The sequence below is a fragment of the Ornithodoros turicata genome, chromosome 2, assembly GCF_037126465.1.
Source record: "Ornithodoros turicata isolate Travis chromosome 2, ASM3712646v1, whole genome shotgun sequence".
Lineage (NCBI taxonomy): Eukaryota > Metazoa > Arthropoda > Arachnida > Ixodida > Argasidae > Ornithodoros > Ornithodoros turicata.
The window spans coordinates 79,880,618-79,948,704 of record NC_088202.1 but is presented as its reverse complement, the minus strand read 5'-3'; the positions used below and the strand labels follow the sequence as shown (position 1 = coordinate 79,948,704).

Sequence of the window (68,087 nt, the reverse complement as noted above, 5' to 3'; positions counted from 1 at the left end):
CGAATCATAACAATTGCGCCCTTCGCTGCGCATGACGTATCAACTTCGGTCTCCCAGTGCTACTGACAACTTCTATGACAGCGAAGCCTGTTAGGGGCGGAAAAGCAGGCTGTTACAAAACAATTGTCAGTGCTAGGTGTGAGTACTATTGCCCAGAGAGAAAAGAATATAAGCCAATCCCCTTCCCCAGAGCACGCGCGTCTTTGTCTCGTTCCTTTTTCTTTCCAACTAGTTTCTTTGTTTTCTTTTGAGATATATATTTTTATATATCTCAAATAAATTATATTTTGCATAGTCTTCGTCACACGCTACGCGCGCGGCAGCTACCACCGTGCTACTCAGAACACGAAAGCACGAAAATCAACTCGCCGTCTGGCACGACAGTTTCAAAAGACGTTTACGAGACAATCGTCCCTTCTACACACGCATAAACGCCGGGTACAATGGCATAGAGGAGAGACCCAAGGTCAAAGGGTCCAGTCCCCAGCTGCCCCACGCGTAACGGGGTCATCAACGGAAACCACTGATCTCGATTGTAAAAGGCTGGATCGCGGATAGGGAGCGCGAGCGTGAAGAAACCGGCCGCCATCTTACGGTGCCCACAACAGTCGCCGCAGCGATCATGGCAACTTCTTGCAATTACGGTCGTACCAACCGTACTGGCAAGGTTACAGGGCCTAAATTTATACAGGTGAGTCACTCTTCATCAAGGAATAAATAGGCGTCCATTCTGTATATTTAGTTGCCCATTATGAAGACGTTTTTTTGCCCAAAACGAGTAGTGGATGCAGGTTGCTTGATCGCTCTTCCGACGTTCAATCGAGCACACTTGCATTTTACCCGGCGGCAAATACAGTTTGAGTGCATAATATGCTTGAAAGAACACGTTACACTACACAGGTACTGTTGTCATCAATATATGTGCGAGCACTCGAACGCTTTTTTGCATGCATTGCTAGCATGGTACACGGTGTTCTCTGCGGAAGCAAGTGCCACATTCATTTCTTTGAATTACCTTCACGCACAAGTTCGGTATTACGTCACAATCAGACCACGATTGTCACCTTTTTTCATGTATTGGTATTGTTTTGTGCCTTGGTTTGATTTGTGACAAAGAATCCTACGTAACGGTGGTGTGGCGCGACTTGAATAACGCTTTGTGTCTGAGCTGTATCGTCAGCTTGTTACGATAGTAATAATTTGTGGCGTGTCGTGCTATTTGAAACAGTTTTTAAGGCAAAAGTGGTCTCTCAATACAGGTTTCGTCATGAGGGCTACCCAGTGAATAATCTGTGTAGTGTGATACGGCTGGGTGTACAGGTAAGTATCACGTTCCTCATCCACTGGTTTCTACTTTACAGGAAGGAACAACCTCAGTGCACGCACTGTGGTTAGCCTCTTTCAGTTTTGCATATTTTCTTACATGTTCACATCAGAAACACACCTTACACTTTAGGCTCCTTCACCCAGCAATATAATAATTAGAGATTATAATTCTTTTTAGAAGAGTTCCCCATATTCTTTTTAGAATAGTTTTTCATCTTTTTAATTTTTAGAAGATACAGGGATTGTAAACCATGTTTTAAACTGATGTTTTAACATTTGTCCAATGGATTTATTAAACAACATATTCATTTTTAACTGGTTGCACCCAAACCAATGTTCTGATGTATTATTTCCTTTGTTGTCGATGCACCATAAAAATTGGAATAATCATCATCAATGCAGGTTACTTCACAGCTGCCTCGACATACTCAAGAAATGGGTGCAGAACCTGCGTAATGCCCACAAACTTTGATTACCACAGCACCTCCAGAAAGTATGTGTCACATGGGATTTTTAAATGTATTCACAATATATAATACCTTGTATTAACTGTTGTAGATCTAAGCCGTCTCTACAGTACACTCTCAGAAATTAAAACCGTGAGAACCGTGATAATTGTTTCAGTTAATAGGCATGCACATATATGCTATAAGAAGAAAATTATTTCTTGAGAATGCACTTCTGTGGCTACTGGTGTTGTTTACATCTACTGTTGATCACATTCATTTATCACATATTATATTCTTATATATAAACACATATTTGATCACATTAAATTCAAAATTCATCATATATAAGAAAATACCAGGAGGGAAGTTGCTATTCATTGCTCATTCTAACCTAAAATTGAGTGCTACAAATTTAGAGAGATTACCTGTCCATTGTCATTCCTAAAATATATATTGTCATTGTAGCAAGGTCATAAAACAATAAATGTAGTCTTTTGTGACCTCCCTGCAAGTTCATTGTATCCTGAAACGCATAAGTGCAAGAAATAACTTGAATAAACTTGATGTTGTATAAACTTGATATAAAATGTTGGATAATATAATGTATGATATAAAATGTTGAATAAACTTGAACTTGTATATTCTCTTTACTCACCATCAGTGACCTTCTTTACAAAAGCATATGGTGTTAGATTTTTTTTGTTTACGTTTCACAGACGGGGTACACGAGGGCCAAAATGACAAAATCACAACTGTTTCAAGCTCCTAATCGTCCTGCTGCAATTATCCTGTTGGAGACCATACGTGTGTAGTGCAAGAAGGCCCTTGCACATCAAAATGTAAGATGGGAGTCACAGTTCATGCAAAGTGGTTCCTATGAGAGACTTCGATGCTGAACAAAATTGTGCAAACTGTGGAAGGTGCCATAGAAGATATTCAGAAAGCGTGTCTGGTCTCACAACGGTGCTACGACGCTCTCTTTTAGATGACGATGATACTCATTGGAGTTTCAGATGTGCAGCTGCATTTTTTCGAACGTGCTCCACATAACAGGCATGACAAAGTCAGCACTGGATAGCAGGCCCCCGTTCCTAAGCAGCTTTGCTCACGCTGCAGTTGTATTCAGCAAAAGCATGTGAGTACTCGAGAAGGACATTCAGTTTGGCACAACCGCGCCTGCAAATAATCAGAACAAATGAAGGAAGAAACAAACAAACAGAAGGGCTGTACTTCAAAAAGAGGTAAATCTTGTGTCTCAAGGAGGTGTTACCACTTTTAAGTAACTTAATTGATTAAGCTTACATCACTATTAACTGTCCGAACGACCGTGTTCTAATTGCGTGAAGCAATTAAATCACGCTCACAACGTATTTGGGCTGCTTCGGTGTGTCCATATTTGCGAGGCAAAGCACCGCAGTCGTTCACTAAAAGACACTTTCTGCGGCGGTGCTCGATATAAATCATACGAAACCGATACACGGCTAAAACAACGGCTGTGATTCTACAGAACGATCTCTTTCTGCCATGCGAGTATATCCTTTCCCGGACCGTTCTTTATGGAACAATTTTTGTCCATAACGCAGCACGGGATATTACATACATGGTGGTTGTTAACCTCACATCGTTCCTTGTTGAAATATTGGCTGGGTAACGTACTGTAGTACAATCCCCAGCGCTGCACTGTTGTGACGGTCTAGTTTCGGAATGCAAAACATAACGTAATTAAGAATCGAACGGCAGGACACCTGTGAAACACTGTTAGGATACATCAGTATACTGGCACCTTACAGAATTGTGTGATGACAAGCAACGATCAACGCCTGCAGCGCTATAAATACTCACAATCTCCGTTGCCTCCCATTGTTTTCTATGGGCGCACACTGCGCTTTAGGGCCTCCCAACATGGCGGCCCGAATGCACGCCTCTCCCCCGCGAGCCCCTCTCCCATGCGCCATCCAGCCTTTATAGATAGAGATCAGTGACGGAAACCGCGACGGTGGCGCCCCGCCATAGGAAGCCCGTAAATCATGGAGGAAGGAAACACAAGGAGCAGCCCCTCCGACAGTTTTCTATCCGGACGAGCGTAGCCGGCCTCGCATTGCATTCTGGGATGCTCCTGTCTACCACGTGACCGCTCACGTGACCCTCCAGACAGCATGGCTTTAGCAAAGCAGACGACGCGAGCTGTAGTTGCGTTGCAGTTCAGATGGCAGTATTACATTGAACACGTGCTTGCACTTTATTTCTGTGTGTTCGAATGTTTACTGTTCTATTAGAAGACCAGTCACAGTGCGCAGAACACAAAAGGAGTACGCTGGATCGGAAACATCACGTGTGGCAACGGTTACTTCCAACGTATGTACTTTTCTTGACTAAGTGGTAAAGAATGCCGTTCCATTAATCAGATTTGGGCAACAAAAGAAGATATGAAATGAATCTGCGGCAGAGTTTGAGGTCCCAAATGAACAATTCAAGATGACTCGAAGACACACGGGCAACTAAAGCGAGTTACCGTCGAACAAAACGCGTTCCCGTGACAGAGCTGATTTCAGTTCAACGAGAGCCGTAGCCGGGACAGGAACACATTACCATACGTCGTTTCTACGATGGTGCTCACATTTTCACAATAAATTACTTTCAAAAACCAAAATCATACGGAGAGCAGCGCGAGAAATAAAGCCTTGCAAAACCGAAACTTTAGAGAGGATCACGTGGTGGACAGGAAGCAATGGCGATTTTGACTCGAGCGACCGCTAGAGGGTGGCTACGCTAGTCTGGAGGGAAGAGCCGCTCCTTGTGTTTCCTTCATAGGTGGGGAGTAACGCGTTACGAAGTAGTGCGTTACCGGTAACGCGTTACATTCGAGTAGTGAAATACGGTAACGCATTACATTTGGGAGAAAAGTAATGAGTAACGTAACGTCATTACATTTTTAACAACTAACGCGTAACGGCGTTATGCGTTACTGAGTGTTCGGGAACTTGAAAGCTTGAGGGAGGACCGTGCCTGCAGAATCCGGGAAAATCCCCGATTTTTTCTATTCATCTTCATTCTTCAACAATGACAAGAAGGTCACATCGACACCCACGAAGAACGCAAAAGAAGGGTTGTTGACATACCCTGGTTGAGGTGTCACCTTTGTTTACCACCTCTGTTTTTCACTCCCTCTGGTATTTTTCGGACGAATGGGGCAAAAGCGGCAGAAAAATAGCCTCTACCCTCTGAACAAGCAACAAAGTACCAAGGGATTGGCTGTTTGGATTTGTACTGTATGAGATAAAAGGTCACCGTCTCTATCAACCTTGACAAGGGGCACTCACTGGTCATTAGGCGTCCTCTCAGCCCAACGGGCGAAGCTCACCGATGATAATTTTGAACATCAACTACTTCTGCGTTGCAATAAATCGTACATGTAAGTTGTGTTCATGCGTGACCCTTGTTTGTGCCCAACATTGCTTGTATTGATTTGCGGAATGCACTCATGTGACTCAACCAAAAATGGTACATATTATAAGGACAACTGGTGAAGTAATGCAAAAGTAACGGCATTACTTATCAGAAGTAACGGCGTTAGTAACGCGTTACCTACTACCGCAACAGTAACGAATAACGTAACGCGTTACTTTTCGAAAAAGTAGTGAGTAACGGTAGTGCACTACAAAAGTAACTTCCCCACCTATGGTTTCCTTCCTCCATGCCGTAAATACATTCAAGATGGCTACCGTGAAAGCTGTTGCCGCTACCTGCTACATTGTGAGGGATGCGTAACCGCAGAACAATCCGAGACTAGAATGAAAAATGCGAGAACATAAAGAACAAAAAAAAAAAGAAAAAAATCAGATGACTACGGTTTATGTATGGAAGTAGCGCAAGGGCAGTTCATTATCGTTGTTTTCCTTTACATCAATCCCACGACCCTACCGCCATTGCCGAGGTCACTTTTCGTTCGGTAAATGTATCAGAAATAATGCGGTAATAAAAGAACATAAAACATTTCCACGCTTTTCCAGTTTGAAACCAAAACTTTAGCCATCTCATTGTCGCACCGGCCTGAGCGCCATCGGTATCAACTCCTCAGACCTTCAAACACCGTAAAAATGTGAATGTTTTTGAACCTCTGTTACAGTGAGCTCACTGTACGTCTGTCGAAACGCGCTTTCCTTAAGAGGGGATACGACCTCCGGCGGCCCCATGTATTCTCTATGGGCGAAACAATGCGATCTTTTGCAGCTAATACTGAACCGATTTGGACCAAAATGGCCTTGTTCGATAGATTTTAGAATTTCAAAAAATTCGCATTGGAGACATTTGCAATTTTTTTTGCAGAAGTTTTTAAAAACCTTACGAAAGCTGCAAAAAATTTATAAGTTCGGTCTCTCGCTTTTGGAAGTTCGTAGCTCGTTTACTGTAGCACATATGTGAAATGTAATCAGTAGCATTTACGCGGAATTCTTTCTTGAATATTTACGTGTCCATGTCATGTCTGTCCATGCCTCCAGTTGTTCACAATATTGAAAAAACTTAAGGTATGTACGGCTCCGTGAACTGCCCCGTCTTGCCATCGTACAGTAGCGCCACATTGCTGGTCAGAAGAGAACTTCACATAGTTCCGCAGAATGCAGTCACTGTTCTGGCACCCTATCCCAGAAGGGGTTTCCCCGGCAGCGGAAGCGCGAAATTGAGGTCGTGAAACCTGTCTGAAGAGATCCACGTTGAGTAGGTCGTCGCAAAATAATGGGAAGGCCTTGAGTGAGAATAGGGAGAATAGGCGGCATAGACCAGGAAAGGTTTGCTACACAGCCACACAAAATTCGTCTCGCATCGCATGCACGTAAAAAGAACGGTAGGGTTAGGGGAGGTGAGGCACAATGAGACCGAGTGGTGTTATCATTCGCTCTCCCGATTTGTTGAAATTGGAAGACAGTTTTCTTTCTTTTTTTTAATGAGGTAATATCAAACAGTCAAAGACTGGAGTATGGAAAGGCCGAAAAATAAGGAATTCCAAGAGGATGTCTGCGAAATAAATAATTTATGAATAAAACGTTGAAAAAGACTCCCCGTAGAAATTCACTTTTTAACAGAACTTTTTCAAAAGAAGCTCTTTCTCTATCCACAGCTGTAAGATCAACCCCAGTACACGAGGGATGCTGCCAAAAAGTGGCATGCGCTGGACAAGGTCATACAACGTTATTTTAAATGCATAAAAAGCATTTAGCACATTAATTCTCAATACCTGTCCTGAGCACAGCGTTGTGGATCTACCTGATGTAGCAGATGTAACTTTTCGAATATATATTTTTCCTTTCTTGGTGGCCTCTGGCTTTCGATAGTTCAGTCTTCCGAGTTCTCGGGCTCGGGGTCCAATGATGGGTGTAACAGGGGTGTCACATATTACACCCAAAAGAAGGGTGCTTTTTGGGTATATTGACTCAAAAAAATGGCAAGTTCTGAAAAAAAAAAAAGGCTTGCTCCCAAAATTCACGGAACACTATTTGTTCACTATTAATTCACTAACGTGATTGTCGTCGTGTACAATAACACAGTCATCTCTACTTTTACTTTTTGTTTTCTGCCTAAGTGATCGAAAGTACGTTATCTAAAGGGAAGTTTGGTGAAACGATTTATTCCCTGTATTAATTCTCAACAATTCTATCCTACTTACTTTGTAGAGCTAATTTTTTATCGCAGTTGGAATAACAATTTCCGTATCTTGGCTTCCATACTTTTCGACCTTACGGTAATTCGGTTTTCTGGCTTTCCGGCCTGCTGATAGTTCGGTTTTCTGAATTTTCAGCCTTCTGATCGTTCGATGTTTTAATTTTTCGGCCTTTTAAGTTTCGACCTTCTGATATCTTGTCTAGGTTTCGACGGATACATGTATGTTGTAAGGACCAAATTTAGGTACACCTGCACATAGGCGCAAAGTAAATAAACTAAAACTGGGTGTCCGCCCATTTCACCGAAACTCGTTTGGTCGAATGCCGTTTGATGGACGCCGTTTGTTGGAAAGGCGTTTGTTTTGAAAGGAGTTCAAAGCTCCGTGGAGTGGGTCGTACGCACCTGTTTTTCCGTAAGTTTTGATTCGAGCATACGGTGCAGGCAATCAGTGTCCTCTGCTTTTTTATTTATTTGTTTGCTTTGTTCAGCCGAAGAGGGGAGGCCACTGGTTATTTTAAGACCTTTGTCATTTACGAACAACACAGCTGAACAGAAAAGTGGGTACAATCTGACGAATTACACATATTGAAGAATATGGCCTGACGTTGGGAGCAGCCGACAGTCTGTGCTTCTTCTGGGCACCCTTCTCATTGCTGGCGGCAAATTTAAAGGGAAAGTTCTGAAATCGGATATCCATATGTGTGCGAAAGCCGCTTGTCTGTGGAAACTATAAGAAGGAAATTTCGCCATGGTACAACAAAACATATTAAATTAACAGCATATAAAGCATTAGTTCCGAGTGGCTCGGGACTATCATCTCAATTTTTTTCTTTTACAAACCAATCAATCAAAACATTAGGAAGGGAGTCGCCTCAGGACAGAAGCCGCCGATATTTCGAACACAGACTGTTCTTCTGAGACTGTTCTTCAGAGACTCGGTTCTTCTTCAACAGTCTCTGTTCGAAATATCGGCGGCTGCTGTCCTGAGGCAACTCCCTTCCTACATCTCTACCGGTTCGCTGGATTTCTACCCATCTACAATCAAAACATTACTTCCCCTCATTTAGAGTATGCATCTGCAGTCTTGGATCTCTGCACATCCACGCTGTCCGAGAAAAAATAAATAAAAATAAAGAAGACAAAATGCAAAGGTCTGCTGCACGGCTTATCTTGTCTAGGTTTCGGAGGACTTATTCGGTTAATGTTTGTAGCGACAAATAAATTTAGATTCACTTGCACACAGACGCAAGGTAAATACACTAAATCAGAATAGTCAGTTAAATACAAAATGCGTCCGCAAAATGTTCTAGTGTGAGAACTCGGCGCCAAAGAAAAATCAGCAGGTGAATATAAATAAGCGAGGGCCAACGAAATATAACATTTGGACTCCGCGCTGCGTCCAGAAAGTCAGACAAGCTAAGATAGCAAAACATCAAGAAGTCACCAGATGCAGTCCACAAAGGGACAAAAGGGAAGAATTGGCTTTCGTCGGGACCTCCTTCTTTCTTTGTAGCTGAGTTGACCTTGGCAACCCAAACATGACGTCAGATCCCTGCGTCTCAATAGTCAAGGAGGTCACACGTGTTTTGGGGACTACACAATCCTGCGGAGGAGTGAGTTATTTGTACTAAGGGTAATGGTTACAGCTTCCTCCAGGCTGAGACCCGTATGTTCGTGTGGCGCCATCTACGAGCGAAAAAATCGTGAATCGGAGATGCCGCTTTACCAGCTTTTTCATGAGAAACTACAAGCCACGCACACATGACTTCGGTGAGTAGTAGTGATTTTATATTTACCAGCTCTCATGGCATAGTGGTAGGATGATCGCTTTCCATGCCGAAACTAGGTGGTGACACGGGTTCGAATCCTGTTACCGGCTGTGATGTCTGAGGTGTTCTCTGGGTTTTCCGAAGACTTTCCAGACGTCGGCACAGTTCCCCCTGAAGTCGGCCCAGGACGCATACTAATCCCCTGTCCCCCACTCCTTCCTCCTGTCCTCTCTCCGTCTGTCCACATCTGTACGCCGCTCATAGCCACAGTTGCTTCGCGGCGCTAACACGCAATCAAAAAAAAAAAAAACCACTGTCCTTCACTCCTTCTTGCTGTTCTCTCTCCATCATCACCACCATCATCACCACCATCATGGTGGTTAAGTTCGTCCAATGTAGAGATAACTTGACGCGTCGAGATAAGTAATCGGAAGACGCCTATTGGACAACGCTGCGCACGGTGCTGCTCGTTGTCAAATAGACGCGTTCCGATTATTTTTCTCGACGCCTGTCCACGTCCGTACGCCGCTCATAGCAACAGTTGCTTCGCGGCGCTAACACGGAATTGGATTTGATATTTAGGATGTATGTTTATCTGGATGTATAAATCTACTCCCATCATTACTATTTACCTGAACTTCGTAAAGCGTGCAGTGCATAAGCTCGTTTTGTGATGGAGCTTGTCACACAAATGATGGAGACTTACGAGACACAGTCATTGCTGGCTCTCGAAGCTGAGGTTGCCAATTTAGGTGGCTGTGTTCCAGTTTGTCCTGTGGTTATTGCACCGAAATGAGTACTCAGGTAACACCTATGGGTGCATAGAAGGCGGAGCCATCCAATAGAATCTTGCAGGACTTGTGTGAGACCCTTTGCATAAAGGTCCAAGGTTGCAAGGTCCCTTGAGTGGGATCTTTTTTTATATTTCAAATTCCATATTAGCGATGGGAAGGTGGCTGGACAGAGGACAGCAGGAAGGAGTGGGTGACGGGAGGGGAGGGGGGGTGTAGTATGCGTCCTGGCCAGAGTTCAATGGGAAGTGTGCCGACATCCATCTTGAAAGTCTGCTTGAAAACCCATAGAAAACCACAGCAGAGGAGGTGGTACGATTCCCACCCACTACGTCTCCCAGTCTTCAGCACAGCCATGGTTACCACCACCGAGTGGATACTTTTACCTGCTTGGTCATGCTGCTGGTATTAAGTGAGATGTAATAGGGCCCACGTGAATGGGACCCATTTTCACAATCAAATACTATACTGCATTAAGCGGGTCATCTTGGCTTATTTTGACAACTTTAACCGGCTCACACAGACCTCTTTATTGGCACGGCTATGCACCTTGTATAAAATAGGAACATTTTGCAGGGTATGCCAAGGATCTCATGCTTAGCTTCTCAAATTATATCCATGGTCAGTGTAGACACAGTGTCCAATATTTCTCAGCTTCAAAAGTGCTTGAGATAATAACTTGGTAGATTTGTTTGCTAACAGGACTAGCTAGCATACTAATAAAAATTTATACGTGTATATACGTGTACTGTCCAGCTGAATATACTGAACCCGGAAGCGACACGGGCAACACATGAACCCGGCCAAAAAAAAAGTTTAGTACTTCGTGAGTTGTTTGCTCACGCGTATCCAATAATTCACGGTGCTGTTTTAAAAAAATTCCACCACAAAAATTGCAGTTACAGTAACAAAAAGAGTTATTTTAGATTGACTATGGGCACACTTTTTGGCCTCTGATAGATATATTTAAATGAAAAAATTATGTTGTGCTATCTGCAAAGCATGTGGACGAATTGTTGACAATACTCAATACAGTGGAACCGTTCTAGCACGGACACCCACGGGACCAGGATTGTTGTCTGCTGAAGGGAGGCAGGGACAAAATACTTCACTTAACTATGCCTTAAAGTATTGTCAGAAATACTTTCTTAGTGTTATTTAAATACAAAATCTCAATACAGTATGTAAACATTCTAAATACTTTCATAAATAGGTTGAATGAGCAAATAACTAAGATCGGTATAGAGTGAACAACTGGTTACAGTAGCAGACCGTTACAAAGTTTTTTTTTACAGAGTTTTTTCATCATTATGATTTTAATGATTAAATGATTTGATTAGACGATTCTGTTGTCGATACAGCTCCTGTTTGATATCAGACAATGTTGGATCGTGAAGGAAATGAGCCTCTCCACAGGACCTGAAGAACAATATGTACGTGCAGAAGGCCCTGTAACATTGCGATATCGGTACTGGAGTCCTTCTGGGGTTTCCGAGCCAAACGCTCATATTTGGTACTGAGTGCAGTAGTGGTAGAAATGAGTATCGTTGCTGCCATACAATTGACACAGGTGCAGTATCCATGTATGCCTGAAAGAAACTTCTAAATGTGTACTAATCCATCAAATCAGGTGAATGACCTCTAGCCTCGAAGTAAAGCATCGGTCATCACAGTACAGGCAGCTGGGAAATTTGGAAATATGTGCATTTGATGTATTTATATCAAATGCAAAGTATTTACAAAGTATTTAAACAAATAAATACTGAAACACAGTACCTAAATACAGTAAGTAAATTTTCCAGACTGTATTTAAATACCAAGGTATACATAGATGGTATTTGTACTTTAAATAATATTTTAAATATAATGTAAATATAATGTAGTTAAATACTGCCCAACCCTGAAGCCCTGAAGGGTGGTGTCCATACATGTGAGGTATTGAACTATGAGCATTAAAGCTTGCTGAGGGAAATCAAGCTGTTTGCAGTAGGGGAGTGCTCATCTAGGAAGGGTGTCCATAAGGGAGGTTTCACTCTGTTTGCAATCCTTTGTTCTAGATCTTCCTGTGACATTTCCTTTCATGTTATAGATAGTACAGAAAAGCTGTGCAGAACGAAAATGTAGGGTGCCGAGTGGTTGATGTTGCTACTACAGTCCCTCTCGCTAAAGAATTGCAGGTAACAAAACAAAAATGTTGTGGAGAGAGGCAGACAGTGTTGCTTGAGAGTACTGTTGCCACATCGCCCGAAAAGAAAAAGCACACGCTGCACTGTAACATAATAGAAAGTGTTTTTGCCTGGTGGCATATAACACACATAATGAATTATAAATGCAGTGCACACAGCTGGGGGCTTGTTGACAAATAATTTATCATATTTCCTTCAATTTACACACAAATTGCACTCCTTGAATATTATATTGGCAAAATCATAGTGTGTTGGGGGACACAAACATTCTGTTTAAAACAAGTTTCAGTCCACAGGGTGCATTTACGAAAGCAATGTCAGAGTACTGTACATGTATGTACACTTTGCTGTGAATTCCTGAGACAATCTTGGAGTACGGAACTTAAAAGAATCCTTCATGTCAAGTAACACAATGTATGGCAGTAACACACAAGATCAGCCTTTTAAACAGACACACAAAAGAAAGCTAGTGTAAAAGCTGAAGGCACTTTGTTTCTTGCATGAGAGACGTAAGAGTGGCACTCATGTCGTTGATCACCATGTTATTTGTGCACAGTAATGGGGAATGGGGGTGTGTTCTACTGGACCTCTCAACAGGGGTTGGTCGTCCAGGGGAGTCACTTTTCTTAACTGCCAGTTTGCCTAAGGGACTGTTTGATGGCCCTCCACTTTTGTCCTCTTTGTCAGGCACGAGTACATCGGACCTAGGATGCACATCTGCTCTGTCCGTGGTGCTGGTCACTTTATTGCACCCTGGTGACAACACCATGCTTTGTTGAGGTGCAGCAGCTGTTGAAGTACTTTGGAAGTTCATTGGTGGTACCTCTGCAGTAGGTTCCACCTGCTGCACTGCTTCTACAGATGGAATGCTACTGACTGATGCACTGTCTTTCAAGCATGGAACTCCTCCACTTGCAGCTAACTGCTGACATTGCTGAACATACTCTAATGTGCGCCTGTATGTGTCTGGTGGCATAGAGGCCCTCGAAGACTGGCTCACACTTCGACACTGAATCTCTGGTTGTGTGCTGTGATTCTTATTGCACACCATGCAGTTGTGGCTGCTGTGTGCTGCTGGGCCAAACTGTGAGTGCCCTGGGCCATTGGAAGCCTGTGAGGACGGGTTTGTACACTCGCTATTCTGAGAAAGCCGTGCACAACTGCCCTGACAGCTGCATGTGTGACAGCTACCATATGTAGCAGCACCGGAGCGATTAGAAGATGGTCTGTGCGAAAGCTGAACATACTGAGGAGGAGGAGGATGCATTGTTGCCATGGGTGGAGGGTGTTGGGGGTGGCATCCTTGTTGCTGTTGTTGAACAATAAGATTTGGCTGAGGCATTTGGAGGGAATTCTGTGCAGCCCTGTAGACAGCTGTGTTCTGATTTTGATGATTTCTTGGCCTATTGTCTTGATGCAGACTTGGAGTGCACTGTTGAAGACCACTTCTGCAGGAATGTCCCATGGAGGACTGTCCTCCACAATGACAATAGTTGTTATTCTGGCAGTGATCTTGTTTGACGTAAACATTGTTCTGGGGAGGGTGAGGCTGGGAGTACGATGCGTTGGCAACTTGTTGCTGCTGTTGAGGAATGTATGGCTGATTACAGTAATGCTGTGTACTGTTATGCTGATTGTTGTAAATGCCACTGCAACTGTGCATTTGCTCCTTTTGTGGCTCATTGCTGTAATGGATCATATTTCCTCTAAATGCATTCCTACTGCAGTATCCTGACGGCTGCATGTTATGATTGGCGTTTTGCACAGTTGCAGGATAGGGTTGCTGGTGTTCTGGTTGGTACGGTTGCGCTATTGTTCCAACAAGACTCTGAGATGTCTGATAACAGTAAGGCTGCATATTTTGATTTGGTTGACCACGAGGTGGGAGCGGTTGTGGAATATGGTGCTGTGGTATTGGTGCTACCTGACCATGTTGATTGTTCCATGCATTCATCTGGATAGGCTGTGGACAATTTTGTTGAACGTCTCCATTGACGGTGTAGTATGGCTGGTTTGTGACATTGTGTGCGTGATGTGCTTGCTGACCAGCAGCAAACTGTGAGCTCATGGAACACCTGGAGCTCTGATGACTATGTGGATCATACTTATTTGGTGTTGGTGCCTTTGGATGAGGTGCATAACATTGGTGAGTTTTGTTTCCAGGCGCATGCATTTGCGGAGCACCCATTTTGCCTCTCATTTCATCATACTGGCTAACACTTGAAACTGCTTGGCTCATTGCTGATGGAGGTCGTTCTCTTTGTGCAAGGTAGGTCACTAGCTCATCTGGAAGCACAAGATCATCAAGTTCCTCGATTGGTTGGTCATCGCGACACTTATTCAGCGCTGCCACTTCATTAGGATGATGACCTTCACTTCCGTAGTCTGAAGGTGCTTTATTTGATCCACCAGTATGGACACTATCTTGAGCTTGCTCACACATTTGAGATCCCTGTGACTTTGGTGAGCACTGTGACACTGATGGAGCAGTGTTCGAGCCACCATCATTTTCATGTAGCACTTCCATATTGTACCTCTCCAATGGTTGGATAATAAAACTGTTCTGCATTGCAACACTCTGTGGCTGTACAACAAGGTTAGAAGTGTTTTTCAACGTGGACACATGTACTCTTCTGAAGTGTGTTGAAAGCCCACCAGGCCCATTGATGGCGTCATTTGCTTGTCTCGAACATCCAGATGCCACAGGATCACAGGAGGAGGAGGAGTTGACTGTGAAGCTTCTTGATGCTTCACTTCCAGTGGAAGTCAGTGGGCTGGCATCAGAGCACATACTGCTGTACATGGAGCTTACAGTGCTGGTGCTGCTTCCTCTGCGACTGATGAGAATGGAAGTCTGGCGTAGACCGCAGCCTGCACAAACAGCGACATTTGTTTTAATGCACTTCATATGTGCCTAAATAATCCATGTGTCTGTAGTCCACAAGGAAAAACACAAAGCTAAAAGGTCTTCAGGACACAGTATGGCAATCACATTATTATTACCTTGGCCTTGATTCATGCTGTTAGCGTTGGACAAATTAGTGAAGCTCTTCAGTGTGTTCGAACTTGGGAGCTGTCGGTGCCCAACTGGACGTGGAACTGGACCAACTACAAGTACAATATTGTGTGAGACAAAAAAATCCAATAGTCTTAAGAAGTATGGTCTTATAGTCCCACACAAGTTTCCTTGCTAGTCTACTTACTGATGTCATTGCCCGAGTGGCCAGGTGAATAAGGTCCACCAATCTGCTTGAGCGGGGAATGTGACTTCCTATTTATTCTGTATCTGGCACTTCTTTCAGTTTCCCTTTGGTTCTCTGAAGATGTCACCGCACATGTAATAGCTGCAGCAAATTCATCCACCTGCAAGGTACATGGCCAGTTGTACAACATATACAATACAAATTGCTTATGCCAGTTGCATGTGTTGCATGTGGCAAAACGTTGACCCTAAACAGTACCAAACTATAAACAGCCTTTGCAGCTGTGATCCACACAGGTCCACAGTATTGCAGTATTATGGGTGTGGTATTTCCTCCCAGGTGTATGTGTCACTATAATCTTGGAAGCTGTGTAAAGCAACTAGAGTTCTGTGACATCAACACTTGCATTCGCTACTGATCATTATGCACAAGTTTGTCAATATCATAACTTCAGCTGCAGAAACATAGCCACCTCAACATTATCTATGCATTCAGCACCATTCTCATGACCATACACAGACGCACATTGTGAACCAAAATCAAGGCAGAGGGCATGGCATACTTTGAATACAAAAAAGTTCACATAATATCTCTTGTCACAGATAACTCTTATGGTAAAAAGTTTCAAAAGTGCAAAGGATGACAAGAGGGTCTGTTCGAAAGCCCAATGTGTGCCACTCACTTCAAGGTCAGCGGGATCCAAGATTGGCCATGAGCTGTCATGGGGATCTAATGCTTCTATTTGACCACATGTTGTAGACACACTGTTGTCACTAATTGGAGCATCTGCACACTCATGCTCAAGCGTTCCAAGACCGTCTGTTGTACTCTCTTCACATGGGCTGCTATCATTTTGGGGTGAGCCTTGGTCCTGTGAAACACAGTGCTTGTAAGTTTGGTATCTCAAATCTCATTTGCACAATCACACTGACAGTCTGGAAATGATGTTTTGTGCCCCTCCTCAATAGACTGCAGTGTTAAATCATATGAGGAACATAGACAGTGTGCTCTAGCTGTACCTCTGATTTCACACTTGGGCTCGAGAGGCTAGTGAGTTTGCTGCCGCCATCATCCGATCTTGGACTGCCTTCGCTGCTTGCTGCAGGATCCATGATATCTTTCAGTCCTCCAGAACCATTCATGCCATCATTTCCACCCTCAGAACCTTTGTGCTTCTTGCTCGCATAGAATTCGGCTCCATGAACTGTCTTCACGTGCTTCCGCAACGAACTAGGGTCTGTGTACCTTTTGGTGCAACCAGGAGCTTTGCAGACGTAGGGTTTCTGTAACAGGAATGATTGAGTGATACATGAGGTGCTGAAGAACTTTTGTAGTGACAGATTCACAATACCGTGCATGATACATGAATAGCAGAAAAAATTACCTCATTTGAATGTGTTCTGTTCTGATGTTTTGCTCTGTCAGAAGCATTGCTAAATGCCTTGGTGCAACCAGGGAATTCACACATATATGGCTTTTCTCCAGTGTGTGATCTCAGGTGGGTCTTAAGATTCTCTAATCTTGAGTAAGCCTTTGAGCATCCTTCAAACTGGAAATTTGGAGTACAAATTCATGAGTATAATGCTTACTGCAGCGGCAAACAATCTGATAGTCCAGCTCATGCTTTCTTTCCAAACTCCATAACACATGTGTAATTTATGCCCTTCATATTCTGCTGTGACACACAAAGGGCCAAAAATTACATTCCTTTAATTCCCATTTAAACATCCTCGCACTGCAAATAGTTTTTGGAGAGGAAAGTCATATTGCTGGTTGCAAGGATTACATTACGGATGCAAATATCGTGCAACTTGTGAACTCCCCATCAATTTGACGGGAGCATTCCAGGGTGCCCCAGTCACGGATCTGAGCTGTCCACGAAATAATTTTGTGTAGATAAAAATTCCTTGACAAACACTTAAATATCATATTGAAGACATAACTTACAGTCCAAGAATGATTAGGGCCCTCAGTTTTCGGGTAAAACCCGATAAAGCCCGTTTTTACCCCCCCCCCCCCCCCATTTACATAAAAATAGTTCGGGTTTAACCAGATAAAACCCGTAAACCGGGCTTGCGAAAGTGCAAACCAAGGACTTGATCCGCACACGCGCGAACTACAGCAATCGCGCGACCGCTCCCGACTTGCTCCCGACCGTGCCGCGTCTTGCTGGTGAAGTAAACAAAACACGTCGGGTCTGGATTTGTGGACGCTTGCATGCAGGTCCGATTTCTAGCGTGAGAAATGTTCCTTTGGTAGGTGTCACCATTTGAAAGTTGGCTTCACCTAACACTTCTGTGTATTGCGGTCAAGCATACATCAACGAATGCTTAGTGTTGCTCGTTTGTAGATTTAGCGGAATTTTTCGATTCATTTATTTGTGTTGCGGGCCATCTTTTGTGTTAGCCATCTTTAACCTATGACATCATACACTTTGTTTAGTGATATATTAGGTTAGATTAGTGCGGCTGTGGCATTTGCCTCGCACTCCCAACTTCGTTATCGAAGCGGCAATGACCCTATTAATTTAACCTAACTTCACTAAACTAGTCTAAGACATAATCAACTTGGTTAGTTTAGTGATAAGTTAGATTAATGGGGCCATGACAGCTTCCCTTGTCCCTCAAGATCCGTTTCAATAATAAGGTGAAGCCGCGCCTTGTAGAATGGCAACGCCAACCAAAGTAATGCCCTGATTTCGTACCAAAGATGCCCTGTGTTTTTCACACCCGAAGAAATGTTTATTACTGCGTAACACTGACTTGCACAACAAGTAAAAACAACGATAAACAAGAACATTTGTTGTGCAAGCCAGTGTTACGCGGTAATAAACATCATGACCCCTGGCTTTTGGTCTATTTTCAACACCCGAAGAAATGTAGTCTGCTACATGGAAGCTTGTGTCAATAAGTAAGTTGAAAACTGAGTGCTTTCCGTGGACGTCGACAAGACCCTTTCTTGCGCTGTTACCAAAAATAGCAAAGGAATCAGGAAAAAAACACGCTAAACAGCGAAGAAACAAAGAGTTGAGCAACGCTCGGCGTTCCTTGAAGTGGGTTTGCCCGCAATACACGGAAGTGTTAGGTGAAGCCAACTTTGAGATCTTCTAGGGAGTACCTTGTATCAGCAAAGTACGCGGAGTAGTAAAGAGGATGCAGCAACAGCCAACGAAATACGAGGCATACCAACGCGAGCGCGAGCATGCTCTCAACACTAATCGATGGATGATGCTTTACTGAACATGCAACTTAGGTATTCTTTTTATAAACAGGGGCCAGTGCAAGTCTTAGTGGTTATACAGTGAATTATCAACCAGTCTCTTAATAAATATTCTTTCACTTAATTTCAACGCTCCACAGAGCGACCGCTGTGGCGTCGCTCATGATCTCAGTTGTCTAGCGACGTAAACCCCGAATTATTAATTAATTAATTTCAACACATAAAAGTATCTTTTTTTTTTTCACCCGAAAATACATCATTTCTCAGTATATCACCCGATTTTACCCTGTTTGGCAGGTCCTGATTTTCAACCCGATGTTTACCCCTCGATTTTCACAAAAAATAAAACTCGAAAACTGAGGGCCCTAAGAATGATGTATGCCTGGTCCATTATCACGAAATTGGTGATGTCCTCAACCACATTTGAAGCAAAGCAAAGACATAACATGAACTGGTTTTGTTTACTGCTTCTCTCTATTGTTTAGGCTTCCATATGTTAGCAGTGGTAGGACATAAACAAAGGAAACCGGTACGGCTGTCATACTGTGTTTATGTCAAAGCATGACTATAACACCATGTGTATGTGTATGTGTTACTGCCGAGGCAGAAATATTTCACACCTGGTATAGGATGGTGACAAGAAAGAAAGTGTCAGTGTGCAGTTCCTATCAATTAGCTGGGATGGCAGTGAGCTGTTATGCAATGAGAGAGGTGAAAAAGAATAAAAATGCTTAACTGCACACGCCTTACTACTTTTAAACATTTGCTTTCTATTTATTCTTCAAAAACCCACCAAATTTGATGCAACCTTTCATTTAAAACTGTGCTTACTATGAAAATAAAAATTTGGAGATGTTCAGAGCTGCCATATTCACAGATTACGTAATACACGGCGCCCTCGCTGGAGTCAGTTCCGAACAGTACAGACCGTTATGTTTTTTACTGCAAAGCTGAACCAGAGCTGGACCACCTGTTTATAACTGGTATGGCAATACGAACAGAAACATGATGACATAAATGCTACACACATGCAGTGAGTAATTCCAGTGCACTGCATGCTGGTATTGGTAGACATTTATGGGTCTCTACCCTGTTGATGATGGCTGAATCTGTTTCTGTGAGAGGTTAACAGTAACTTTTCTTACCGTGCATTTGTGTGGTTTTTCTCCTGTGTGACGGCGCATGTGCACAACCAGCATGTACTGTGCCTTGAATGGTTTTTCTTCCCTGGAGCACTCCCTCCAAAGGCAGACAAATGACTTCTTGTTTCCATGGATGTGATCATTATTGATATGCTGAAAAATATCAAATTTTTTTTTTCGAGATGCGCTCTGCAACTTGCAACTCAAAGATGGCAGTATTATGCAGTTCAGTTTGTGCTGAACAACAAATGGCAAGTATTCAGCAGGTCGATACCTATGGAAAATAATAGCGGGCAATGAAGTATTACTAGACCCTTGCATTTTGTAGTTAAACCCGGTAGAACCCATTTTTACATCCCGATTTGCATCATCATCACTTGCGGTAAAGCCCAAAGAACACCAAAAACAAACTTGTCAAACTGCTTATTCAGCTTCCATAATGGGCACCGTACAACGCTGAGCCTTCAGCATTGCTCGTCAGCATTTTATGTTTATCTAAAATGTGAGAAGTGCTCTTGTTTCATTTGCATCCCGAAAATCTTCTTTTACACCTGATTTCATCCTGTTTTACAGCCCCGTAAAATAACACCAGATTTTTGCCGCCCAATTTACAAAAGCATAAAACCCGAAAACACAAGGGACCAAGCATGATGTGTCTTCACGTTGTACAGTACTGGACAAAAGTTTATGGAACACGCTATAGCGCATTCCTTCCTCAGAGTGAAGCGCTAGCGGCGAATGGGACCGTATAGATTTGCAAACAGATTACTGGATTACCTAGGCACATGTCTAAGTCCGTACGGTCCCATTTGCTGCTAGCGTGTCACTCTGAGGAAGGAATGCGCCAGAGCATGTTTCGTGAACTTTTGTCCAGCACTGTACCACCTTACTTGCATGGAATTACAATGAAATACTACCTATGTGCACTCTGTTCTGCAGGTCATGGTACATACAGTGAAGCACAGATGAGAGTGTCTTAAACTACTGAATTTGCCAAACCACACAATATTATTGGCTTCGTTGGAAAGGGGTTAGGATAACCTTTTCCTAGTGACATTAGCTCTAGGTCCATCAATAAGCGTTATTGTGTTGAGGCAGCTTTGAACATTAAATGGCTGAAGCAAAGTCATGCACTATGGGTCCCACGTGGTATGCAAATCTTTACTGGAATTGCATAGTCTTGTGAAAATAGAAGCACTTACAGTGATATACAGAGAGGAACAGAAAATGAAAATATAAACAGGGTGTCAATCCCAAAAAAGATGAAATATTGATACTCTGTGTCTACTGGTGTGTCATGTGTATTACGCTGAGTAAACCAAAGATTTATGCCTGATCCAGCCCGACTCAACCAGAATTAAGTTGAATCAGCTTCAGTTCAATCCGAATTGTTGAAGCAAAATATAACCCGATATTTACCCCCCCCCCCCCCCTCGATTTTGCTGGAAAATATAATCCGAAAAAGTCATGCCCTACTTATGAAGCAGAAGTGGATACTCACTGCATAGGATTTTGTTCCTGTGAACAGTGCACTCTTTTTATTCCACAGTAGATCATATCTCACCTTTACAAGATCGTCTTGTGTAGGGAACTCCCTGGTGCAGTCCTTCCAATGACAGTTAGTTTCAATGAAGTCTCCAGGCTCATCTTTCATGTCACCTGATCCGTCCCTGTCATCATCGAGCGATGCGCCATCAGTCTCTTTCTTGACACGCCTGCGTGCCTCTTCAGTGTCGACTGTACTGCTCACAATGTTACTAGCAGTTTCCCTTCTGCTAGGAACATCCTGGAATGTAGCAGAAATGAATTAACTACGGTAAATTGCAATGGTTCTGCAAAACATATTTTTCCAAATCCAAATGACACATCAGCTTCACTTAGTCTTGAATTTCTTAGCATAGTTCGCAATGGAAAACTCCAACAATTATGAGAAGTATTTATAGTGTATGGCTTATGTATCGGGTGTGCTAGGCATTTTAAAACACAGCTCTATCATACCATAAACTATAACTACATCTCTCTACCACTTGGACTTTAGGTTCAACCGCGTGTGTAGTGTGTATCACACTTAGTATTTCAGTCGTAACAAGGCAGCTTCCAATGTGACACAAACTCAAGAGGCATGCCTTGCCTGTCACCTTTGCTTCCAACCACAAAAGTTTTGGGACTACAACTTTCTTGAATGTGTGGTTAGGTCCTATGTGTTCAATGTCATATAAGACCAGCAAGCACGCTGTACAGCGATGCATGGTTTGTTTATTTATTTATTTATTTATGTGTGTGTGTGTGTGCGTGTGCATATTTTATATTTTTGACCATATGTGGGGCATAAGTGAATGGATATTCCTTGAAGTTGTAGCATTAATGGCATGGGATTTACTTATCACCAATTAGATTCTATCGTTGATTGGAAAAGGATCAGCAAAATCACAGTAAAATCAAAAGTCAGCAATGGCTTATGCAAATTGATCATACCAAGCTTTCTCCTTTGGCAGAGTGTGGGCTGAGTACAATTGGGTTAGGAATAACTGTTTGTGACATAAATGCTGGCGATGAGGGCAACATGAGGGGCCTCATGAGTTGATGCAGCTGTTGCAGATGAGGAGGAACAGTAGGGGTACCAACACCCATTGCTGGACTTAATGTGCCTGGTGAAAGAGACATTATTTACCATATACACACTAATGGCAATCCAAGTAAACAAGGTAGAAGTTTTTAGACAGCATTCAAATGTGCATTTACTGGGACATGCATGCTACCAGTAAACTCTACACCAATTCAGACAAACTTTTTGGGTCATAGGTTTTCGTTTTTTGAAGAATGTTCATCTTCAAGCTCATTGCTAATACAATTGCTTGAGTTTTAGCACTGCATCTTTTGTAGTTTATGAGAAAAACGTTGTGATGAAGCAGGTTTGCTGTTTCAAAGGATGATGTTTCGGAGTGATTTAAGCATAATTAAAAGTCTACAATTGATCCCATTGTTTTCGTTGTGCCACATCAGTGCTTGGACGCTTCTTGATAGTCTTGCATTATTTTGAGTTGACTATTAAAATATGTTAACTATTTTGCCAATTCTTTTTAGCACAGCATTGCTATAGCCTGCGCAAAACTATGTCAGCTTTGAGCAATGAAAACACATAAAACATTGCCACAAATCTGGAGCCTTTGCACCTCCAGGTAGGATTTTGTTTCATTTTCTTCATGTGACTCAAGACACAACATCAAACTGATGGTTTCTCGCCGGTGGCGATCGCCCCCAAAATCATCAGGTTAAACATTAGGTTCCCCTCTCCCTTCCCCCGATTACGCGCTTCGACAAAGAAATCGCCCCCCCCCCCAAAAAAAAAAAAAGAAATTGAGGGCCCAGATCGGCCCCTGCACCTAGCCTATGCACTTGTAACAGGAGTGCAGGCACATGCTTCATGCAAACACACGTGACAGAATGAGCTCAGACAGAATGAGCCCGTCGGCAGAACATTGGAAGCATAATGAGCAGTAATCACTTACAGTTTCTATCCATTCATATGTGGCACAAGACAAAAGCAACATACATGGGATATGAAAATTGTCATGGTTCACATTATACTACGATGTTTAAAACGTTAAAGGAACTATGAAATTTTTGTCTTGCGTTTATTGGACAGAATACTTGCGTACGGAAAGTTTTCCCTTCGTCAAGCGAATAGTCTTTGTGTTTAGTGTGTTTTGTGAATAGTGTTTATTTTTATTTTTCTCTTTCTCTCTCTCTCGAGCAAGAATTTAGATGAAGTAGCGATGGTCAGACGCGTGGCACGGCTCCGCGGAGAGCGCCGGTAGGAGGCAAACTTCACAGCGGGCAAACTTCACACTGTGCCCGGTGACGTCACCCATGACATCCCGTACACCCGTGCGAACAAAGTCAGTAACTGAGAGAAGCGGGAAAGCTCCGTCCTCACAACACTGCTTTCTGTGAGTCACGTGCAACTTAACATAATGAGTCTCCCTTGACCATGCCAGTCCAGTAATGAAGGGAGTTAACGAACGCGAGAGGAAGCACGAACATCGAGGAGACGTCTGGAGCCGATTTCAACCGCGCGTGGATGAATAATGGCACAAATCGAGAAAATTTTCCAGTGTACTGGTTTCTCAATAGGAAGAACAGTTTTCAAGGAGCAATTCATGAGGCGTTCAGAAAATTTCATAGTCCCTTTAAGATGAATGACACGGCGGCGTAAAAGCTTACCTGCTGATAAATGCCCGTAGGACCCACTTGCACTGGAACTTCTTGATCCATTCATGAATGAGACCAGTGAGTTTGGTGAAAAACGGATCATGGAATTAATATCGAATCCCTCAGAGTAAGGGGAGCTGGACAAGGCTCTTTTTCGACCCCTTGCTCCTGCGCGTGGACTAGTCAGGCGAGATCCTGGAATGAATCAAATTTCCTGTTCGTTATTTATCGGCATTTGCCATTTTTGTGCCTACGCGAAATGCTGGGACAGCACATTCATCCTCAAACAACGCCACCGCGTAAAATCCTGGACGCATGCATCGAAAGACATTAAGCATGACGAAGGTGACATCTGGCTGTGAACAGCCGAGCTGAAGGTGAATCATTCCTCTCGCACTGCAACAGAGTAAAGCAAGGAATCACGCACCTTCAGCAGAAAACGCTATGTCAGGTGTCATTGCTGCATTCTGTGTATGAAGTTCCATAAAGCCACGTTGCCCCAGTGCAGCCATCTGCTGTATGTAGTCCATATGCATTGGTAACCCTAAGGAATACATGTAAACGTGAGTTGTATGGCAACAGTTTGATACAGCACTAGTGAATCTATTCACAGTACTCGTGAAAAAGTTAATACAGAAAGCGAGAGAGAACAAAGTGGCCTAGGACGTCGTACCTCGGTGCTCAAGCGGACTGAGTACTCGCATTCCGAGAGGTGGGCTGGGCTGAAACGGGCCGTACATCTGGTCAATGTAAGGGCTGAGCCGATACGGAGACTGCAGTGTGGTAGCCTCCATACTGGGGCGACGTTGTTGCAGGTATGCCATATCCTGTAAAGTGGCTCCCAAATTGGCCCCAGACAACCTGTAGCGGACAAAGCGAAGCACTCCGTTAGAACGCTGCCATATACTTTTGTATTCTGTGCAGAGAGCAGGTCGCTAAAGCTGCTATAGAAGATGCTAACCTGGGTTGTAGCTACAGATAAACAATTGAATAGCAAAACAGTTTATGGCTACAAACACAAATACCTCACAGCAAAACTACTCAGACACTGTGAAGTTACTTCGGAAGAAGTACTCTGACAGTTTCACAATATATGTTTAATAAAAGCGGTACTGTGTGACGGTACACAGGGTAGTTAGGAGCAGAAGAATGATTGAACAGAAATGAAAATTTTGGAAAGGTGTACAGAATACATTGAAGATGGGCTGTCAAGTCTGAAAGCTTCCTGAGATTTTTTATCAATATTTTCTGGTCATTAGTTAACGAAGTCACGTTACACATGCTCTAAATTGATTGAGACAAATAAAACTGTCCTAGTCGACTGATGACGACGATGACACATGATGTCGTCTCAACATGCATTTAGATGCTGCCTGTCTTACTTCCAGAGTAACAGTTAAACTAATTTCCCCAGGAAATGCTCTCCTCCCAAAAGAAATATTTTGCTTGACAATTCCTCAAAGTAGTTCAAGTATGTTCATATCACGCGGTAAAATATATATTCGAGGTGTCTTCCATGCTCAGCGGTATATTTTTTACCGCGTGATATGTACATACTACCCTCAGGAATTGTCACGCAAAATATGTTGTGTTCGTTTATTGAACTCGAGCAACTCGAGTTGGAGTCGCGAGATTCAACTCCTGGTGGGCGAAAATACAACGGCGCGGCTCTCGTGACGTCGTCCCTTGTGCCAGTAACTCCCATTCTAAAGTTCGAGTGTCGAGACTCGGCTTCCAGCGACTCTCCTGTCGGTTCGCGTCGCTGGAGTTAATGACGTAGGATGGCTCTCATACGGCACGACTCCGACTCGCGGGTCGCGCTAGTTGAATAAACGAATGTCTTTTGGGAGCAGAGCATTTCCTGAGAAAATGAGTTCACAAGTGTGCGTACAGCAGCGGCAATCTCTCTCGGCGGCTTCTGGCCGTGTTCTAACGTCAGATCGTCACGCACTCATATTGGCTGCCGATCGAGAATCGAAAGGACCGAGAGGCGACGGTCGACTGACGCTGGACGGGCGGCGCCTAATATAAACACAAAAACGAAGGAGGCACGCGCCTCGCTATTGAGTGGAACACGTGACGTAGAGTGGCAGCTGAAGGAAGTAGCATTTGTGACCCGAGAAATTTAAAAGCTCCCCTGGACACCAGGCTTCAAGCGCCGCACTCGTGCTTTTTGTGCGAATATGTATCCTAGGATTTGCAATCCTCATTTGTCCTCCTCCTACTGACGTTTTTTTTTTTGTCTTTTTTTTTTCGTCTCTTTGCACGCTATACTGACCAACTGACCCAACTCTGGTTGCATATCTCGATTACCTCACACACGAAGTGCTGTTATCCACAGTTCTGAACAGCCACGCAATGACCACCATTTTTGATGAAGCGTGTTTGTTTCTCTTCCTTCATAAGATGTCTAAGAGTACAAGGACATATGTCTCTGAGGTTATACGGCTGATATCTAAAATATATGAATGAATGAATGAATGAATGAGTTTATTGTGCTCAAGAACGGCGCAAGAGCCTATAATATATATATATATATATATAAAATCTGGATGGGACATACATAAGTAATCTAATACATAATCTTTTAAGGCAGATATTTAGCAAAATAACATTTTGATCACAGAGATTTGAAAAACCATAGATAGTTCAGGCCTCTTGGCGTGAGGCCCTACAGGAGTCCACTATACTCGTACATCCCACCTTCAAGTGCCAATAGACATCACTAGGATGGACCGTTCTAGCATGCTACGGACAAAGGATATTGCAAGTTCTGACAGGGTCAGGATCGGGATCAGGATAGAGATCATCCTGATGGCCGAATGGGCATAATAAAGACTGCTTAAAACAAGTAAAAACATGGATTACACGATGTCCAACAAAGTGAATCACACGGAAGTCAAACGGAGATATTCCGTTTTTCGATACGCACGAAGAGCGGATATGACAAACGAGTTACAGATGCAAGCATGCTGAGAAAAATGTGCTTAAAATGGAATGTCTTCCTTCTGTGACCGACAGTGCCTGATTAAAGGGGGGCATTCGGGGCGCATGCCCCGGGGCCCCCACGAAAAGGATGCCTCCACCACTGCAGTTGTCACTGTTTCTTCTGCAAAACGGTAGCTGTGGGTTAGGGGTTGGGTAGCTTTGGGTGGAAAAAGGCCTTGGGTTCTCGCCAAAATCATATATGCAGCAAGAACTTTCGTGCACTTGGAAAATACCACCCACGTTGAAAGATTCGTACAGTTCACTGCCATAATTCAGTTGCTCGTGTTCTTAGTCACCTTGAAGCTTGTGTTGTGTGCGTCTGTTGTGTGTTTCAGCCTCAGTCAGAGCAGTTACTTTCCATCGTGTACGGTTCGTGCCTAACCAGGGACATAATGCTGAGGACATGTTCAAAGCTGTGATGAGTCGCGCATGGCATAAACATGAAGGAAGGAAGGGCAGCCCGACGACAGTGCTGCGTCCATGAGTGGAAGGTACAAAGGTCTTCAAGCACTAGTACGACGCAAAAATCCTCTGGCTACGTGAGTTCCTTGTTCAGCGCACTGTCTGAATCTAGTGACAAAATTAGCTGCCGAGTGCTGCCCCGCTGCTGTTGCCTTTTTGAATTTCTTCGAGCAAGTATACGAGTTCTTTACAGCATCCACGCATATACACAAGGTGATGAGCGACCTCGCAACAACGGCGTCCGGCGACTGCTCAGAAACGCAGCCCGTTCCAGTACCGAAAACAGTCACCATAGCACACGGCTGTATAGCGGATGCTGTGAGAGCCGTCAGGGGATACTGGTCTTTTCTTACAAAATGCTGGAAGTTATTGCTAGCGATCGAAATGAAAGGGTGAAGTGCGCTTCAAAGCCCGCGGTATTATTGACTTGAAACGGTGATTTATGCGCGTTTTGGGACAATATTTTAGACACAGTCGACAAGACCTGAACATGCACTGTAAATCCCACACTGGTGACAGATGATAATTTGGGAATTTGCGTCGCGAGACAACAGTGATCTCTATGACAGATGAAGTACCTAGATTGATTGATTTGTAAAAGAAAAGTAGAACGACAGTAGAAAGTACCTAGAGTCGCGTAATCACGTACTTCCAAGTGTTCTAAGGTTCTAAAACCATACTGCCCTCATATCTTGTTGTGCATCTATGATTTACCACCGCTGGTTAGCAGGCTATAACCGCTCACATGAACACAAATAAAAGAAAACGCCAATTAAGTTATTCCTTACCCGCGACCTGCGGACAAAGCGCCGACAAGAACAGAAAGCCTCGAGCCCCGACTCAGAATTTCCAACATATTCTAGACTAACTAAACAGCAAGTTACGAACGACTGAAGCATAGAAGCACGCTTCACAATCGCTTCTCTATGGTGGCTTTGTAGATCATACATCAAGCGCATATGCTTTCTTGTTTTTCCGTATTATATCCACGCATGAACGCCACTGGTTGTAAATTATAACTGAGGCGAGTTCCCGCGCAAAAGTACCCAATAAAAAAAAATACAACGAGTAAACGGAGGAGAAAGAAGACATTAGTGGGCCCCAAATTCCGAGTTGGTCTTAATTAATGTTCACTTCTGCACTCACCATTATAACAGACGACTACGGGGGGCCTGTTCTTCGCTTTGATGTTCGTTATTTATGCGTGTCAGGTGGTCAATTTAATAATGGTTCAGACCGGACCTTGCGAAAAATGCTAATACACGCATGGGAGCAAGATATATGGACACACATTTCACGGATCGTGTAGGGGTACGGTGAGATCTCTATCGTCGAGTCGCTTATCACTTGCGTGATGTTAAGGCTGTAGTTGAGGCATTGCAGCTCCGTCTTCGCCGCTTGCATCGCCAGTAGCAAACAAATTTATTTTCGTGGATCACTGTCGTACGTGCATTTGCTAGGATAACGAACGATATTAGTTGTACCGATCACGTTGTTTCCAAACGACACATCGTTTCGGAACAAAATTTCGTACATTTATTACATACTGTCGTTAACAGGAAAAAGAAGGTCCCCATATACGAAGCGGTACTCCGAAATTCAGATTTGGACTTAATTTTTTTTAATGCCCGAAGCAAGGAGAGAGATTTCGCTCCGGGAAATCTGAAGTTCGTTTTTTTTTTTCCTTTTCTTCTTTTGCTTGCGATGTTCCAAGAGTTCCTTTGGAATACGTCCAGGCCCCATGCTGGACGCCGCGCGGGCCCACTCTGCGACGGACACCAAGCGGGGAATTAACCAAAAGGACGGCAATGGATGGAATGACAAATTACATTCCTTTACATTAAACTAGCGGACCAGAAGCTTTAGACCAGAATGAATTTTTCCCCATGCCACGAACATTTACCAGGAAAAGCATCGCATCCCACAATGTCCCAACCAATCATAAATACAAAAATATTTCCCAAACTGTAGATTGCTGATATATTAACTAGGTATCGCAACAAATAAACTCCCTTTTTTCAACAGACGATAGGCTTCACTAACGTCCCTTAAAAGCGGGGCCATAATCAGTAATGGTTTCTCAATCTCAACCGTCAACGCTGATACAGGACACAAGCGACACCTCCACAAGGTAGTGCCCAGATCGGTGCCGCTGTACGCTTTGACTGTCGTCCGCTTGGGTCCCCTGAATCCTCACGTTCTGTAGCTCCTGCTCGTACAACAATTTAAAACAAACAAAGCTGCCCATAAAATCAGCTGTACAATCAGCTATAGATACGAGTACGAGCAAGTGCCGAAACCCACTGAGACAGTCCCGCTGACGGCGTCCGCCTATATAGTGTGCTCCGCTCAACACGATGTCAGCTGGCATTTACGAGTGTAAAATACGTGCTCAATATAAGTAATAAACGTTTACCTATCTGATTACAGTATTTAGATTCCGACTTCAGCAGACCATCAGCAATCTCCAAGCCCTTACCCTTGCCACCAGCTATCCCGCATATATATGCTATTCTATCTAGCCATCAGCACGGTCCCGTGCGCGCTAAAAAAGTTCAACTACGCAAAGCCAACCCTCCCACCCAGGTGGGTAAGCCGCACCCGTCTCCGCTATACCTCTTACGATGCCAAGTACTGAATGACCATATCGAAGCCGCAGACAATTGGGAATTCGAATAATTTACGATGACAGGTTCTGTTTCGCTTTCCGCAATTGAACTCCGTAATTGCGTACAGCATTCTATACTTGGGCCCACTGGGCACGCTGCACCACAGTCCCACCATCATTCCGAATGGCTGTTGTTACAAGGAGGTCGTGCTCAGCCGTGCAGTGTTCGGTTCGCAAGCAATCGTGCCAGGCCTCTTTCATTACAAGAACCTGTGGGCAAGCGCGTGAGTAATTGGCTGCGGTCGTGTCACTCACGATTTCCAAAGACCAGAACCTTAGTTTGGGAGATCGCAGATAAGGAGGCTATTAATTAGAGGTCGTAAATCGAAATAGCGACGATTTGCATGCGCCCACAGAGACGTGAGCGAAATGCCAGCATCATCAACTGGTGCATTCATGTTGGATGGTCAGCCAAGTTAGAATTAGTGGACGAACTTAGAACGCGCGATAAATTTTGGACGGATTCGTGCCTGTCTTAATGTTCACATGCGAGCACTGAAAGATTTTCGTGAGGATACCGCCCTCCCCTCAACAGAGAAGATAATGCGACGATGATGGCATGTTGCTTTTCAGCACTGATGTCTTCTGCAACTAGAATACGCAACGTAGCAGCTAATAAGTATATTCGGGAGGTTGCATGTCATTCTGGGGACTTGATATGCACAGGTTGATAAAGTAAGGGCATCATAAGTATTTAATGGAGGATTGATCAATGCTGCATGTGGCTCCTTTTTCTTTCTATTTCCACCTGGAAACAAAGGTACACACTATCTGACAAAACCACAACGTCCGTACAGTATATACTAATAATACCCCGATTGCCGCATCACCATTGTTCCTGTACGCGTGTAACATCATTGGGGGAAGCACGTGGGAGTGGGGGAAGCACGTTCCTGAGAGCGCACAAAGGAATTGGGCATGATCCGAATCGCTCATGCAGAAGCAAGGCTGGCATCCTTCACCAAAGCCGTCCAACTATCGACTGTCACGTCTCAACTTTCTTCAATAACTTCATGAACAAACCTGCACGACGGCGACTCTTGGACGAGTTCAAAGACACGACGTCATGCAGGGCGTCAACCCTCGCCACAGAAGAAGACAGCTGAAATTACCACAAGGCGAGAGATGCACGGAACGAAATCCGCCGAGGTCACTGCCGACAACAATACAGAGGTTCCTCCGTCTGAGGAGGAAGGAGATATTGGACGGATATTCGACTGATCTTTCCTTGCCGGGCCTCTCCCTGCCGTCATGACGAATGACGAAGGCTCTATTACCTCCGGGATCGCACGACGGCTGCATTCTCGGAATGGGCTCCAGCAGGTCCCCCCCAATCAGTAGGACCTCTCCCAGGCAGGGATGGTAAACAGATAGAAAAGGCCTCTTCTCATTCATCTTCCGCTAGGATCTGGCCTGCCTGGGGCTTCGAGCCTCTCCACGCCACGAGAGAAATCGCGAACGGTGAAAATTGAGTTTCTTCTTCTTCTTGTTCTTTTTTTTCTTTCTTTTTCGTGGAAGAAAACGCGTCCACAGTTATCAGGTGTGAGATCAGCGCCTCTTACATTGCGACATCGTGACTACATGCCATGTGGACACACTGCTACGAGTTTCGAATGAGTAGAGTGAAAAGAGTTTCGTAACTGTTCCCGTAACTGGGATCAATGACATTAATGTGTAATTCGAGCCACTCGCGCTCCAGGGACGGCCTCGTAATTCGAAGGTATACGCCGGCATGTGTCCCCTGTAATTGGCTACCCCCCGTGAATAAATTATAAATGCGCGAAAAGAGCTGTAAACTGCTCGAAGTGAATCACAGTTTACATGATGATGACGATAATTTAGTGTTTAGTGGCGCAAGAACAGCACGGATTACATGGTGTTCCCCGTACAGTAACCGTGTGTGAGTTCTGTGACATTATTGTATGAGGTGGTCGGTCACAGCGACCATTGCTCAAGGTTGGGGCGAGGTACCAGCGTTCAGGAATTGTGAAAGATGTTAAAGCAGGTGAACTTGGGCCACGCGGACTCCGTGTATTGTGAAGATGCCAACCAGAAACCAAGATGGAAACAGCAAGACTTGAAACGGTGGAGCTCAGCGGTTGAAACGATGCCTGGAAAATATGTTGAGGCGGTCGGGAAAGGTCTGTAGCGGGTTATGTTAAAGATGTCGTAGCAGACTGTCCGGTACAAGGTCCCTCACGTCTGCCGCAGAATGTCTTCAAGAGGATCTGTCTCGTTCCGTACCGCCTTGATGCACATATCGATGCCGCTGACCCACGTACACGCACTGTTTCTTGGCACCAACTCATGACATGTCCTACTCTGGTAAGAACAAAGACTCAGCAGGCTGTGCCAACACTGTGCCAGCTGTAAGCCGAGTGTGTATCTAACATTTCCTCCAGAATTGTGGAGAATATAGGCTCGGATGGCTGGTGTTATCTTTGCGTGTTTTGGGAAGCTTGCTCGAAGAACGAATTATGCCGAAATCCTCAACGTGTTTCTTCACTATTTCCAGAAAACCTTGCTGTTCAAATTGATGAGTTACGTCCAAAATGTCTATGCTGCATTTTTTCTACAACACGTAATATACCGCACGGGCAGTGAAGACATCTACAGTTAACTCTCGCCTGCATGCTAGCAATTTCATCTCATCTCTCGGTATCCACCTTCGTTTGGCCCACTCACAACTCACAAATATCACTGCTGCAGGATCAAAGAAGTGTTCCAACGCATTAGTCAACCAACCTTCGCCAGTTATCTCTGCGTCTAAATCACTATAAATGAGACGAAGAACAGTGTTGTCAGAGCATTTATTTCCCGACGCCATTAAGATTCCACAGGGGCCCTTTTATCTCGTTCCGGTGTGTACTCCGTCTGTCACGCAACAGAGCGTCCGTGACACGCGCTGTCCAGATAACTCGTCTTTGAAGACCCGGCCGCTAGGCCTTCACGACCCGAACGACATATTAATCCCTTTAGCAATGTGTAAAGCCACTTGTCACGACGCTATACGTGGTTCTGCATGCGACATAGCTGCACAAATGGAGAAGTTTTCCTTCGTGTTTGTTTAAGAGTATATCTTATACACACGAGATTGCAGCAGTAAAAGTACAAAAAGGAAAGGAAGAACGTGTCAGAAAAGATTTTCGTATATTCTCCCATAACCGGAATTTCTAGAACTGGAAATGTGGCACCAGAGAGATGTCATTAGACTATCGTGTTGGGGATGTCCGTATGGATTTCTAATGCCTGTCGTGACTGATAGAATGTCGTTACCTGATACTGTTTGTTGCCGAGGCAAAAATGTGGTCGTTAGACTGCGCTTCAGAGGTGGCAACGCTCTCTACTGATACATATTTGCAGTAGATGAGTTTACTATAGCCATCAACTCAAATCAGTGACACATTTGAAATCAAGGGCTATTTCACGCACGATACCGATAGAGCAGATTCCGTCCCTTGCAATTTAATACGTGTATAGTTAACAGATGAAAAGCACAAGAAATAATTTGGTTGAGTTCTCTCCTGAACTGAAGTATAGAATGAGAGATATTGGGGACATTAACTTCTGTATCCCGAAATCCCAGTACGAAGCTCGGTCAGGCTAAATCGGCATGCAGGCAGACGGCTCGTTAAACAACCGCTATGCCACCACACCAAAAACATTTGCGGAAGCTTCAAAGCAAAAAAAATCGCCTCAATCGCGAAAGCAGTTCTATATCCCATTTGTCACACGTGAACCAGGGTTTGTTGCTGTCACACGGCAGTTCGTGACACAGTGACTACGTGACTGTGACACATTAAGCGCCAGGTGTGTTATGATTACGCTGTAGCTGCATACCATGAAAAGAAAAGGGCATAATGGTAATTAAAAAGCTTAACAATCATTAAATACACGGTACGCACATGATTATTTGCGGGAGATGTCATTACACGCGTATTGATGTCGGGAAATAGGAATCGCGAAACCGTGGTTACCTCGCGAAACCGAAGTTGCCAAGCTCGGTTTCCCATAACCACGGCTAGCGTCGTAACCTCTGTTCGGACCTTCATGTGGCTGCGGCGAACCGCGGTTAGCGCTGCCCGTGTGATAAGAGTATTGGTAACACAATGCTGTCGAATACTACATAGAAATAATCTATGGTTTCAACTATATAGCAGCGGGCGATAGTCTTCCCGGCATGACGCTATCACGAATGCCCGTGGAAGCTGACATTATGTTGATCGAGGAAGCGGCAGTACCACCACTACACTGTATCTTTTTCTTTTTTCTTTTTTTTACGCATCTTGGGGGATTAGATGCATCGTCACAGCCATAAGTTCGTTTCGGGACTAAATGCATGGCAGCATGTGTGAAGCTTAGGGGCTTTGTGCAGTAACCTTCAGGGCCCGCGATTAAAATAGGGAGGAATTGCAATCTAGGGGAGTAGAAGCTGCAATTATTCCCTAATTCCCTCCTTCTCCCCCCTCGGGGTACCTGTTGGTGTAGGCCACGCGTATTTGCTGACTATAACAATATTTTGTTTGAAGGTGTCGTATCAAACACAGGCTCCATGTTGCAACGGCTCGATTGATGAGTGTGCCATAGTCAGTCGCTCTCCGATACTTTCAAAGTGAATTATAATCGTGTATCAACTGCAAACGGTCGAAACGTCTCGTGAACCTGACGAATATATGCGGCCTGTCACACCGCTATTGGAGGTATACGCGGATATTTAGGAGCTGTGCTGTATTCGCAGAGCTCTCTGTGACGTTCTCTCTACAAGATAATAGCAAAGAACGGGGAAGCCTCAGCAAGCATTGAAAAGTTGCTGGATGCGCCTCAATTGCAACCGGCGAAAGTTTTACTATAGTTGCCTCTCGATGCCGTGAGTTATTGCACGATTGGCGGTGCCTAATTAGCGGAGTTACGATAACTAATTAATTTAGCTAGAGATAACCATTCGAAGACTAGTCCTACGGACGAAGGCCATTTGATGTGATCTGAGCGAGCCTCCGACTTCTTCGTGTCTAACTCGATTTGGGAGCTGACTTTGGAAGCGGATCATCGCAATTTGAGTAGCGGCGTTTTGCTCAGTTTCCGCCCATATGCAGTTTTCCGTACATGCCCTAAAGCAAAACGATATAGAAACATGTTTCAAAAACGCGTGCAACTGAGGGCGGAAAATACAGTTACGCGCGAAACCGTAACAGAAAAACGCCAGACATGCGATACTCCCACGCAAGCCGAAACCACTGCCATATGGCCATTCCTAAAATGTAGCACGATACGGCCACCCCCTATCAACCCTAGCGCCGACACGCCTGCCCCGAAGGTGTCCTGTTGGCACGCGGAAGACGCACGAATGACAAATTTAAAGGTTCATACAAACAGAATCTGTGTGCACCAAGGAGGTAAGCAAGCAAGCAGCGCGACTGGATAATGGCTTCATCGAAACACTTTGGAAGGCACTTGCGGCATATACTTGTTGCATATAGTTGCTCCTTTCTTTCCTTTATTTATTTATTTTATTTTATTTTTACAAAGGGGAGCTACCTCCACCGGTAGTTGTTTGACAACAAAGGTAGTTGCCTGACTTTGTGACAGCACACACCGAGTACTCGAGCCGGGATTCTTGCATGTAGCCGGGTGTCATCCGGTTGAAGAAGGATGCTACTGGTCTCTGTACTACATGATACCACATCAACATTAAGCATATTAGGTCAAATGTACGTTCGCTTGTGTACATTATATGTCCATGCAAAACTGCAGGGTTGCATGGTACAGTGCGCACTGCTCAAGTGGCGATACCTATACGTATGTATCGCAAGGGCGGATAACCTTTCCCAGTGAGCGAATTTCTAAAGTGGGGAAATGGTTCTGGTAAAACTCCGGTTTAACACGACAAAGAACTAAGGTGACTTCCCGACGAGGACACTCTTGAAGCCAGATGGAATTAAATGTGTTTAAAATAGTGCAGCAATGACAAAGCTCATCATTGTGCAAAATCTGCATTTTCGGAAGTGCCCATCCCTTAAAACTGCAGACAGTCAACATCATGGACACGTATTTTTGCATTTTTAAGCAGATAGTTTTATCAACGCGATGAGTTGAGTAAAACAAAACTTGTCTTCGCACTGAAAATGACGCGGTATTGCCCTATAGTGGTCTATAAAATGACTGAAAATCTTGAAGTACATCCGTCATGCAATGATGTACCGGCATTCGCAACAGTACTTTTCCAGTGGAAGTCAGGCCTGCGCTTCAGGACGATTGAGAGAAAGCCGCACAGGAAGAAGACTCAAAGAAATATAGTATTCAACATTAAAGTTGGTCTCTGAGGAAGCGTTATTAATTACAGTTGCCGGTTAATTGCTCCATAAGTGATTATTTGTAGCTAAGTTACTTCCCAAGACTGATTTCAACAAAGGACAGAATATATTAACAAAATGAAAAATACGAAGAACTTGGTGAAAGGCACTGACATAGCCAGTTCTCAAACCGCTTTTCCATGTAAACTGGACAGGAGGTATTGAGGAATGTGGCTCTTTTGCTGCGTTATGAATGCTTCCAGGCATATAGCTACCGCCTGGTGTTCGTTTAAAATCGCAGATAATGCTTTACTGCCCCATTGTGAAAGTTACATGAAGCCCGTGTTACACAGACAACTTTTAATAACCTGCTGAGCCACCAAAGGTCATATATCATTGTTTGTCACACCACGAAAAGCCTTCAAGATTGCGTTTCATCAAGCACAGAGAGTGACCACCGGCGCCACCGTGATCACAACACACGCTATTGGTAGTATGCTACTGTGACGTCACCGTTACATCGAACATCGATTAGTCCGGACGGAAGGATATCACTGTGAGCACGGCACTTTGAGGTGCACACACCGGTGTTTAAGTAATCTTGCGAACTGTGAGAGCCTCACAAACGACAATAGTGAAAGCCCCATGAATGAAGACACACATTCATTGGACGGATGGGCGTATAAATTAAAAAAAAAAAAAAGGTTCTTCATTATGCTTTTATGGGTCGCAAGTAACGTGAAGACACGGGGCGCTTGGACTGATCCCATTATGCTAACATATAGGTTCATTTCTTAGAACCACACGTATGATGAGGGCACTTCATATGACGAGATACAACGTAAGTAGGGACCTCCTCACTCACTCACAACTACAGATGCATTACTACGTGCTGCCATTCTTCTGAGGTCATCCATTACACTAATCTCCACTGCTATGCCGTCTGGAACCACATTCGCCTAACCCGGACCCGTTCAATCTGGATCATCATCGGGTTCTCCATACTACCTCTCAATTATGCCAAACCAGTACAGCAGAAGAAAACACGCCCAACAGATAAGCGGCCACCTCTTGCATGCTCCACCGATTATGTGTGATTAAGGTGCTTTTAAAAGACTCCCTTAGCAGTGTCTGGTCAGCTCTTGTGTCTTCCGGACTCGATCCACTGCGATAGCGACAGTCACGAGAGCTCTGGGAAACCGCAAGGTTAATAAGAAAACACTGTCAATATGACGTGTAGAATTGCTCGCATGTGGACCAGAGGAAATCTGTAGCTGACATCGACATGCACGATTTGTATCACGAGGCCTTTGTTCGCGTCTGATTAATGAAACGCTAATCTCACCAAGTGGGTATGAGATGCGGATATCCTGGCCCGAAAGAGATGAGCGCTCTAATGAAGAGCACCGCCTTTCTTAATGTCTAGTGACGAAATGGTTTTTATTTGCATATCGTTGATTTGTATTTGTATGAGCTCGGAACTATAGCCATCCTAGTGTAGATGTCTGAAGGAAAGAAGAAAAGTGAAGCGCCTACAGCATTCGGCGTTCTTTACTAACCCTTTGGATTTAGGAATTGAAAACACGCTCACCAGGATAAATAATGCGGGGGCACGAGACAAATTGTCTCCGAACTGACGGATTTATATGTGCAGATGTAATGTCTCTGTCTGACGGGCGAATTTTACTCTGAAGTGCGCTCACTTCACTGTGACGCTGCTTTCGTTCTTCCAACAATCTTGCTCTCACCCCTCGCCCGAATTTGCGCACCGAACTTTCGATTTCGATTCGACGACGATTTCTCCTTCTCCTTTATTCTAAATTGTGGGTCCCGCGGATATTGTGTCTTGCGACGTCAGAAACCTACTCGAGTCATCAGTGCTACGCAATCTACGCAAACTACCTTCACGCTTTCATAAGAAATATCACTGATGTCACGGTAGCGCAGAACTGCTACTAAACCTTCGATTCACCCTTTTCGTGAGGGCGACACCATGCAGAGGTCGTATTGAAAGTGCCGGGAAGCGCTTTCCAGTCGAGGATCTCCAGGTTAACAGAGATACGCCTCCATTGGTGAGTTCCAATCAGCTATGAATAAATCGAGCAAAAGGCAATCGCCTCGCTGTCGTTTAGACCCGTGTCAGTTCTTCAGTATCAGCGTTGTACCTCGGTCATTTTAGGCTCTAACGACCCTTATTGACACTGCTTTCAATGGTCAGGGGACGCTTTGGACAGCGATCCGCTTAGAGTTCATGAAAGTGATGAAACAATCTCGTGACATATCACGCTTTCACGTAAGTTCTTGTCTGGCGGCTAATAGCGCATCGGGACGATAAATGATTGGAATTTAGGTAGGCGTAGAAATCGCTGCAACAACATAAAGGGCGGTGGATGAGTGACGCCACACCAAGTATACCGACTCGCGTGTCTCCATGGCCCTTTTCTACGTTCTACCCCACCAAGAATTCGCCCCCACCGATTCCGAGAAGACAGAGTGAACCTCATCACGACTTCCGTGACGGGTCCAGTAACCCAACCGCATCCCCGTGCGTTTTCTGTCCTTTTCAGCCTCTGGAAGTTGAGGCCTGTCAACAAGATAGTCAACTGGTGACGACCTCCCAAAAATAGTGGCTGCGCGCAAAGCTGGGCATATAAGCTCCAGACTGTGGCTGTGACAGACAGGCACACATGGAAGAAAACTATTAGATTAGTAGATAAAATGGGTGCCAAGTTTGTGTGCGCTCTGTATAGGAGTACGTGTTACCCCGTCCCGAAGCGTAGAGTGCTGTAAGGTTTACAGAATTAGATCATGCACGCTTCCTACCCTATCTTCCTGGTCTGGAGGTCGCTCTTTTAGGCAACCTTTATGCGTTCTGGCGCCAAAATTTGGTTTGGGATTGTCAGTGATGTGTCCGGGGACATATACCGCAGGTTTACGTGCAATGATGGAAAGGCCACTGCTCTATGCTCCAGTGTTTCGAAAACACTGCAGTGAACAATACCACAAAATTACGGACAGTGGATTTCTATTCTGCATATTCTGAAAGCACACGCGGAAAAACAACCAGGACGAGAGACACGATGCCAGCGCTGAAATTACTACTACACTGTTCTTTTATGCTGTTCTACAGTCTACGTTTTGCTACCAGCAGTATATGGGGATTTGTATTGCTTTGTTGTCATCTTATGTGAAGCAACAGGGCTCCTGCGTAAACTCTAAACATTTATCATCATTCACCATCTTCTCCCCCTCAAGCAATATGATAGGGTGCCGCCTCAGCGGCGATACATCCCACTAGATCACCATTACTTATTTGTTGTTGCTGTTATGTGAAGCCAGTGTGTGTACTATCAATACAACATTATGCAGGCTTGTGGAGTACACGTTTACAATTTGCTAGTCAGCTGAGATATGCGAAGAAGAGCTAAAAAGCAGGGATGTGCAGTAGCTAACTACTTGTAATTAGACTTCTGCATGGTAGTTAAAAAGTAGTTAGAAACTACCTGCAAAAATGGTGGTTATAACTACTAGTTAAACTTACTTTTTGTAGTTAACTATACAGTAGTTAGGTTACAGCGGGCTACAACTACTTCGCATTTTTTAAGAGTATTCGACGTTGAGCCAGGACTGTATCCAACGTGTTGGAACATAACCGTTGCTCGTCGGAGCATTGGTGTTAGTTAGATTGGTTAGAGGCGGAATGGAGACATTCATTGTCAAGTTTGCGTGCAGAAATGCTACGGCACATGAGGAGAAAGTACGTCTTTTGTGCGAATAAGGGTAAATAACGATCGACACAAACAGCACATCCAAAAGGCTTACGCTCCCTCCGTCGTTAGATTGGAGGTCATGGCTTTATCATTGCATGACATATCACCACATCAGTATTGTATGGAGGGGCACGTGCTATGCATGATGGTTGCGAGTGTGGGAGTTCACTGTCTTCTCAGTCCCAACGCACTCACCTGCTGTTTCTACGCCAAAGCGATCACAGATATAACGACGCGCACAAAATATCAGAGTTGTTATAAATGTAGTTAAACAACTACATCGTAGTAGTTGCAAAGTAGTTTTAACTAGCGCGGCTGGGATGTAGTTAAACTACAATATGACACAGTAGTTAGCAGTTAAACTACTAAAAAAGTAGTTACAACACATGTCTGCTAAAAAGAATGCACGCAAAATCTGTTGGGGTGACATACCGCTACACGGTTATCCAGACAAATACTTGCCACGGTACCTCGAGGTCAGTTGGCATGGAATTCCAGTGGTTTAGTGCTCGTTTGACACATGAAACATGACAATGAAGGTTACGAAATGTACCTTTATCGCCTTGTTTTAAGCTGCTGGTGCTTTGTATTCAAGGTAACTTGCTGTTGGTTGGTGAATTTTGCCTTGGTGTATTTCGTTCACAGGGTTGCTCCCTCCATATAAACGGGGGATTGTTTCCCTTTTGCAGAAGCGATGTCAGAAATAGATAAAATAAAAATATACGCATACTTTTTTAGCGGTTGTAAAGAAATAAATGCATAGTTTGCGACGTCGGCGATGAAGTTTGAGTGCTATAAAAAAAGGACAGAAAGAAAGGAAAATGGCGATGGAAGAATCAACGTCCCGGTTATGATATAACAATTACCGCATACAGTTAGTGCCACTTGCTGCATGCAGTTGGGGCATGCTGACAGTTATGAATGTGCCGGTAACCTAGAAGTACCTATTTTCTTCCACGTTTTGTCTCTGACGAGGGCCAACGTCAACCGTAATGCCCTGACGATTAAAGAGTGACTGTGATCAACCATGATGATCACAGTCACTCGCATAATGACAGGCGGATCACCGAAGTCACAACTTTCGAGACAAAACGGTGATATGGCATATTCGGAAAGCTGGGCACGTGTGTTAGCTGCGTACCCGCAGTTTATTGCGCTCTTAGTAGAAAAAAATCCATAAAAAGTCGACAATTCTGCAATACTTTTCTATTTCTTTCTTTTTTATTGTTGAGCTTGTTACACCAGCGCAAGCGAACATCAACAGTCGGTGGTAAAACTGCGATGTTAATCCCGATACAAAGGGCGTGGCCACCAGTGTCATCATCATTATCATCACCATCATCAATGTTGCATAATGAACGTCATGTGCTGCTCAGATGCGTATATTGTTATCCATATTTATCCGAGCTATGCTTATTACAACTAGATTGCGTTGAAAATAAATGCTACCCGGCTTGGTTCATACACGGTAGAACGGACTTCTTTCAGAGGATGCGATGAGCTCAGGCCTTCAGGATTACCGTTATATAGCACGGGGGAGAATTGTTCTTACACTATCTTCTTTTCTCTTTTTTGTATGAATAAAGAACCCTTACTTGATGCTAATGGAGTTGCAGTAATGTTGTAGTTGGCCCTACAATGTCATAATTACAAAAAGGGATCTGGCGACGACACAGTGAGAGAATAATTGGTTCAGTAAAATCGAATCATGAAAATTGTCATGTTATTATACGAAAAAGTAAGAGGTTCCTAAACAAAATGAATCTGCACTGCAGTAAGGTTACGTCTCACGTATTACTTTCGGTGATTATGGGTATACCGCCTTACAGTGAATGGTGAAGCGAGCATTGTGTACAGTAAAACGCTCAGTCTAAAGTGTCACGCTCAACACGAAGTGCGTTACACAACACAAAATTCAGTGGCATCTGGGGATAATGCAGCTAGGTTCGCCGATATTTTTTTGCATACTTTGCGGTCATGTAGAGGTGTCAGTTGAGAAGTAGTGACCGCAGCAGCATCCTATGAGCATATTTACAACAACCTACTGCGTTTGCACATGTGCACGGCACACACTCGAAACCCTAAAACTACAACATACATGTTGATGTTAACAGGAGCAGTAAGTTTACAGTTACCGTACATGTGTTCGGCAGCTACAAGTGTTCGATAGGCTGCCGTACGTCCGGTCGCGGTAAGAAAAGACGGAACGGCAACGGGAGGGCAGCCCGGCTGTCACGTTCGGTTCTCCGCCGTCAAACCAACGTATCATTATTTCCCCATGATTACCTTCGGCGGTGTAGTTTAGAAGAGAATTCGGCATGCTACGTAAACATTTGTTGCACGCGGTGCATACGCGTATCCTGTTAACGAAGTACCGTCCGCTAAAACCTCTAGCATACGGGTTTCTAGGGGACCGACTTCATCTAATAAAGAAATGACTGCCATACTAGCATTCATTCTAGAACAAGAACAACGACAACACACACGCAGCCACGGTGACGTTGCGTGTTTCACGGCAGGAATTGCGGTACACTACCCCATTGCATGTGGATGATTACGTGAATGTACAGAGCTGGAAGTCAATATTTCACTCCAAGAATGCGGTGGAGCACTTCTTAATGTGCCGCTAACTGTGTACTCACACGAGCGACATCTTCACGGAAGATTCTACTGGAAGAAAAAGCAAAAACACTGCACACAGAGACCAAGTTCCGTCCCGTGTTATGTGAGCATTCACTCGATGCAGAATATCGGGAGTGGCGTACTGCGCACTTAGCAGACGACACCGTCAGCGCCTTTCCTGTCGTATGCTGCAGAATATCTTGTGACTGTGTTGCAGGATATTCCACACGGTTAGCAGTGTACGTGAACACTGGACACTGAGCGCTCGCGCTCATAAGGCTATGACGTTTTTCGCGTCTTCCGTTTCTGTTGGGAATGTCGCTCGTGTGAACACACGGTAACTCTCATTCCTAACACTACCAAACAGCTGGATCCGGACTCATTGTTTTCTCGCACAGTGTATTTCGCCCGCGGCTCATTAAACCGCCGCTACATTCCAAGGACTGTTTCACTGCCGAAATGTCATAGAATTACTCAATTTGTATGATGCGATGAGAGGCTTCCAAAAGGTGTGTCTCAAAACGTTACCCAGGAGTTCATTCGTGTTCAATGCTCTTCTCTTTGTTACTTGGCCTGTTTGTGATAGATATCTTGACCCTGGCTAAATAGTAGGCTTGCACGAATGGGTCTATGAGCAACAAAGGAGAGGTAATCCAAGATTTGTTTCTTGACGAAAGAATTGGGTCAAACAAACTTCACCACGCGTAGCCATCGTAAGCCGTGACTGTTTCATTTGAGCTTAACTTTCCCCGCACGTGTTGCAAAGTAACTGTTCTGAGGCTGGAACACACGAACGCAACAAGTCTCAAGGTGCCAGACGGCGGCCAGAAACAGAACCATGCACTCAATCCCCGACTGGCACTCGAAATCGAAAGGGTTACCGCGGCAGTCAGGCTTTCGACGACTGCCCTATTTCAGTTCTTCGTCGCACATTAATTTGTAGCGTCTTCATTACCCACGAGTATCGAACAGATATACGATGCTACTAGGATTGCATGAAGTCAATGTGTACACTCGAGCGCAGTTTTACAAACGTTTGCGAACATTATATTATTATGCACTCTTGTTATTTACGCTCTGTTTCTTATATTGGTTTTCTTCCATTCTGTACGTTTCAAAAGCATCCGTGCACCCTTACTGTATTGGCGCAGGATCTTCCGTTTCTACACCTTGACACACGTCCTAGCACCTCTTTCCTAATAAAATCCCGAAACGTGTGCTGCGTCAGTTTTGTTTACATTGTCATCTTCACCGTTCAATTGGATGTTCCGCGCAAGTTTGTCAAGGTCCTGGTATCACTACGGTTGGTCAAGTGTATTCTGTGACACGTTTACACAACAACTGCTTCCCTCCAAGGTAACGTCGTCCTTCGCCTTGACACAACAAGAGAACTAAGAGGTCCAGCCAAATATATGGGCAGATTGAAGGGGGAGATTAGCGTGCTAGTACCTGGGGCTTTTAGGAACTCACGGGGAATTAGCGCCCTTCTGTGCTGGGTTCTTCCTATTTTTGGAAAGGCATGCGGAGAGCAGCGTACGGTACATGAACGCTGCTGGCCGTATTCATTATAAAATATTACAGTCACTGTATAAAATATCATATACAAAATTTACGAAAAGGAAATAGATTTGTTGTGGTTGTCTGCGTGTTCCTCTTTATCGGGGTTTCGTCAAAACTAAGTAAAACAAAGGCTGCCTCTTTGGGCACTTGGCGCATAAAAACTCGTTTTCAAATGCTGTTGAGCTCCTCAGGAAAGCATGTTAATGTTTTGTGATACGTTTATTTGGATTGATTTATATATGGATATGATTGCATTGTTGCTGTGGTGGTTACACAGTTTTGGGGCATATAGTCTGGCTATCACTGTAACGTAACCCTACTATCGCTAAAAAGGAGGCACGGAAAGCGAATTGCTATCGTCGTGCTACATGGATGCGGCAGTTACAGTCTCATGGGCTCTTTGGTGCGACTAATAACAAGGAGATATTGTACATTAGGCATTTCTGCGACGGCAGCGGCCGCAAGCACCTGCGCCCTTTCCTTGTATGTTGAGAGACATTTAAAAACAATAAACTCGGTAAATGGGTTGCACACGCGTGTGCTTAACAACAGCTGATAAGTGCGCTTGATACATCGTAAGCAGCATATCCCTGAGTTTGGGGTGAAGACAAAGGGGCGAACAAACAAAGTACAACACCGGACAAGGCTCTTGTCCTGTGTTGTACGTTTCGTGGTTCGCTAGTCCCCTTGTCTTCGCCCCAAACCCAGAGATATGCTGCCTACGTCGAGTTTACACCCTGATCGCTAGCATAATCTTTTTATGCTCTTTATCGGCACGTGTGCGCGCGGTTGCAGCTGAATGACACGCAGAACGCAAAAAAGAAACGTATGACAGAGCGGCATGCTCTCACGCGTGGGTGTGACTGTATGTAGAAGAGAAACTACTTACCCCGACGTCGGTGGATGCGGGAACGAGTGCAGACGTGGTTCCCAGACATATCGCCCTTCGTGTGTGCGCTGGTCAACGGGGATAGCCGCGTGCACTGCTGCGAAGGCGCTGGGGAACTGCAGCGGTAAACCTGCAGCGAGTCGCGGCACGTCAGACATCTGGCGTTGTCACCTGCATCTCCAGCGCACGGTACAATCACCGACGAAGCACGTAAATCCAAAAGGGCACAAACACCGCGATCACGCAGGGCTCCGCCGGACCACAGACACTAGCTTCGCCAAGCGGTCGAAGCACCACAACGTCGCCGTCGCATGTCCTTCGACAACGGTCAGTAAGTAATCCACGAGTATCCCAGGTACAAAGTGTCACCAGATGTCACAGGTCACTGCAACGAGTTGCAACGCCAAGATATGATTTCACGCGCAGCACGGTACGTGTCCCACCGTTCCACAGCGGGAGTAAATGAAGATACCAAGGCGTTTCGGCGCGATGACACACCACTGGAACGAGAGTAAGAACCTCCTCCTCCCGTTCCCGCCCTCTCTCTCTCTACTTATTTCCATTTGCTTCAGTCTTCCAGCCCCATCCTCCCCACTCCCAACATCGCTTTTTCTCCTTCGCAGCGAGAGGAAGGGAAAAGCTTGCATCCCCCTATACAAACGACTCTATCCCCTGTCGCCATCTTTCGTGTTGCCACTGCACCTGGAGCTGTGTGGCATGCGTACAATTGCACAATTACCGCTTTTGCTCCAGTGGCGAGCACTGTTGGAGAGTGCTGAGCGGCAAGGCGTGAAAATCAAATCTTTACTCTTATGCAAGTGTTGCTTAAAACGATGGTTATGTGTCGGCCCCGCAACGATTCCGCGATGTGTTGTCTTGCGCAGCAATAATGCCCGTGAAACTGTATTGTTCAACGGGAAAGCCTCCTGGTCGGTGAACGTATACGGGTAGTCTTTCCTTTCGTTTCTTTCGCTGAGAGGCCCTGCAATTCCAGCTTGGTTCAGCCCTTCTGGAAATTGAACGTGTGACATAAATGTCTATGGACATTGCATCATCATGTCCTCACGGTGCCCCGCCCTCTCTTCCGCGCAACAACTCACAAAAAGCATCGCAGTTACCTGCGGTTCATTGTCATTGCTGGCTTCTCACAGGGAGCTTCTCGCAACGAAACAGTAATTGCGTGGCGTTCGTCTTGCGGGCCCGTCGACACGGGCACAAGCGAAAATGCATTCTTGCGCTGTCCCTCTCCGCGCGCCTCTCCTCTTCCCGGTGAGTGGCCTGGGAGAGTGTAATTAAGTTTTCACAGGATTTTCGAGAAGAAGGAGACGCGGATGGAAGCGGCGAGGAGGATACGGCTTTCCTGTCAGGTGGACGATGGATTGCTGTGCATACGCAAGGTGGGCTGCGAGCAGTCGGGGGGCGCTCGGGGCCGCGCCGTAATTGAACGCTGCCACATTCGGTGCACAAAGTAGAAAAAAAAAAACGAGAAAAAAATACAACAGGGAAACGCTTGCGGGTGAAAGTGGGCGCGGCTAGCACTCTTTTCTGCCGCGCGGCTCAGCGAGTACCGCAAGGTCAACGCGGGTATTTAGAATTCCCGGGACGCGCATCCCACAAGGAACGCACCCATAGAGTTCCCGCATCTCGAGCGTGTGGTCCGGCCGATAGCGTGTACGACCATGGGGCGCGTTCTGTATAGCGGTCACGCTGCTGTTGTCTGAAGCGGTCACCGCTCGTCAAATACAATGCCGTGGAGGTGATTGTAATGCTTTTCTTTCGCGTTGACGTAGCCTTAAAGAGAAAATTAAGCTGCGGCCAATAGTTGTGCATGCAGCACGTCAACTGGGTGTTCCGTGCTGTGCAACAAATTTCTGTTGGCAAGTTTTGGTTTCAATGCTCGATGAACATGGTACGTCATGGGGCTGCGACTGGTCGTCGTAGATCAAGGGCCTGACGTTCTATTTCGAAGCCTATACGAGATCTTTCAGGCTGCAGAGAAACGGGCTTTCGTCGCGAGCAAACGCTGTGAGTGGACTCATCAGACAATGCCAGCCTTAATTCATCTCAAGAAGCTGGCGAAAGTGGAATATGAGAAACTGCTTTGATTTTGTAGTGATTACTTTGATCCTTCACCAGCCGAGCTGCTTGGACAATGCAAATTTCCCAAACGCGCGACCAGCTGCCATCTCAGTCGATAAGACAATGGGGACTTAAGCTACGGGTTTTTTTTTTTTTCTTTTCTCCACCATCATCATAACCATCGATAACACAATATGTAGCGGAAATTCGGAGCATAGCGAAGGAATGCAACTTAAGATCGCATGCAGGTTAGCTTGTCACAAACTACCTCAGTCTGGCGATGCGACCGACCAGTCAACAGTCATTGCTCATGCTCAGAATGTCATGTTGGTCTTCAATGTCATGCTCAGGAGATTGATTTACGGGACTCGCAACCCATCGTAGAGACAACGTCTACTGACAGATTTACTGACAGAATCAAATAACGTCACCTTGTAATGGGTATAGGATTGGCGTTCGCTGCCGAATCGGCGCTCTATAGCAGCAGGCGGACATCAAAAGCATGAGAGAACTGATGTTCTGAGGCTGGAACAACATAGAAGGGACAATCACATACAAGACCTCAAGTTGCCTAAGAAATTAACGACGAAAGATGAAAGTCACTGAAAAGGTTAGCCAGCTGTAGGACTCGAACCCACATCTTCTGGATTACCGGTCCAGGGCTCTATCGTCGATCCCTGTCGTATGGATGTGTGTATGAGTGTGCAAAAATGTAAGAGTGAGAGAGAGTGACTGGTTTGTCCCTTCAGATGACGCACCCTGGAAGTCGCTGAGAAGGCGTGTTAGCTTAGATCAATTGGTAGAGCCCTGGACCGGTAATCCAGAAGATGTGGGTTCGAGTCCTGCAGCTGGCTAACCTTTTTCAGTGACTTTCATCTTGCATCAAAAGCATGGCCGGATACACCACTAACGAACTAGTTGGTCTTGAATCAGCAGCGTTAACAAGACACCTTTTCGAAGCCCTCGCACATGTCTTCCCTGTGATGGCAACCATGGTTCGCCAAACTGTCGGTAGAGAAACAGTGTTTGTCACATCTGGAAAAAGAAAGGTCGCTATCAGGTGAGAGAGAGTGAAAATGAAATGCGACGCTTTTCGATCGTTGCGAGGCGTCAGTTGTAAGAATGTGAGGCACTGTTACTGTACAAAGTGCCTTCACACCACACGTGGACCCTTACCGGTCCTGAAGCGGTGTTCCTCCTACCTACAGATTTGTGGCCTCGGAAGCAATTTTAAAGAACAAAAATGTTTCGTGCTGTTTTTCGCCGGAAATATTGCCGGAAACTTTTAATCCCGAAACAATGTTTTGACGTTTTGGCACACTATACTACATTAAAGGGACTAAAATTTCCTCTGCGTTCTTGTCAGCTATTTCACTTTTTTTCTTTTATCATAACTTTGTCTGTTGTACCCTCAGTTTTCCATTTTGAATTAAACGAAATAGAAGGTATTCAACTTTTTATTTACATCGTGAACGATCGTACTCTTATAAATCTTAATTACTAAACAATGAAAAGTTGGTCTGCATTTTGTTTTAAGAATCTTCCTCAGAATACAGTTTGAGAATTTCGGTGAGAATTTGCAATTTTTGTTACTTTTGCAGACTTATAAAAGTTTGTTAAACACTTTGTATATCAATGAAAAGATTGCCGAGACGCAAGCAGGCTAGTGAAGTTGATGCGTAATGTCAAACCCCGAGACTATAGGGACGACGAAGGGACAGGACTTTGTGTTGTGTCTGTCCCGTCGTGTTGCCTAGTCTCGGGGTTTTATGTTATGCATCAACTTGGTATATTTCGTATTTGTGTGCACAGGAAATAATATCTAATTGTAATTTCTACACTATGATTTGTTGGACTCGGTCGTGTTAGAGTGAAAATTTCACTCTTATTTAAAAAAAAAAAAAACGTGGAGCAATATATATACGTGTATATATATATATATATTTTTTATTGCAGTTCAAAAATTTCCGGAATTTTTCGTATGTCTATACTCCTACTCCTACCCCCGATCATCTCAATGGGGCCCTACCTTCGACACATTACGTGCCCAACTGGCCCGTACCCATTTACAGCTTCATTTCACACGTTGGGATCTTCACTGGCAAGTCTTCTCTGACAAGTAATTTCCACATATGTATGTTTATTGCCGGCTTTCTCGTGTAGTCATCCTATCGTATGCTCTTTTCTAGCGTAACACGTGTGAGAAAACACTACGAGAAAAATCGACCCGGCAGATCCAAGGACCAAGCGCGGAGTCGAGATGTGCTGCAGGTACTTCCTGGTATGGGTGTCACAGATGCGCTTTGCGACAAGGACAGCTGACCATTCTGAACGCTGCGCAGGAACAGCAAAAGCAACTGATCAAATTCCCCGCTACCCGTCGAGTCCACAACGTGCAAGAGAGCAAAGATAACCGGATCGCACGAAGGCGGCTGTGTCTCGCGGAATGACAGCTGCTCTCCTCATCATGGACGAACCAAGAACGGGCACTGGCACAATATTACTGGTCTTGGGATACAGGGACCATGACGGTGCGATCAAAATCAGGGCTTAGCCCCTCAAACAACCTGCCATTTGCCCATTTCCACATCCTTCCTGAGGGACCCACTCCATGGCACGCTGTGGTTTGCAGGTTTTACGCCGAACACCGCCGACTTTTCCGGTTTAGGTCACACTGATTTTGAGCCGAGACTGAAATGTATGTATCGAGCGAGAAAAAGGCTACTATTGTCTCGGTCGTTCGCGAAGCGTTACCTGCGTATCGTCTTTTGTTGTTATTTCTTCTGTTCTTTGTATTTTTTTTTTGTATTTTTAGAGTTGAGCATCTGTCTATCGAGATATCTCCTCGAGTCTATAATTCGCTTTTTCTTTTTTTTTCTTTTTTTCTGACGGCCCGAATGCTAAGTAAAACGAGGGATTGTTTCAGCATCGTGTGACCATGGGGAAAGAGAACAGGCATTGAATTCATCGACATCTGACAATGCTGTAACGTAGCCACAATTTGGACTATCTTGGACATAATTTGGTGACACCAGTTCGTTGACATCAGAGTGTGTTGCTCTCTACACCGAGACATGTTGCTCGTCTGCTATTCACGTTTTCTTCTTTTTTCTTTTTTCACAAAGAGTATCAAGAGAAGGTACCTTTCTATCTCATGAAGAGGGCGACATTGAGCATCACGATTTATCATATTTTTCGTAACAAAAATTTGTATATTGAACAAACATACTTGACTGATATTGAACAAAATTGCCTGGACCCGTCCTGTTTTCAAGGGACCATTAACATGACGTTGTAATCCCAGTGTGTGGAGCGCCGTTGTTGCAAAGTGTTCACCGTTAGGCCTCGTCCTCCTGTACACAACACAAGCTACCTTCTTGAATACGAAGAAGTGTACCACCTTCCTCCGCCGTAATTCAGCACGCACTCTTTGCTCGTTCCCGCTGTACTAACACTAGACCGTCCAGCAAAACACGCTTATGTTCCGCTTAATTTCGGAACTTATCACGTCATCTGAAAGCACAAACGCGCCTGACGTAATAATCGCTCCCATCCGAAAGGGCTTTCACACCTTGAACCGCTCAGGACCACATGAAAGGTCTTCTAATGAAGCCGCGCTGCCGCAACAAAAAATGAAGCACCTTTTGGCGGTCGCACATTTTACGCTCATTCAATGAAAAACACACTCACGAAAAATCCTTCTTGGCACTGCAGCTGAAGCTAATCTCAATTTTCGTCGTTTTTCCCTCGCCACCATACGGCTCGTAGACCCTGGGAGAGCACCTGAGTGGCAGGCAGGACTGTGAATCCCATTTTGCAATGGAGAACACGTACGCGTAACATTTCTTAATTACGCTCGCTCTTAGCCTTCATTTCCTCACGAGCTGAGCCCACGGCGGCCCCGCGTTTATGAAAGTAATGGCCGCCAGCCAATTTATCCTCCTGACAGATGGACACACGCGGTCGAATCGTACGCCGAAATTACCGCCCAAATTATTGTGCCTATGGCGTCTGACTCGAAGATAAACAATGCTGATCTAATTGTAGAATGAGCGTGTTCCACGGCGTCCCATTATGATAGTCGGGTTGGACGAGGACCGAGTGGAGCACGGAGTGGTCGTTTCACGTCATCAAAGAGGGAGCTTTTTATCTTTCCTGGATCGGTTGTTACTTTGTTTCCCGCCGCGTGTCGTGTAATCATGTATATACTGGCTGGCGTTGTGGCTTGGTGTAATTAAACCACGTATCCACTCCCCATCGTCGGGATAAGAATGGTCTTGAATCAAGCAAGAGCTTTGCACCTTGATACGCTTCCTGAAATAAATGGGTGCTCCGCCATTTTTCGAGGCTTAAAACGTTCACGAAATATAGAGAAAGTTATTAAAGCGACGACTTTATAGGGACGATCCCCGTGTCTGTCCATCCTTTGCGTGACAGGGTCCTCTGCACTAAACCACATATTCTTCTCGACAGTGGCAGTTTTCCGGTGAATCTACATCGAGCTGATCTTCCAATACCCATCCATGCTTCCTTTGAGTGTATGGCATGAAGCTTAAAAATGTATAGCAATCCCGTGTGTGTTGATACAGGTTGGCAAAAGCCGAATAGACAAAATAAATGCGGAAAAGTGGTATTCAAAACCCATGTCGAGCAAAAAAATTTGGGCACTGATGCGAACGAATATTGGACAGCACTAGGACGGAGACACAGGACTATTGGACGGAGTGACGTCATATTGTGCCTGGTCGACAATATGACGTCTCATTCCTTTCTTTTTATTTGTCTGAGCGGCTTCGTAACACTTCCTGAAACCCCCGGTGACGGGCATCTCGGTGCACGGACTTTTCCGTGCACGGCCATTTGGGGCGTTTCGGTGTATTGTTGAAAGTGTACTTACTAAATCAAAGTAGCTAAATCAAACAACTTGAATATCTTCAATAAAGCATACTGTCCAGTGAAACAGTGTTTGCGCATACTTTCTCTGCGCGTATTAGTCATCCGGGAACTTTTGCCACGACATACGATCACTTTCGTGAGATATAAATTAAGATAACTGAAACGAATTAAACCTCAAAATCTGCCAAGTTAATCCAACGTTAAATTGACTTGGCAAATTTCAGAGCTGCAGTTAAGAAAATAAACGCGTATATATGTATTTTAAGAAGATAAATTACATGTTTGTGTGTGTGATATACTCACTTCCCCGAAGTACCTGATACCCTCGCTGCGCCGCTGCAGTGGCGTTGATATCTCTTCCACATCACCTGTTTACGCTCATTTTTGTAAATTTTAAACTGTCCTTCGCGCCCGACATCGTCCACATTGGCAACGAACCCATAGCGTAGCGTATATAGCATACCGTAGGCGTAGCGTAGCGTAACAGCGCCACTCTCATGTTAGTCTAGTGTGAAGATCACGGATTCCAACCAGGCCGAGGACGGTAGCAATGTGGGGGAACTAAACATTGCTTCCAGCACCGTGTGTCGGAGATATCCGGCGTACGGTAAAAGAACCCCAGGTGGTCGAAATTATTCGCAGTCTCTCTTTACAACATCCCGCCACGCTAGGCAGACAAGCCTAGAGGATAAGCCTTACGTGTAACTCCACGTCACCATTATTATTTTAAAAATGTACGCTTTGCAAACGCTTTGCTAAGTGCATGGCTATCACTTTGTCCACATTAACGATGGCCGTGTGAACGCATGCCCGTATATACATAAAAAACACATATGAATACGCCTGCGCACCGAGAAATCCGTGCAGCGAAATGTCCGTGCAGCGAAATGTCCGTACACCGAAATGTCTTACACCGACATGGAGCCAGCGAGAATGCAGAAAAGCCAGTCAAGGTTCTAATGCATGATGTAAAAACCCCCGAGACTAGGGAACACGAAGGGACAGACACAACCACGAACACGCTTTGTGTTCGTGTTTGTGTCTGTCCCTTCGTGTTCCCTAGTCTCGGAGGTTTTTACATCATGCATCGTCTTCACCAGCTCGCTTGCTTCCTAGCCATTTTTTCAAGGTTCTAATCTCAAGGTAGCCTTCTATGAACGTCCAAGGTCAGAGTTGGTTGTATTTCGTATCCCATCTTCCGCAAACATCTCCATTCTACTAAGACGACTGCCGTGCCGTTTTGGGGAAAAATGTCTTCTCCCGCTACCTGAGGGCATGGCCTTCGCAACGCGTCTCTGATCTCCCCACAAGGTCGTGGTCGGTCCTGCCCAATTGTGTGTAAAATACCTTTCGGTCAAAGAGGCGACAGCAACAGGAGACAAATGAGTTAAAACGTTTGACTTTCGTTTACGGTCGTTATTTTTATCATTGAAGACCTCCCCCAAAGGCGAAGACATAAAGGACCGAACTATTAGCTTCTCTGGACGTTTAATGTTGTCGGCACATTCCCCTAAGAAGATAGCTGCACTGAAATCAAGAGAACCACCGCAGATGAAAATTGCTTTCGCTTCCCTAACTTTTTCATGTAACCGCCAAGGAATGTCCGGAAGCGTCCCGAAGCAACCCGGATCTTACACCGTAGCCATGCTTCGGCATTTCACGGGCAGTGAACGAAGTCTCCGAGCGCTAAAACCTATTTCACTTCATCACATTTATTAGGCCTGCTCCTTTATATCCTTTAATCCTGATGTGCGGCCTTGCTACCGTTTCTTCCCCCTCGTCCCGTCATTGTAATTTTACGTCTCAGGCAGTCCCGTCGGCATTGGGGTAGTGTGCCACAGTAATCCACACTCTTAGGAAAAAGGGTGAAGCAATTACACCTTTTAGGAGGTAATAGTTGTCGCATATGTTGTGCCTAAAAGGCTGTAAAGTTCTACCTGCTACCTCGCTCTCAAAAAGAACATCACCACATAGCACATATTGTAGATAAAGCCGGGCAAAATACACGACCAAAGAAGAAGGAAAAATCGCAAGCCGCCAAATCAGAACCCCCCCCCCCCCCACACACACACACTAAGTTGGGAACACCGGCCACGGGTCACATACAGAGAGACAACCTACTTCCGGTGTAGAGAAATCCCAATTCACAGTTCTTGCCCCGGCTAGCCCCAAGCGCGATGAGCGCACTATTTTCCGCAGCGGACGTAGAGCCGTCGGCTGTCCACCAATCAGGGACGGTGGATTTTAAAACATGGATTTCGAAGCGTTTATTATTCGGAGTTTATTTCGACAGCGTAGATTTTCTCATGATTTATATTGAAGGATTTATTTTGAAAGTTTGATCTTTAAGATATTTATTGTTGAACGTTTAATTTTAAATGATGTATTTCGGCGTCATCCCTCTGATTCGGTGAGCTAAAAGCGGGGGGGGGGGAGGGAGTACGCCTTTTTCTAGCAATCTGGCTATATGCATGATAATTTATTCGCCACCCTTTTACACCCTTTATGTTGACCTTGGTGGTAACTATGGAAGTTACCACCTTTCCACACCAGTGCAGGTGGCGAATTTCCCCATTCATCATCATCTGTATATTTGTGGTTGTGGTGTTGTTATTATTAGACCTGAAATGCCTGAAATGCGCTACAACGTCAAGCGCATATCGTGCTATCGTTACGTAATAAAAGCTATCATATTTCCTCGCTATTTGTATGCCGTTGAGCAGTGACAAAAGAAAGGGTATTTCTTTCTACCCAAGAAAGCAAATTGTGTGGTCCCTCAACACGACCAGGTGTGACATCACAGCTGCCACTAGCAAAAGTGGTACAGGAAAAAATGTTCCCGAAAAAAATAATAATAATAATCCCCTGAGGAACATTTACTTTTTTACGCTTTTACGATTTCGTGCGTTTATTTTCGGGTCTCAAAATTACTGCCCAAAAAGGCCGGTTACACCTTTTTTCCAAGACGTAATAGACCATCAGTTGGGCAAAATTAATCCGGAGACCCACCATTGTGACGTCTCTGCATGATTTCAATAGTCTCGCGAAGCTTTTTTTAAAATTCCGTGTTAGCGCCGCGAAGCAACTCTGGCTCTGAGCGGCGTACAGAAGTGGACAGATGGAGAGAGGACAGCAGGGAGGAGTGGGGGACAGGGAGGGATGTCTCGAGAAGTAGAACCCCTAATTATTATTGCATTACGACGTATAATTACCGAATTATTCGTTATGAGTTCGTTAACTTTTGAAGGCGTCACAAACGCGCATAGCTGGAAGCCGACAAAATTTCGTCGACAATGTGGTAGAAATGGCATGTAAGGCGTTTGTACAGACGAGCTGATTTAGGGAGGGAGGGCCCCGAGTTTGTGTCTTGAATAAGAGAAGAAATAATTCTCGGGAGCTTGAATTCGAAATTCTTAATGAAGACTTAATCACATTTGCTTGGTAACTCATTGTTCATCACGACAGTCATCAATACTAAATTTGAACTGGCAACACGTGAGCAGACGTGGGACACATCATTCATTATTAAACACGCGCGTGCTTAAATTCGTGAATTTTTTGGCACGGGAAAAGGAAAACTTTCAAATTATTTACCAAAAGTATGCAGTTCCCTATCCTACAAATTGTTCGAGTTGGAGTTGGACGGACTAAAAATAATACGGAGAGGTTGAACTTGTCACCTGACAAGTTCTGCTACTCCGAGAAAACGCTACGAAAAACAACGACAAGGAAAGAGAGATGACTAGGCTAGGCTGTACGGCGCACTGTTCACGGGCGCATATGACCGTCAGAGGATCGCGTCACACAGGAACCAGGGCGTCACGTACAGATGAATTAGTACTGAGCATCAAGAGAACAACTTGAGACGAAGCCTACGAGAGCCTTGAATGCGGCGTCTCTCTGGTTGGCGTCCCACGTCCTCAAGACCTTCTCTATGGAGAAAGCTCTGTTGTCCAGACTAGAGTCACTAAATAGGGAGCAGAGTAGCGACACTGAGCCACGCCGGAGAGCGAGACCGCCATCTTTGGTCCAGCGCAGCTGCGTTGCCTAGCAATGGGACACTAATCACTCCCTTCTCCGTCGAAGAACAGCGCGCAGTCGAGCCAGCTCGCAACCGGGCAAACCCGTTTTGTATGGAGGGAACTCAACATGGACGGCGCGTTCTTGGAAAGAGAAACCACGTGACACGGTCGGCCCAATCGCGGGAGCCGAACGGCGGCTTCGGCGCGGAAAAGGAATGCGATAATCGGTACCCCTATTTAGTGACTCTATAGTCCAGACGAGTTAGTGCGGCCCGCAATGTCTTGCGTTGGGACTGATGTCTTCTGCACTCCATAAAAATATGTTCCGTATTTTCTTCCATCCCACACACTGAGCAATCCGGGGAATCCGCCTTGCCCACCATATGCAGGAAATGCTGGCTATACGGGACGTTCAGGCGTGCACGATGTAGAAATGTTTCGATACTTCTGGGAGTCGAGGGAGGGATGCTGAATTTTAGTTCCGAGTCTATTCTTCTGAGAACAGATGACCCACCATCACCTTGTAGCCATTTGCGTTTGCACATGTCGTCTGTCATGGACCTTAGTAGAAGTTAGATGTCCGACCCTGTATACATCACGACGTATTTGGTGGAAGCCAGGTGCCTACAAATTGTGTTGGAAAGTATCGTGGGCATCCAGTATATTAACAGCACCTCGCGCATAAAGCTTCGCAGATCCGTCGTTTTCAAGGAAAAACAAACAAGCAAACAAAAACACAAAGAAAACAAAAGAGAACTGCATCTTATAGGTATGCCTTCTACGTCCTGCCGCGAATAAAAAAGTAAAGCCCGTGCGATGAAAATCAGCCACCGGAAAGGTACTATACGAAAAAAGGGGAAACACCGAATGTCCCACACCGATATATCCTGCACTGAGATGTCCTATAGACCCTGATTACCGATTCCTTCCGCGGGCTACTTACTTCCGGCCGCGTCACTACGAAGTACTCCGAGTTGATTTTGCCGCCGCGGATACAGAGTTTATTTTCATAACAGATATATTTCGAACAGTGAATTTCTATATGAATTATTTTTTAGCGTTTTATTTTTAAATGATTTATTTCGCCGGCATCCCCTTGGAGCTCCTGATTTTTTTACCTTTCCATAGTTCGAACTTCTGACTTTTCGGCCTTTTGGTTGTCGACATTCTGATTATATTCGGTGTTTTGATTTTTGGGCAGTTCGAGCTTCGCCTTTATGATTTTCGGCCTTATGATTGCCTCCCACACGTGGTGTCCATGGGATGTAGTCCGCAAGTCGACCTGGATGCTAGTATTTTCCTATTGTCGGTCAGACACACGTTTTACAGTTGTCCTCTCATATTTTCGATATCGATTAACCGTATCTTCAGGAGAAACGGAGTTTTAAGGCAATGAAACAATGAGTGGAAGGCCGTACAGCTTTTATATATTGTCCAAGAAAACATCTACACAGAAAAGATGCAGGGGACAATTGTAAAACTTATGTCTGACGAACAATAGAAGAATGTTAGCATCGAGATCCGGTGCACCGAATGATATCGCTTTTATATTCCTCATTCAAAGGCGTACATATTTTATTGTCCATCAACATATGAAAAAAAGGAAAAGAGAAAACCCAATGTCTCCCAATTTCAACAAATCGGAGCGCGAATGGTAACACTCGGTCGGCTGTGATGTGTTTCATATGCTATATCTCCCAGCCGGCAGCATAAACCTTGTCCTCTCTGTACATTTTTAGGTGATGATCAGTGACCTAGATGTTAGCGTTTAAGATGCTGTGTTCCTTGATTAAACTTCAGTTGAGCGTCTGCAGTTGTCCTGTCTACTTCTACCCTGTCCTTGTCTTCTTGCTGCTATTCGTCATCATGAACCTATACCAACTACCCCGGATACTGTTCCTATTGTGTCATGTGCTATATACGGTCCACGCAACCAGGACCATTTTTCCGCCCACGCAGCCCGGGCCCATTTTTTTCCGGAACGTACCATATTTTTCGAGACCAAATTTTCCGGGACAATTGTTTCTACACCCGTTAGCAATACCGCTTCTAATTTTTTCTTTTATCAGAAACTGATTTGACTGACCGTAGAGTAGACATTCATATGCCAGTCACAAAGTAATTTATTCTCTCCACTATCCTACACTAGATCGTAGCAATGGTAAGAAAGACCTTTTTCACACTGTTCAATTACATCAGCAATACTGTCAAATATCAAAGTTATTGTGCGGAACATTTTCTGCCTTCTAAAGACCCTGGAACGTATTTGCATGTCTTGTACGCAAGCCACATAGTGACGTATTGAGCGAAGCGGCATTCGATGAAATGGCGTTCAATAAAACGGCGCCGATGAAACGGCGTTCGATGAAATTGCATTCTATAGAACGGCGTTGATGAAACGGCGTTCGTAGCGTAGGCATTTGCTTCATTAAAGGAGCACTAAAGTGCAAAAATTACTCTTCGCGAAACGAATTTTGCCGTGACCTTTACACCGACATAAAAGGAATGGGATTCATCGGCTGCGTCATTCGTAATTTATGAGCTAAAGTAACTACCCTTCTCATCTTCTCGCGAATCGCGACAATGCGGAAAGGCCTCGGATTGGTCAGCTCGAATGATCGCCCGCGATGGTTGGACAAATCGCTTGAGAAGACCAATGAGAGTCCGCTCCGCATTGTTGGCCTTCTTGAGAAGAATAGGGAAAGCGTGTATTGCGGTTTCTTTCGCACACAAGTAAGTAAGTAATCCAGTTCCTTTTGCGTTAGCATCAAGGCAACGGCACTTCTCATTCTGCGAAGATAATTTTTTGCATTTTGGGGCTTCTTCAATGAAGCGAATGCCTACACTCTCAGCAGTTTCCCGATAGGTGAAAAAGGGGGAGACCGGGGACTGACATAATTCCCTTTAGTGACGATCTCCATAAATTCAGCCAAAATCCGATATGCGGGTCACTCACCATCTCGAAAAAAGACCGAATGAAATTATTTGGAACGAATATATTTGCTTCATTAAAGGTTTTGTTGTGCTGGAAATCGTGCGTGTTTCGTCTTTGGTTCTCGTGTCTCGGGTTTTCATCTTCCTTGAGACGTCGTTTTCGTGGACTTTCGCGTTCAATCGAAGTACATGCGCTGACATGCAAACACTGTATCGTTTATTTGGGAGGATGACTGTTGTCGGCTCATCCGTTTTCTTGTTTACTTTTTTCCTTCTCGAAGCAAGAGTAATATTTAAGGAAGAGATTCGATTAGTATCAATTAGAGGTAGATAATGCATGCAAGAGCAGCCGAACAGCACCGAAAAAAAAAAAAAAAAAGCACGTGAACATGTTGTGTAGCACAGAAGGCAACGAGGGCCTTCACAGAGCATGCGCGGCGCCATCCTTGGGAAGTGAAAAACAAGCAAAGCCGCCTCCTGTAATTATGAGGGACCTGTCATTAGAGCGAAGGCAATCGGTGGCTCCGGAGAAAAATAACACGTCCGGAGAAGTGACAGCTCCTCGCGATCTTCTTTTGCAGCTCCTTTTGGCGGAGGGAACCTAATCAGAGCTCAGAAAGAGAGGGATCACAAAAGAATTCTTTCCACGCAGTCCCCTCAAAAAAGAAACGAAAAGGACCTATAGGCGTTGGGAGCGGACGACTTCGCCGACTTCAAAAGTCACTGCTCGGTGATCCTCCGTCAAGCGTGTATAAATAATTGAGGCTTCCACAATGAATCTTCTTGGTGCTATCTTTTTCAATACTCTGGTATTCGTAACAGCCAAGAATTCTTCATACGCTCTCTTTCTATGTACGCTTGCTTTTCTTTTCTATTTTTATCACGAAAGAAGCTCAAAATAAAGTTGTTATTGTTGTACTTTTCTCACATTTCTGAGTGAGGTGCGAAATTACATCACAACGTATGTGATTTTCTTCATTTTGTCACCGCGGAATTTTGTTTCTTGTTCTTTTCCGTATCGACGGGCGTGCTGTCAGGACTGCGTCGTTGTTGTATGCTTTGTGGTTTGCAGTATTTAATAAAAGAGAAAGAAAGAAACGAAACAGAGTCCCCCTCCCCGTCATGAGTATTGTCTCTTAATGTCGCCTTAACGTTTCAGTTATAGCGACAGATGATACACGACGGATACTATGTTTAGGCGACACTTTGCTGAAGTCAGGAATAAAGTACTCTGAGGTTCTCCATAATCGAACATTACTGTGCTGCTTACTGAGCATTCATAAGTAGCCTTATAGGAAGGATATTCCCTAAATGGCTAGCTAGAGCTAGCCAACGGTTTTGCAATAGGTCCTCTTTCTTGCGTGTCCTTAACGAGGTCGTCTCACCTTTTCCTAGTGTTTACACTATTTTGTCATGCATACATAATATACCTTTATTGGTTTACAAAACAAACCCAGAGTATGTGAGGAGGGGGGGGGGGGCGACATTCGATAGGTTGACGCGTCACAGACGCTGTTCTTCAGACAGCAGAGCACTACATCGGTAAAAAAATAAAGTACACTCGTTCAAAGTAATATAACAGAAATGAAATATCGAATAGAAATACGCATACATATGTACATTAATGAGGCGCGGCATTGTATGTACGAAAAAGTCACGATGGAGGATATACCTGCGTATTAGAGTTTAATGAAAAAAAAACAAAAAAACTCTACATCAAACACTGGAACAACATTTGCTTACACACATCTTTTTTCTTTTTCTTCCAGTTGCGCCAAAGACAGAAGAAAAAGAAAGAAGCAGATAACTCTCATTCAACGGCGTTACGAGAAGGAGCCTGATAGAAGTTCACCTGTTTAGACTACAAACAAACTATGTCTAACTAAACTAAACTAAACTCGCTAACTAAACAATCTAACTAACTAAACAAGGGTTCAGCAGCACACAAAAGTCAATGAAGCGTGAACCAGCTGGTAGAACGCCTTGAAGGAACTTCCAACGATGCCCTCAGTGGCTCAATAAGTGTCGCCAACAGGGTTCGATGGGTTCAGGGTGAAGCGCTGAGAGCACTTGCTCTCTCACTATGTTCAGCATTTATGCTGTCATTATGGACAACGTTGTTTCTTTTCACAAAAAAAAAAAAAAAACTACAGGGTTGTCGAAAACCCCTGCACACGTTCAGCGGGAAAAGCAGACAGACAGCATATATGGTTTGGCAGGCCATGTTCTGTTAGTCTTGTTTCTACCTGCCCGGCAAGAAGTTGCAGTTGACTTAGCCAAGAGGATGTCGGCAACACCACGCGGCTTGTCTCATACTAGTTCTCTCTCGTAATGTACCGCATTGCATGAAAAGAGCGGCTGTTCTCTCCAAGGTGAGAACACATGCCGTATCGCCCACGCCATGGCAGCACCCCCGCTTGGCAACTCTTATTTAAGACTTGTAGGGAACGAGCGAAGGCACATTCCCCGAAGTGCGCCGCCACCGCTGCAGGAAGCCTCCGCATTTTCAAAACTCTATTGAGGCGCGGCGTCCGCTTCTTTGTTCCTGCATGAGGCTTTCGCTTTAGACAACCATCTTTCTGCCACGAAAGAAGACAGCTAGCAGTAGATATATAATGTCTGCTGGCCAGCCTAGGTCCCCGGGGTGGCGGCGATGGCCCGGAGAAGAAACCGGTCTTATGTCGCGCCGGGGGTCTCTCCTCATACACGCCCGGACGGTGAGAGAGCTCCCACAGCGAATTCCTCGGATACAACTTATTCAAATAGCAAAACAACCTGCCGATGCACTGCCTTTGACTCGCCTGTCCGCGATCTATGCGAGGGGCAATGGAACAAGTGGTGCAGCGTGTAATGTTCTCACGACATTTGTTCCGGACGATACTAAGAAGGACGTCGTGAAAGTGGTCCAGGAACGGAGCAGCGTTCATAATGACGTCAACATCCGTGCTGCGTCATGGAACGATCGTCCCACCAGCGGCATGGCCGAGCGGTTTAAAGCGTCCTGCTCGTTGGTGGTAGCCAAGGTCGTGCCGAAGACTGTGAGGTGGTGGGTTCGTATCCTACCACCTTCTGTGCTGCCTGAGGTTTTCCCTGGGTTTTCCGAATACTTTCCAGATGAATGTCGGCACAGTTCCCCCTGACATTGGCAAGAACGCATACTAAATCACCTATCCCCCACCTTCTTCCTGCTGCCCTCTCTCCATCTGTCCACATCTGTACGCCGCCCATAGCCACCGCCGCTTCGCGCCACTAACACGGAATAAGAAAAGAAACAAACAAAGAATGAACGTCCCGTTGTCCTTCCGATGGCGACTGTTGGTGGGCGTTTGTTGAACCGCGACGCGCACTCGCCACACCAGATATACATTCCACAAGAACAGTAAAAGGTGTTTGTGACTCAAGTCGGGTCTGATATAACGTGCATGGTGTCTACCATCCTGGAAAACCGGGAATTGTCAGGGAACTGATAGGGAAATTGCCAAAAAGCAACTGAAATCAAGGAAATCGTAGACAAATGCCGTGACGATGTGCACCAAGTCGACAGTGCCCATCCCTGTTTGAGCGGCTACGTCAAAGCCACGTTGCCGTCAGTAGCAGTTCGCTAATACGATGAGAACAGAAACAGAAAAGCAGGGCAGTCTCATTAATATTCAATCTGTTTTACATGAGGGATCTGTAGAGCAAAACGTTGCTGCAAGCAACAAGTTCCCTTTTGTTTCGTCTTCCTCAAGCCACGCGGTAAGCTATTTCAGTACTAGACTTGCAATGTGCAAAAAACTCCCCCCTGATACCTGAAGGCATGGCCTTCGCAAAGCTTCTCTGATCTCGCCACAAGGTCGTGATCGGTCCTACCCAATTGTGCGCAAAATACCTTGCGGTCAAGGAGGCGACAGCAGGAGACGAATGACTTCAAACGTTTGACTTTCGTTTACCGCCTTTATTATTATCTTTTATTTATTTATTTTTTCAATTTAAGACCCGGCCAAGGTGAAGACATAAAGGGCCTAACTATTACCTTTTCTGCAGATTTTGCGGCGCATTTTTCTAAAAGGAAAGCTGCAGTCAAACCAAGAGATCCGATGCGGTTACCTTTCGCTTCGTTTTTGAAGTAACCGTCGATAACTTACCGGAAGTTTCTGAAGAATGTCGGACACTTTCTGGTCCCTAGTTTGTGACAAGCATTCCCACTGGCTCGGGATGTTTGTCCCCTACCTACTGGGTTTTCTCTGCGGCTAAGTGGTCTGGGGGTAGCCAGTCTGACTTCGTCGTGACTTACGTCCCCATTTTTTTTCTTTCTCTGTCACATTACATCATAAAGTCGGGAGGATCTCGTCAGTTCCATGCCTCGGCATATGGTGGGCAGTGAACGAAGACACCGAGCACTGAAGCATATCGGTGCTATCGTTGCCCAATAATGTTCTCTCATTTGATACCAATCGCTACGTGTGCCGCAGAGTTCCGGCTGCGACGAGAAACTTTTTTCTTTGTCGTTATGCAGAAGATGCTGCTAACATGCTGAAACTACAATGGTTGCTTAAGTTTTCCGGAATCTTCTTATTCCATACCAGTGTTATCCTCATCAAAGGGAGGAAGAGGGTGATAGTTCATGTCGCTTCAATGCAGCACTGAGACGGGACGAAGGACGAAGGCTAATTATCCTCATCCTCACCCCTCTATAAACTCTTCTTCAGCAGTTTTTACGAGTTCAACGCTTGTGCGTCTTTAGCTTAGCTCAGCTTAGCACCTTCATGGAACTTCTGCCATAACGGCAAAGAAAAAAGTTTCTCTTTCTCAAAAAAGGGATGGTCCACCACCTCTCAGTCTTCTGCACGACCTTGGCTACCACCAACTAGCGGGGCGCCTTAACCCACTCGGCCATGCCGCTAGTATATGAGAAATAGATAACAGCAAGCCAACGCAGACGGTTCAAGGGAGACTCCGCACCAAAAACGTGTTGAGGTAACAGTGCGACATCAATCCGTATACCGTATGATATTTCAGTGGATACCATTTCTCATCCCCAAGTGGCACACATAATTAGAAAATGAATATTTGCCTTTGAGCGATTAGGCGCTCCTCCGCGAAAAAGCAGTCCAGCAACACTGAGTCTTCACCTCATCGGTATTCCTCGTGTGGGGCTTTCTGTAGGCTTTGCTTTTACCTCTGGCGAATATTTTAGAACGAAAACGTGGAACCAGATGACTGGTCATCGCACGGGACTACCTGTGACGCCACGCATGGTGCAAGAAGTAGGAGAGGGAACCTTCCGAAAGTTCCGGTTTCGTTTTGAGCTTCCCAGCTCTTTTGGCAACTAACGAGCCCCCGACTGCCAAACCAACTTTATTTATTTCTCATTTCGGAAGAATGTATGAAACTTACCTACACAGCCATTATAATAGTTTCGGATTTCCCCGTTGTCTCCCTTTAAGGACATCACATACAGGTAGAGCCGCGTTTACTTTGTTTATTGTACAGAAGCGGTGTAACATTAACAATCAAGGTACAGCTTGGGGCAAAGGCTTACGGAACACCGGGGTGTCGCATTTCTCCGTTGGAGCGACACCCTGGCTGCAAACAGGAGCGGATACACATTCTGAAAAATAGATAGAATAGCCGGTCACCCGTTTCTTATTCGATCTCTTCCTAATTGTTAGCAGGGGGCCGTTCCGATGACGAAGTACGACAGTGTCGTGTTCCGTAAGCTTTTGTCCCAAGCTGTACAAGGCGTTGTGAAAGATGCTATGTATGACCCTCAGGATGAATTTATAACCGAACAATTTTTCATTAGATCGTTTCGTGTTACCAATACTTGTAAGGGTGTAGTTACTGCTTTGTATAGGTGTACTGACTTGTAGGCTCTAATTCAGCTGTTGTCAGGAACCAGGTCGAATAAATCACAATCACAATAGTCTCGTGCCAAATGGTACGATGGTAGTTACTGTTATGAAAATAATCGTATAAGAATTAAATTCTAAAATCCGTACACTTTATTGCGATATGTAGATCGAGTGTATGTGTGACATTCTTCAAACTAGGCTACCTATAAATTGAACCACCAGCTCCCGTGGCATAGCGGTCAGGCTGATCCCTTTCCACGCCGCGACTAGAAGGTGACACGGGTTCGGATCCTGTCACCGGCTGTGTTGTCTGAGGTTTTCCCTGGGTTTTCCGAAGACTTTCCAGAAGAATGTCGGCACAGTTCCCCGTGAAGTCGGCCCAGGACGCATACTAACACCCCTCTCCCCCACTCTTTCCTTCTGTCCTCTCTCCATCTGTACACGTCCGCACGACGCTCATAGCCACAGTTGCTTCGCGGCGCTAACTCGAAATTAAAAAAATATATATATATAATTGAACGAAAGTTACCGATCGGTGCTTTCGAGCGACGTGAACAAAAGTATCCGGCTTCTACGCCATCAATGGCGATGAAACTTGGTTCGACTGACATTCCCGAACGAAAAAAAAAAAAAAAACGAAAACAGAAGGCGAGCAAATGCTGTGTCGTAGTCAGGTTACGCGGTCGTGCTTTGTTAGCTCTTTCGATGTAGAAAGTAGGATGGGTGCTGTTTGCACGGACCGAAGGCATTTTACCCCCTCGACATATTAACAAAGCAGACAAGAGGACGTGCCGTGACTTAGCTGAAAGGGAGATCAGAATATTTCACCCGGTAGAGCGATCTAGGTGCATACTTATGTCTACGGTGGAACACGCAGTAACGCTTGATGTCGGCAGTATATCCAAGAGTTTGTCAATCTCAAGAGAGGCGTCGACAAGAGGCTAGCTGAACAAAGGAACGAACAGCACAAGATCGGCTCGCTTGCATACCCCATTTTTTTATGTTGAAAGGGCAGGTATCTATTTCAACAAGTTTATTATGTTTTTTTTACGTCAGAAGGTAGTTTTAAAAACACCTTCCAGTACAGACAGTCCTTTGCAAGTTGTGTGACAAGTTGTTAAGGACTGTCCTTGTTTCCAGTCAACTTCAGCGTCGGAGTTTCATGTCGGCCAAATTATTTTGAGCGTGTTGGATCTGTATACAGGGTGTATTTTTTTAGCCTTTACGTAATTTTTATTAAAAACCTATGAGAGCAGCATACATGTTGGTTTTGCAGTTCAGTTCTACGGCCGGGCGGACACCCTCTCGAAGAGTGTATGTGCCTACATGATGTCTAATTACCTGAAATTCAATAATGAACTCGTTTATTTGCTAATTAATTTGCCCTAATTATTTTAAGGGGTTGTGAACTCGTCAAGTCACTCCGGTGACTTTTTTTCACACCTCCTCACATGTATATGTGGCAATAAATATTATTATTATTATTATTAGGGAATTTCTAGCAAAAGCGAGATAGCAGACAGAGACTATCATCGATGAACGCCATTCCACGTCTAAAAAATCCTGAAACACGCATCTGCGTTAAAATATCCATCCCCGAATTTCGCAATGCAAATGAGCCGAAACCGAAAAAGCGCGCCTCAGGACCGCATCACCCTCGGCCTACGGAGGCTTATCTGGGCCGGAAAGCGGTGGTGGTGGTGGTGGTGAACCGGTGATGGTGAAAGGGCTCGCCGTTGTCAGCCTCACAGAGGTGGGCAACGCCACGACTTACGCCCTGGAAGAAAGTGCGTACTGGGCCAACTTCTAAGGGAACTGTGCCAGGATATGTCTGAAAGCCCCCGTCTGAGGAAAACCCAGGAAAATCCCCAGACAGCACAGCCGGCATCGGGATTCAAACCAGTGTACCTCCCAGTCTCGACACGCCATGGCCGGAAAGCGGTTTATCTGGCTAGCCAAACGGCACCTACTCCAACCATCTCAATCACTCCAAATCACGCGGCGCTCTGACGTGAAATGAGCGCTGTATTCCCCAGTGCCTATATGTGAACAGTGCCGTGGAATGCGTGTTGTACATAAGTACGCGTAACGTTTAATAAATTTCCCCATAACAACAGCGAGGCGACAAACAGACGCCGGTAAGACATGCGTCGCCTAGCACGACAACTGGAGACACCATTGCGGAAATTTTATATCAGCAATTTGCTTATCGCAGATTCATCAGCTGCTAGAACTAGTTTCACCTGAGTTGTTCATTCTCTTTTATCGTCCGAATTCAGCTCACGTTTTCCGAGTCACTCCTATTTGAGAAGCCCAGAGCAAGCAATCACACTGCCCAAGAAAGGGAATAAATAAAAATTCAGTGTCCCACCTGGGGCGCTATATACGTATCGTTAACAGTGTCCTTAACGAACAAACGGCGCTTTTAGCTTGTTGCAGCAAGTTTCGACGCCGCAATGGCCCCCAAAGATTGGGCTCATATAATGGAAGACGTCAGAGCCAAGCAGAGGACTCGGGTGCCATCACGTCGGCTTCCAGCACACGATCGTAAAATAGTCTTTATCCCGAGAGGCATGGTCGTCTTTATTTCATCGTCCACCGGTAATGGCTTTGTATATTTCGACTTCTCGAGGGCAACTTGAGTGATTCTCGGAAGAATTTACGACTCTCATTCCACTAACTTGTGAAGGAACACCTCCAAGATTGTTGTGCCCACACGTCGGCGGCCACAGACAGTGCACGAAAAAATGTAAAATCTAGGAAGAGATTCGGCACCATGTCGATGAAAGGTAGATCGAGACTTATAGTGTGAATTGCGTGCACCTCGAAGGGACCTGGGTCTGTGTGGCAGCGTTCAGCACCCATGGACGTGAACGTGCAACAAAAGTGACTTGATGGCGCTCGCGGGAGAATGCGTAAACGGCAAAAGGCGATGAGGTAGAGTTACAATAAAGGTAATAGAACAAGGGAAATCTGATATATTAACGATTAGGGGTCGAACCCTGTGCCCCGACAACGCGTACTGCTCAAGTAGGCCCTTCCCAAGCTGCACTGTTAGAATAGAAGCCCACCACCACATATTACACTGAAGGGCAACTACTGCACAGAATGATAC

At 44.9% G+C, this 68,087-nt stretch overlaps 1 protein-coding gene across 1 annotated transcript; it reads right to left on the bottom strand.

Moving 5' to 3' along the window:
- Positions 1–12,338: 12,338 nt before the first annotated feature.
- On the bottom strand, positions 12,339–45,689 carry LOC135385610 (zinc finger protein GLI3-like). Its single transcript, XM_064615037.1, has 13 exons — positions 45,205–45,689; positions 24,629–24,816; positions 24,383–24,499; positions 23,968–24,150; positions 22,219–22,391; positions 21,308–21,529; positions 19,747–19,896; positions 16,767–16,931; positions 16,402–16,665; positions 16,065–16,253; positions 15,383–15,542; positions 15,183–15,287; positions 12,339–15,050 (listed from the first exon to the last, which is right to left on the bottom strand). Exons 1-13 carry the CDS (start codon positions 45,360–45,362, stop codon positions 12,646–12,648), a joined length of 4,479 nt encoding a protein of 1,492 aa, XP_064471107.1. The 5' UTR covers positions 45,363–45,689; the 3' UTR covers positions 12,339–12,645.
- Positions 45,690–68,087: the final 22,398 nt, after the last annotated feature.

Bases quoted from the DNA above. Each gene is read 5' to 3' on its own strand.
- LOC135385610 (XM_064615037.1), bottom strand. From the start codon at position 45,362: ATGTCTGACGTGCCGCGACTCGCTGCAGGTTTACCGCTGCAGTTCCCC. The intron at 22,392-23,967 runs GTAAGCTTTTAC...CTCTTTCACCAG, and splicing joins CTACGGGCATTTATCAGCAG to GCACATTAAGTCCAGCAATG. The intron at 15,051-15,182 runs GTAATAATAATG...CTGTTTGTGCAG, and splicing joins CAGCATGAATCAAGGCCAAG to GCTGCGGTCTACGCCAGACT.